This window comes from Crinia signifera, chromosome 7, assembly GCF_055691185.1.
Source record: "Crinia signifera chromosome 7, ASM5569118v1, whole genome shotgun sequence".
NCBI lineage: Eukaryota > Metazoa > Chordata > Amphibia > Anura > Myobatrachidae > Crinia > Crinia signifera.
Window position 1 is genome coordinate 30,521,170 of NC_139223.1, and position 72,089 is coordinate 30,593,258.

At 45.2% G+C, this 72,089-nt stretch overlaps 3 protein-coding genes across 3 annotated transcripts; all 3 read right to left on the reverse strand.

Moving 5' to 3' along the window:
* Positions 1-9,168: 9,168 nt before the first annotated feature.
* LOC146019413 (olfactory receptor 1G1-like) lies at positions 9,169-36,533 on the reverse strand. Its single transcript, XM_083151956.1, has 3 exons — positions 36,438-36,533; positions 12,727-12,807; positions 9,169-11,533 (listed from the first exon to the last, which is right to left on the reverse strand). Exon 3 carries the CDS (start codon positions 11,525-11,527, stop codon positions 10,583-10,585), a length of 945 nt encoding a protein of 314 aa, XP_083008082.1. The 5' UTR covers positions 11,528-11,533; positions 12,727-12,807; positions 36,438-36,533; the 3' UTR covers positions 9,169-10,582.
* Positions 36,534-43,714: 7,181 nt separating this feature from the next.
* LOC146021146 (olfactory receptor 1G1-like) lies at positions 43,715-44,653 on the reverse strand. The gene has a single exon (XM_083154945.1). It carries the CDS (start codon positions 44,651-44,653, stop codon positions 43,715-43,717), a length of 939 nt encoding a protein of 312 aa, XP_083011071.1.
* Positions 44,654-58,376: 13,723 nt separating this feature from the next.
* On the reverse strand, positions 58,377-63,064 carry LOC146021147 (olfactory receptor 1M1-like). The gene is made up of 4 exons (XM_083154946.1): positions 62,939-63,064; positions 62,711-62,807; positions 61,236-62,154; positions 58,377-58,380 (listed from the first exon to the last, which is right to left on the reverse strand). The coding sequence occupies exons 1-4, from the start codon at positions 63,062-63,064 to the stop codon at positions 58,377-58,379; spliced, it is 1,146 nt and encodes a 381-aa protein (XP_083011072.1).
* Positions 63,065-72,089: the final 9,025 nt, after the last annotated feature.

The window sequence follows — 72,089 nt, forward strand, 5'->3', positions numbered from 1 at the left end:
CTACCTCAGAGGGCTCCTGCGGGACCCCCACCCAACAGGCAGACAAGCTGCTATAATTGTAAAAGGGATAGCCATTGGGCTAGAGACTGTCCGTTCCCTTCAAACAAACCCCGACAGATCAGTAACCCCATGCAGCCCAGCCAACCCAGACCTAGAGACAACCCCAGATTTCAGATTGACTGGCAGGGACAGACCTTAAAGGGCCATGACATAGGAAAACATGAATTTACTGTAATACCTGACTGCCCAATCAATTTGCTAGGCAGAGATCTTCTCTCTGTGCTGGAAATCACAATTAGTCCATCAGAAGCAGGAAAGGGAATTGATGTTTCATCACCACACTTGCTCATGACTGACAGTTCTGACCCAAACACAGAATTAGACACTGTAAATCCTCAGACATGGTCAACAGGACCTCAGAGCAATAAACCAATTAATTGTTCCCATTGCACCCATTGTACCTGATATAAACTCACTCATCTCAGCCATCCCTGTAGATGCCGCCTACTTCTCAGTAACCGATTTGAAAAATATATTTTTTAGCATATCTGTGGACACCCAGACACAACTGTTATTTGCATTTTCTTTTGAGGCCAGCAGTTAACATGATGCAGGCTGCCACAGGAGTATATTGACTCCCCTGTTGTGTACAGCATCGTGCTCCAAGCCACATTAACCCCCTGGCACCCCCCCTATGGTTCAGTCCTGCTACAGTATGCAGATGATCTGCTTATCTGTAGTTCAACAAAGGAGGCATGCCGAGAGGATGGTATATCACTGTTAAACTGGCTCTGTGAATGTGGGCACAAAGTGTCAAAAAGCAAAAATGCAATGGTGCAAAAAGAATGTTGATTATTTAGGTTTTGTCTTGAAAAAGGGAGAGAGGAAAGTCAGCCCACAACGCATACAGTCTGTACTGGGTCTGGTCCGCCCAAACACTATTATTGCAGACAGTGGATTCCTGACTGTTCCTACTATGATAACATTTTGAGACAAGCCACACTCAATGACAAACCTAAACAGATACAATGGTCACAAGAAATGTTAAATGCATATGAAAGCCTTAAAAATGTATGTTAATGAAAAGTCTGGCATTGACCCTCCCAAACTATGTACAACCATTTCATTTATATGCAAGGGACAAAATGTAAAACCATGGCGGGTGTGCTGACACAAGAATATGGAGGTAAGCTGCGCCCCGTGGCATTCTTTTCCAAAGTGATGCCGGTGTCGGTCCAAGGTATGCCTGCCTGTCTTCGGGCACTGGTGGCCTGTGCAATGGTAGCTGAGATGGCAACCACACTCACCCTAGGCTCACCCACTGTTCTCCATACCACACATAATGTTGTAGCATTACTTAAAGGGCTACACACACAACATGTCAGCCCAGCGTCTTAGTGGAGATGAGGTTCTGTTGCTAGGAAGCCCCTCACTTACCATTAAGTATGCGAACGCATCCTCAGGCCCCGCACCCATTCTAAATGCACTTTTAGGACTAAAGGGCTCCCAGGATGACATTCCTGACGATCATGACTGTTCTGCATCAATAGAGTCAGAGACCTCCCCTAGACTTGACATTTCCCCTGTACCAATACCAGGTTCTGACCATGTATTTGTGGATGGTTCTTGTAGTAGACCCAATGACTCGACATATCAGGCAGGCTACGCAGTGGTACGCCTCCCAAATGACATTTTAGAAGCGAGACCCATCCCATATCAATCAGCACAAGCTGCAGAACTCATAGCGCTCACAAGAGCTTGCCAAATGTAGAAAGATAAACCTGATCACTGAACTACAAAGCTCAGCATCACAAAAAGACTTGGATGACTGGTTATTTCCAATATTGCAGAAAAATCCTATAACAGGATTGATCTGCAAAGAGGGGAGACCATGCATACCACAATCAAGCGCCCCATTGTTCATTGCTCACTATCATGGGGTAGGACTTTATAGCAAAAACACCACAGCTATGCTTTTAAACAAAGATTTTTGCATCACAGATGCAAAAACAGTTGCACGCATACTAACACAAGAAATCATCCCTAGATGGGGATGCCCGCTCCAAATAGATAGCAACAAAGGCACTGCCTTTACAGCAAAAAAAATCACACAAGCTTTAGTGAAAGCATTTCAAATAGAGAGGAAATTTCACATTCCCTATCATTCTCAAAGTTCAGGGATAGTGGAGAAAAGGAAAAGGACTTTAAAGGATAAACTTAGGAAAGCAACAGGAGGAATATTTAATAAATGGAAACAAACCCTCCCCATAGTCCTAGCAGAAATTAGAATGACCCCCCCAACAGACTCTGGGTTATTCACCCTTTGAAATTTTAATAGGAAGACCTTTCCCCACGCCCTGGGCTAAGAAACCATTAGTAGTCCAGGAGGGAGACCTAGAACAGATTAGAGAAGAGTATGTTAGGTCCCTCATCACCAGACTTAGTGAAATTGAACATGGTGTTATTTGTAAAAATCTTTTTAATCCACAGGAATCAACACATCCTTTCCAGGTCGGAGACAAGGTCGTTGTGAAGGTCCTCGCCAGAAATAAAGGTCCAGGAGATTTCACCTATGGTCCAGAGACAGAGATCGTAGCAGTAACCAGGACGGCTGTCCTTACAGAAGAGAGTCCAGTGTGGATACACGCATCCAGGGTAAAGAGAATCCCGAGTAACGTCCCGGATAGAGAACAGATCAAGGCGAGGTACTAATGGGGGCAGACAGCCCTAACCTCCTACATGATGGAGAAGACGACTCACCAGCAGATGAGGTCATTCTAGAATTCTGGACGATGGTGGATAACGTATATTATTCTATTGATTCTTGTTTGCCAGATACCTTTGCACAAAAACTGAAGTGGACATGACTGAAAAGGCAGGCGTATACATTTTCTGGTACAATTTTTTCAGCACCGAGGTAGCCGCCTACCAGATAGACTTTTGCACCATTAACCCCTGTGTCTCCAAACGATGGACATAGGGATGTAATAAAAATGGTCATCCAAATGGTATAGAACAGGCCCTTGTTCAATTAGCAATCTATATATTGATTATTCTTACTATTATCTGTATTGTCGTTTTTTGTATTATACTATGTTGTAGAAAACTTGCTACTAAAGGTATAATGTATGAATCCATTGCCCCTGCACACGCAAATTCCCCTGAAGGTTACAAACAATATCTCGCTAAGCATAGAAATAAGGAATTCCGTAAGAAGAATCATATCATCTAAATTCATGATTCTAAGAGGGGATTGAAGGGTTAAATTTGAACCCATGTAGCATATAAGAATTTGCACGTAGAATGCTCTCATTTTCAGTAGACTGTTTCTCTATAGCTACATTTCAAGGTTACAGAATAATAAGTCTGTGTGTCTTATCACTTCCTCACTGAGCTTCTACTTTTAACCCCCCCCCCCCCCTTTGGAATTGCTATGCAGTGTGTTCATGCTTAAACTCCTCTATAATCGAAAACCCCCCTTGTTACTCATTTTCTTTGTGTATGATATTTTGTATGCCCTCCTTCCCTTTCCCCCTGTTGAATTTGCCCTGCAACCTAACAGACCAATCAGAATGTAATATGCATTTGTCCACACCCATGTATCATGTCTTTTAACCTACTGTTAAACTCTTAATAAATCAGAATGTTTCTTGACTCGCCACCGTGTGTTTGGTGTGTAGGGTTAATTTACATTCTCACTGGTACCTAAGGGGCCACCAGGTCGAGGGGCTACACATTTATCCTTACAGATGCGTGGTGTGCATGTATGGTTAATGTTATAGGCTGCGGTGTGTGTGTGTGTGTAAGGTTAGGGTTGTGGGATGCGTGGTGTGCATGTATGGTTAATGTTATAGGCTGCGGTGTGTGTGTGTGTAAGGTTGGGGTTGTGGGATGCGTGGTGTGCATGTATGTATGGTTAATGTTATAGGCTGCGGTGTGTGTGTGTAAGGTTAGGGTTGTGGGATGCGTGGTGTGCATGTATGGTTAATGTTATAGGCTGCGGTGTGTGTGTGTGTGTAAGGTTAGGGTTGTGGGATGTGTGGTGTGCATGTATGGTTAATGTTATAGGTTGCGGTGTGTGTGTGTGTGTAAGGTTAGGGTTGTGGGATGCGTGGTGTGCATGTATGGTTAATGTTATAGGCTGCGGTGTGTGTGTGTGTGTAAGGTTAGGGTTGTGGGATGCGTGGTGTGCATGTATGGTTAATGTTATAGGCTGCGGTGTGTGTGTGTGTAAGGTTGGGGTTGTGGGATGTGTGGTGTGCATGTATGGTTAATGTTATAGGCTGCGGTGTGTGTGTGTGTGTGTAAGGTTAGGGTTGTGGGATGCGTGGTGTGCATGTATGGTTAATGTTATAGGCTGCGGTGTGTGTGTGTGTGTGTGTAAGGTTAGGGTTGTGGGATGCGTGGTGTGCATGTATGTATGGTTAGTGTTATAGGCTGCGGTGTGTGTGTGTAAGGTTGGGGTTGTGGGATGCGTTGTGTGCATGTATGGTTAATGTTATAGGCTGCGGTGTGTGTGTGTGTAAGGTTAGGGTTGTGGGATGTGTGGTGTGCACAGGGCCGTCTTAACAGCAGTGTGGGCCCCTGGGCAAAGCAATGCACTGGGGCCCTTGCCCATTCTCCCCTCCTAGGGGTGGGGGGTGCTATCAGCAGCAGCATTGATGTCCCACGGGAGGCAGGGGGTGCTCTATCTTCCACTCAACATGTAGGACCTGGAGCAGTAACTTCTGCTAATTACTCCTTTACTGCACAGGTGGTGGGAGGGAGAACACTAACGTGTGGAAGGGGGCACTGAGCTGAATGAAGGGTCCCTTGTAAATTACTTCCAGGGAGGTAGAGGGTGTTTTATACGCAGAGGAGGGTTGGATAATGGAGTGGGCTTAATATTCTTCATTTTCTGGTGGAAGGGCAGCTTGTTTGACTGCAGATATCGCCATTATCTGGAAATAGATTTCTTAGCCTTCAATAGTATAAAAACCTAGAGTCCCAACTTTCAGGAGGTGCTGGGAACTTGGGTATCAGAGATCAGGAGCCAGAGCAATCCATTGACAAAAATATAAAACTGTACACCAGACGTTTGGAGCTGGAGCAGGGACCAGCTGCTGGAAGGCTGATATCTCTGGTTCTGCGCATGATAGAGACAAGTGGCTAGTGTCAACAGAAAGGGGAGAGTCCCAGCATTTGGAATATACTCTCAGAAAGTCAGAGAGAATCTGAGAAATATGACTGGGAATTGCAATTAACAGGTTGGATGTGGACTGCTACTTTGAAGTTGGATATCTCCAGTTCCCCTGGGCTGATTTTCAAAATTCTGGTATCCCTGGAACAAGGGGAACCCTAAGCTATCAGCATAGGGCCCTTATACACCTGGGGCCCCTGGGCAAGTGCCCATTAAGCCCATACGAAAAAACGGCCCTGGGTGTGCATGTATGTATGGTTAGTGTTATAGGCTGCGGTGTGTGTGTGTAAGGTTAGGGTTGTGGGATGCGTGGTGTGCATGTATGGTTAATGTTATAGGCTGCGGTGTGTGTGTGTGTAAGGTTAGTGTTATAGGCTGCGGTGTGTGTGTGTAAGGTTAGGGTTGTGGGATGCGTGGTGTGCATGTATGGTTAATGTTATAGGCTGCGGTGTGTGTGTGTGTAAGGTTAGTGTTATAGGCTGCGGTGTGTGTGTGTAAGGTTGGGGTTGTGGGATGCGTGGTGTGCATGTATGGTTAATGTTATAGGCTGCGGTGTGTGTGTGTGTGTAAGGTTAGGGTTGTGGGATGTGTGGTGTGCATGTATGTATGGTTAATGTTATAGGCTGCGGTGTGTGTGTGTGTGTGTGTAAGGTTAGGGTTGTGGGATGTGTGGTGTGCATGTATGGTTAGTGTTATAGGCTGCGGTGTGTGTGTGTGTAAGGTTAGGGTTGTGGGATGCGTGGTGTGCATGTATGTATGGTTAATGTTATAGGCTGCGGTGTGTGTGTGTGTAAGGTTAGGGTTGTGGGATGTGTGGTGTGCATGTATGGTTAATGTTATAGGCTGCGGTGTTTGTGTGTGTGTAAGGTTAGGGTTGTGGGATGCGTGGTGTGCATGTATGTATGGTTAATGTTATAGGTTGCGGTGTGTGTGTGTGTGTAAGGTTAGGGTTGTGGGATGCGTGGTGTGCATGTATGGTTAATGTTATAGGCTGCGGTGTTTGTGTGTGTGTAAGGTTAGGGTTGTGGGATGCGTGGTGTGCATGTATGTATGGTTAATGTTATAGGTTGCGGTGTGTGTGTGTAAGGTTAGGGTTGTGGGATGCGTGGTGTGCATGTATGGTTAGTGTTATAGGCTGCGGTGTGTGTATGGTTAGGGTTATAGGTTGCGGGGTGCGTGCTTGTATGGTTAGGGTTATAGGCTGCGGTGTGTGTGTATGGTTAGTGTTATAGTCTGTGGTGTGTGAGTGTATGGTTAGGGTTATATGCTGTGGTGTGTGTATGGTTAGGGTTATATGCTGTGGTGTGTGAGTGTATGGTTAGGGTTATAGGCTGCGGTGGGTGTGTGTGTGTATGGTTAGGGTTATAGGCTGCGGTGTGTGTGTGTATGGTTAGATTTATAGGCTGCAGTGTGTGTGTGTGTGTGTATGGCTAGGGTTATAGGCTGCGGTGTGTGTGTGTGTATGGTTAGGGTTATAGGCTGCAGTGTGTGTGTGTGTGTATGGTTAGGGCTAGGGTTATAGGCTGCAGGGGGGGGTGTAGGTGTACACACTCACACGCAAACTTGGTGCAGGTGTATTGGTGCAGTTATACTTATCTGCTCCTGCAGAGGTCTCTCTGCTGGCTTGAAGTCTGCACAGCCTTGCAGTCTGGAGCAGGAGGGTTCTATTAGGCAGTCAATGAAATAGCGCTGCGGGCGCTATTTGGAGACACCGTCGGGCGGTGATTGACAGCTCCCCCAGCATAATGTCACAGCGGGCTCCGTCTCCACAGCTCCCCTGGCATAATGACATCCCCCGGCATAATGATACAGCGTCTCCTCAGAGCGGCTGCAAATATAGCGCCGGGGCTCTCTTCAGTAAATACAGGAGGGACGCTGCCTTTACACAGCGCGGGCACAGCACACTACAGCGCTGGGACACCCCCCCCCACAAGCAGCGCTACAATTGGCTGTTAACGGAGCGCTGAGGGGCTAACTGCGCTGTCACTCAGAGATGTGACAGCGCAGGACCGCCTATACCTGGGGATGGTGGCTGCAGGGGACAAACAGCCTGCGGGCTACTGCTGGGGTTGCCATGAAGAAGGTTGCCGAGCGCACCTCTCCAACACCTGTTGGAGCCCTGTGGCCCCGGCTCCCCCCCGCCACCGCTGGGGCTGCCTACCGCTAGTTACGCCACTGCCGCCGGGCTATGCGGAAGCGTTTCTGTTTTGGAAACACTGGCCGCACGCTGATTGGCTGAGATTCAGCCAATCAGCGTGCGCCGTGCGGCCAGTGTTTCCAAAACAGAAGCGCTTCCGCATAGCCCGGCGGATAGCGCTCGTTATTTCTCATTGACTGCAGGGACCCCCCGCTGCCACCGCCACCAGCTTTACAGCGCCACAGGACAGGTACCCGGGTGGCAGACACCGGGGCGCCCCACCCCGACTTGCCTGGGGCGCTCTGGTGCCTTGCATCGTCCCTGGGTTGGTGGATGATACTCGTGGACTGTTATTATGAAATAGTGCAACAGAATCTCTACCGCATTCAGAACTAGGAATAAATTTACTAAGCATTGGTTTTGTTGGCAATTACAAACCAATAGATATTGACAATGGTTCAGTGTCTAAAGAAACAATATTGACTAAGCTTCAATTTTGAGTGTCTCTTACGCCATCAGTGGTGTAACTATAGCCCCACAGACCCCGCTGTGGTGGGGAGGCGCTGAATAAGTGTGGGCGCCGGTCTGTGGGGCTATCGGTACGGCACTGTCTGTTGCCGGGACTCGCGTATTACTTGTGTGTGCGGTGCCCTGCGCCTTGGTCCCAGCTCTCCGTCTCCTCCTGGCCTCATGCAGTTCCAATGAAAACCGCCCCTTACAAAATGGATGCCTCTATAAAGCAGACAGTTTTTTAAGAAGGCCTCCTCTAGCATCCTTAAAAACTGTCTGCTATACTGGGCAGCCATTTGCAATGGTCCTTTTTCTATAGCACTGCAGGAGGAGACGGAGCCAGGAAGAAATCTGCGCTGCGGGTCCCTGAATGCAGCGTCTGTGGTGGCGGCATGCGGAGGGGTAAGGGCGGCTGTTGAACTTGACTTGGGTGGGCGAGGGGGAGCGCATATTTCCTAGTTACACCACTGTACGCCATAAATGCCTATTGGTTGTTGTTGACCAAAAGTCCCATAGGATTACATGTTTCTGATGGAGCTCAGCAGCAAATTCACCTTGAAAATTACAAATACTGGGCAAAAACTCATAGAAACTCATCAAAGTCCAACAAACAATTCTTGCTGCTTTTCTATTGGATGCAACATAACACATATCATCACAACCCCCCTATAAAATGCACAAAAGCTCCAATAAGTCGAATTGTTTGGTATTGGAAGGTGTTTCTTGCATGTTTTGCTGTCATTTTTCTTAGACAGTCTTACCATAATTATAAAGTCTATTCGATTTTTGTCTCTTGTCAAACTATATTTTCAGTCTATGGTGTGCTTGTGCCGAGTGTAGTGTTAGAGTTGGCTTTATTTCTGTGGGGTTGTCTGTTTTCTCTGTTTTGCGTTAATATTCATGATTAGAGGAGAAGGCATAGAGAGGTAGGGGATGAAGAAAGAGGTCGGATGCTCTGCTCAGCCGAATGGCATAGAGAGATGGAGTTGTGCCATGAGGCAGGCCACATGATTAGCATCACAGTGGCACTTACACAACGCACACAGTAGTAGTGCCCTTTTTTGCCGTCCAGGACCCCCATGGAGGGAGAATAAAACCTGTGGCAAGCGCAGCAAGCCCACAACATGGCGACTGCAGTGAGCCCGCAAAGGGCATGTTTGTGCTCGCCCCGCTGTCAGAGTACAGGCAGTCAGGATACCGATGTTGGTATACTGACCAGCAGAATCCTGGCTGTTGGCCAGCAATACCACACCCATGGTAGTGCCCTTACACATGGGCTGATTTATCAAATATAACATACATAAGAAAGCACTTACGCCATTTTGATAGTGTTTTGGTTTATTGTGAGATCTTGGGTTATGGTGATTTGTTCACATAAATGGAGGCAGTTGTATGATGAATAGAGTTTATCATTGAAAAGGTGATTCTGTTACCTGTGGAATTGCCCACTGGTTTCCTGTTGTCCAATAAGTATACAGTGTCTTCTCTGATGCTGATGTCCTGTAGGTATTTTACTACTGATAAGCTTTCTATGCTTCATTGAATTACGACAACCTTTGCCCACTTCCTCTCATTCATTCATTCGCTCTTGCTCTACTTAGTCTCTCTCTGTACGGTATTTTATTGATTATTGTGGGGGCATGTTAGTTGTTTTGTGACCCACTGATAACCGTGATTTGCGGATATACATCAGGAAAATTCCTTACATTATGCCTAATACTTGTTAGTTCCCGGTAACTAGAGCCTTGGCATGTATAACTTTTTCAGTATATGCAGATACTTGTACATAGTTTAGTGGGATCGCCTGTTACTGGAAGCACTGGGGAACCTCACACAGTCACCACGAAAGATGACTGGGTGGGGGAGGGTGATTTACTCAATGTGATGTATAAGTATAACAGGGTAAGTATTGTTCATCATGAGATTCTGAATGAAGGTGTTTCTTCAGGTCAGTCCCGTCAATCCTGTAGTATAATAATCCAGATTTTCAAATACATGTGAGCCTATAAACCCAGGGATTGGACCAAGTGGGACCATGCTACGACCATGCAGGACCTCACTGTGACCATGATAGGATGATCCTGGAACCTACTATGACCATGATTGGACCATGCAAGACCTCACTATGATCATTATAGGAAGATACAGGACCTCAATATGACCATGACAGGACCATGCAGGACCTCACTATGACTATCTCAGTTCACATTACTTTCTGGTCTAAAGTAGTCAACCAGGGCAGTAATCAGGGCTCCAATCCACTGTAGATGGATGGATACATCTATTAATGTGTGATGTTCAGTCTAGGGCAAATTCCAGCAGCTGCCTGGAACAATTGGTAAAGTTTCTTTTCATTGAGACAAGACATGACACTGTCACACAGATACGCCACTGACACTGCCCAAGGAGGACCGTAACAGCCAGAAGACACAGGAAAAGCTATATATTGAAGGATGGATGCAGGGCTGTCTGGACACACAAAGGGGTGGTGGGGGGCACAGACAGAGAAAGGGGGCTAACTGAAGAGGCAGAAAAGGAGCTGACTGGAGTTCAAGAGACACTGAGGGAGCTTGAGAGACAGAAGAAGGATTGAAAGATTGAAGGGGGCTGACTGCAAGCGAAGAGACACTGTGTGTGTGTGTGTGTGGGGGGGGAAATGGGGGGACTTCACCTCTGGAGTGTCAGTCCCTCATCCCACAATTTCTGATGGCAGCCCTGGCAGTAATTCTTATGTAGATTTGTTACAATATGAAGGGTTACGTTTGGGCCGATGTGCGGCCTCCTGGCAATGACACTAATCTCCGAAGAGCTCTCTTTATTTCACTATTGCGTAGACTATATAGGAGAGGGTTCGCCATGGGGATCACTGTTGTATTCAGTATAGTAAAGACCTGCTCTGGGACAATGGGGTTATCTGATGGCGGTATCAAGTATAAGCACATGGAAATAATGAAGAAGATGATCAGGAGGGTGAGGTGGGATGAGCAGGTGGAGAAAGCTTTTTTTCTTCCCTCCTTTGATTTGATACTCAATATAACACTGAAAATTTTTATATATGACATCACATTGCTCAAGAATGGGCAACCTATAAATATCAATGTGTTAACATAGGTGACCATATAGAACATGCCGGAGCCAGAGCAGGAGATGTCACTCAGAGCTTTGGCATCACAGAAGAACTGATGGATGGTGGCAGAACGACAGAAGGACATTTGAAGAACTGAAAATACGCACAACATTGAGTTTAGACATGCGCATATCCAGATCATGGTCACAATCAGGATACAGACCTTCTTGCTCAGTATCTGGTGGTAGTGTAAGGGATGACAGATGGCGATGTACCGGTCGTACCCCATCACAAATAAAAGGATAACACATACGAAGGCGGATATGAAGTTAAAGTACATCTGAGTGAAGCATTGTGAGAAGGACACTGTGTTATTCCCGGACAGTAATATGTACATTAGTTTGGGGACTGTTACTGTTATGGTAAGCACAGTTGCCAGAGACAAGTTACAGAGAAACAGATACATGGGGGTGTGTAAACGTGAATCCAGACATATCGCTGTGATTATAGCCGTATTCACCAGGATTCCAAACAGATATATAAATAAAAAAACACAGAATATGAGGGGATTATAAACAGCTTTCGTGGAAAATGGCAAAAGGTAGAATTCTGTAACAGATGTGAAGTTCTCCATAGGATCCTGCAAGACAGCAATAATACATTGTATTATATAACCAGGAGCAAACGCAGGCATTCTGGAGAGGAGTTTCCAAATGTTTTAATTCAGAACAATTGTCACCAGCCCAGTGGTGTAACTAGAAGATTTGCGCCCCCCGCCGAAAATAAATTCCTGGCCACCCCTCCACCCCTGTAAATTTGTTATCATTTTTTTTACCGAAATGCTCGTTGACAGGAGTTACATGCTCATTGCTAGGGGTTACATGCTCATTGCTAGGGGTTTCATACTGTACTTGTTTCCAGAGATTTCTTATTCATTGGCAGTGTTTTTTGCTTGTTACCAGTGGGTTGTATGCCTATTGCCAGGGGGTCACATGATCGTTGTCAGTTATATAGATGATCATTGCCAGGGGCAAGATATGTATAAAATATATATATTTCACAAATTTGTAACTTCCAGGTAGCGATATACACTACCCAGTAAGACCTTTAGCTGCTGTCTATCTGTCCAGTAGGACCTCTAGAATCTGTCTCCTCCATCTTTTGGCCATTTTTGGTTGGACATTTTCAGCAGATTCCATACGGATGGCCAGACCCATTGGAATCTGTACCCCTACAGCATCGGCTCCCCCAAGAACCATTTGGACAGCAGTGCCATTGTTATGCCACTGCACCAGCCCATGAAAGATGCATAAAGAATGATTAGAATGTAACAAGTTGCAGTCTGCCTGTAACACAGTGAAGTTTATGTAATACAGTACGTCGCACATATGCAGGTCCAAGGATCACGGTAAGCCACTTACAAGACTCTCTCTCTCTGGTGCGATGAGTGAGTGCTCAGATCCACACACAGACACAGCCGACTTGGTAGGAAAATCTGCAGCAGCTCCACCATGACTTTTGTACTGCATGTAGTGAATGCTAGTCAGGCTGTGAAGAAGGGGGTTTGGACAACTGGAAATCCCCCCTGCGTTTGCCTATGCTGACACAAGATCTTATATCTTATACTTTTCGAGAAGCTTCTCCGGGAGAAGCGGGAGGATTGCCGGGGGGCCGGGAGGGGGACCCGATTTTCGGGAGCCTCCCGGCAATTCCGGGAGGGTAGGCAAGCCTGTCTTATATGAGAACCATTACATTGTGCCAAGTTCTGGGTTAGGATTCATTCATCTGTACAATTATCAAGTTTCCAATTTGTTAAGTTATGTCCAATGTTACCTTAATTTTTTTTTCAGTATTTGACTGAGTCTTCCAAAATCGGTCCTTGTCCTTGTGCTGATCACAGGGGTACGATCCTTTCTGTGGGTACATTAAAATGTTGGTACAGAATCTATGGTATGTGGCCATTCATAAACTGAGATGACCACTATAACGTATATAACTATATTCCATTCTGATCATGGTTTTTAATGTATAAATCAGTAACCTGTTATGAGCTGGTGAACAGGTAAAATATATAATTTATACTATGGCTAGTTGACTTGTTTGCAGTGCTCAGTGCCAGGGAGTAACAAACAAGACCAATAGGAAACTAGCCCAAATAAAAAGGGGCAACACTATAATTATACCACTCTATAATGCCCTAGTGAGGCCTCATCAAGAATTCAGAGAACAATTTTGGGCTCCACACTGCAAAAAGGACATTGTAGAACTGGAAAAGGTTCGGCAAAGGGCAAGTAAACTAATTAAATGGATGGATTCCATGTTTTATGAGGACAGATTATCCAAACTGGGAATGTTTACACTTGGAAAAAGACGTTTAAGGTGCAACATGGTTAACATGTACAAATATATCAGGGGCAATATAAGGAACTATTAAGCACCCTCTATACCTTAGGTTGGTAACCAGGACACAAGGGCATCAGTAGTTAAGCTAAACATTGATTCAAAGTGCATAACCCTGAAGTTATCACACCTAGAACATACTCCTCAATGAGTCTTGTTATAACAGGTTAAACATCTTTATTCAACAGAAGGCCCAACCTGCAGTGCAACATGGTTTTGTCCATTTGAGAAAAAAGCACCTTTGCGATCAGGTCTGAATAACCCCCATAATAAAATGGGCTGCACCTCTGCATATACTGTATTGTGTTAGTAAATAACCTTTGCAGCAGAAAAGCTGCAATACATTAATGTATCTGTACTATAACCAGGGGTGAAGGTGAAGCAGCGTCTGATTCCCAGCTGCCCCGATAAATTACAGTGATTACTGAATCTAACCCTCCTTAAGTTATCTGGGGGTCCAGCTGTTAGCTCTGCAGCTATAGAACTCGCTTTCCCGTTTTTATTTTTTACCAGTTGTTTATATAGCGTACTGGGTGCCGGATGACTGACCGACAGTCGGGATTCCAACAGTCATTACACCGACGTCGGAATCCAGACTGTTAAAACCCAGACAGATGGGCAGCAGCTATTCTCCCTTGTGGGGGTCTACAATCCCATAGAGGGAGAATAGAATAGGTGGTGAGCATAGCGAGCCACTGTGCCCGCAACGTGGCGAGCGCAGCGAGCCCACAAGGGGCTTCATTGCCCTCGCCCCACTGTCTGAGTCCCGGCAGTCGGGATTCTGACGACGGGTTAATGACTGTTGGAATCCCGACTGTTGGTGGCTACACCACACACAGTGGTCTGTACACATATTCCGCAGTGCTTTACAGAGAATATTTGAACACTAGTTGAAAGCCCTTCTGCAATGTACTCACTTTGAGCTGTGACAGTTTTTCCTTTCACTTTGAGCTGTGACCGTTTTTCGCCAACAAACTCTCCACCCCACCCCCAGTCCCTATCTGCTCCTACCCCCAACCTCTGTCTATACAGCTCCCTCTCTCCATATCCAGCAAGTTTGAAACAGATAAGTGTCCCTGCAAAAATGTCTTTCACTTTCTGTTATGACATTGTTTAGCACACAAAGGAGTGACTTGGTCCATCTAGTTGCCGCTAGTGGTCAGTGGCGGTATTTAACCTCATAAAGGGGAGGAGTAGTTAGCCTTTTATATACAATGTTGCTAAATTTAACAAAATGACAACTCCTGGCAGAAGGCTACGGCGGGTCGCCCGTCACAGTTCAAGGATCCCCCGCATGCCGTGTCCCTCCCCACGATGCACCCACAACATTTTGTGAGTGCATCGCTAAAGTGCAAGTTCATTGCTTTACAGAGCAGCACTTGCATATCATCAGCTGGCCCCTGACTGCTCAGGCCAGACATCTTTTGGGTTGCAGCGGCTGCTTGCAATGTCACGCTGCCGTGAGCCCCTCCCGAGTGGTCCATTCAAGTTTATGTTGTCCAGATTATGCCCACAAAATTGTTGGTTTCCACCGGTTGAATGCTCGTTTGCTGCCTCCAAGTCACGCCATACATCCCAACTGTTCCGCTTCCCTCCCAGGGCTGGCAGTGTCCCACGGAGAGGGTGGGGGCAGTTGGAAGTCCCCCCTCTCACCCTAAATAGCCGCTGTGCACATGCGCACAGCGTCTATTCCTGCAGCCAGAGGGTATGGGCCACTCCACCTTTTGTTAGGCCACACACCCAAAAAATCCAGCTCGCCTTCAACTTGCATGTGGGTGTCCCTCCTCCTCTAGTATGAAAGTTGGGAGGTATGGTCAAGCTGTAGAATGCGGTCGCAGTTTGCGGTATGGAACATTTGCGGTCTATGAATTTTAATAATCTGCGAACCACACAAAAAAGAGGGAGGGGTTTGTGGAGTCTGCACACAGCTATATTGATACCCTACAGTGTAACGGGTAAAAAGGAGCGACCAAGGCTTTAATGTCGGGGGTGCTATCCTGGCCAACTTATATATATGGACAAAAAGGAAAAAAGAAATTGAAAGATGGATGCACTCCTTGTACAATTGGTTTCATGAAATTATGATATGGGAATAAATGTCCCTGTAGGAAAAAGTGGGGATTCCTATAATCTTTATTGGTATGTAGTGATAGGGAAATTCCACTGTTGGATGAATTTCCCTATCACTACTGACCAATAAAGATTATAGGAATCCCCACTTTTTACTACAGGGACATCTATTCCCTTTTCATAATTTCATGAAACCAATTGTACAAGGCGTGCATCCTTCTTTCAACTTCTTTTTTCCTTTTAATCTGCGACCCAACATGAATCAGCCCAATATTTCACTAACATTCCCCTTTTTGTTCTGGAAAAAAAAAATACACCCCAAATGCTTACTGTACTGTAGTTCTGTTTTCTGTTAAGCTTTTTATGTAACGTGTTTTTAAATGGAAATATGCAGCTCTTTGTCCTATTATCAGAAATATTTATTATTATTATTATTATTATTATTATTATTATTATTATTATTATCATTATTATAATGTTTGTTTCTTAACTCAAAATTTTATATCAAAATTGTAAAATAGTCACTAATAAATAAACACTTTATAAAAAACTGATATGTAAATATTTTAGCTGAGAACATCGCTGTAATAGATGCGCACTGTTAGAGGTTCCTCCAGAGCACTTTATAGAATTGTACTGGGAGCTATTTCCCTAATAGTAGGGTGTGGGGATATTCCCCATACAGTATATAAGTCTAATTGTGAAATAAATATCCAATAGTCCCATTGGGGTGTAAATCACCTTGTATTAGATGGCTTAGTGTGTAGCACGTCCTAGTCCAGCCTTTGTTCCACATTGCAGGCTGACTATACAGGTGATTTTATACTGTCCCTATACAGTATGTTACCAGCAAACCTCCAGGGAAATACTAAATGTTATGTACAGTAATTACACCACTGGGGATAGTGATTACACCACTGGGGATAGTAATTACACCACTGGGGATAGTCATCTAATCATCTGCTTTAAATAGAAACAACTTATTAAATCTGTTTACTTATTTATTTGCAGGACTTTGAAATTCGAAGTTAAATTCAGTCAATGTATTGGTGCTTTTTTTTAACCATTGTTGAATCGGGTGCCGATGTCGGGATCCCGAGGGCCACCGGCTATTCTCCCTCGTGGGGTTCCACGACCCTCATAGAGGGAGAATAGAATAGGTGGCAAGCGTAGCGAGCCACTGTGCCCGCAGCGTGGCAAGCGCAGCGAGCCCGCAAGGGGCTTTTTCGCCATGCTGTCTGAGTCCGGCCAGTCGGGATCCCGATATCGGGTTAATGACTGTTGGGATTTCGACTGTCGGAACCCTATACCACACCCGTTGAATCTTTAAAGATGTCTCTACAGCCACTTGCAAAAGTATTCAACCCCCCCCATGAGTAATCAAATTTGTGTGAATTATAAATTAAACAGATTATTTCAGACAGTATTTATTATTGTGAACCAGTATAACAAAATATTTAAACTCACAATTCATTAATTGTCTGAAGATATTTATTTAAACAAAATTGATATTTTCGCCAAAACGTCCGTTTTCGCACTTTTTCTGAAGTCGCATTTTTAATGTGATGCTAAATGCAGCAAAAAATGCACATTTTGCCGTGAATTTGCACATTCGGAAGTGGCGATTCTTAGTAACGCCGGAACTCGCATGCAGATGTTTTCCCATTATAAAGTATACAAATCGCATATTTAATGGAATGCGAAATCGGGAAAAAGTTACTAAAAATCGCCACACATGCAAACCAGGTTGCGACGAGCGAACTTGACAGAACCATGCACAGAACAGTGGCCCTTATTCTGATTGATGCGGACTTTACCGCGTTCTTACGGATAGCGTCTTTACGGCGTCTGCGCATGCGTGGAGAACGCTACGCGCATGTGCCACGCCTTGACTCGGTACCAGTTCGGACAAAGGCCGTCCAAAACTGGTCCCCGCAATCAGTCGGGAAATAGGGGCGTATTATGGGCGTCATGCGGAATGACACATGGGCGTAGTTTCAAAGTGGGCAAAACGGGGCGGAAACATGGGCGGACACGGGGGAGTACACTTATGTTGGGGGGCGTACATTCGGAAACCACTCCGAATGCACGCGAGCAAAAAGGGCTGAAATGTGCGGTGTCCACAAGTGTACTATTGCTTTGCGGACACCACTCGTTCATGCGGTAGGCGAACGTACGCCTAATGACTACAACCATTAACACCTGAACCCAATACAATCTACTCCTTTACTCATTACTCACTAATAGGACGCTTGTCAGTGCTTTAATTGAAACCATTGCACTTCAATTGCTGTAAGGGTTAATGTGTGCAATGCATGTGTTAGGCATGCTTGTAAGGATATATTGGAATCTAATTGATTCCATTTCCAAATAAGCAGTTTTTTATGAGGATAGGTAATTGAATAAGTGGGTCATGTGATGTCTTGCAGAAGATACTTCATAGTGGGTTGTTTGGCGTAAATACTCCGCTTACGTGCGGTAGCACCGCTTGGCTCCCGGTCGGATGCGGTATTCCCGAGCATACTCTGTAATACTCTGTAATACCGTGCCGAATCGGAGTGTTTCTCCCGCACACGCATGGTTTGTATGTCGTCCGTAAACACGCCCTGTTCTTAAAGAGTGAGTCCGTCCGAATGCGGAGGACACGTGGGCGTTTCTACGGACGATGGCCGCACGCGGCAAAACACCGTGGCGTGCGGACCGCTCCGTAAGAATGCGGGAATTTCCGCACAGATCAGAATAAGGGCCAGTGTGATCTGTGAATGGTTCTGTCCCAAAAATTTAAATATGATTAAAAACAGGGAAAAAATGGCTTGGGGTCCCCCCTCCTGAGCGTAACCAGCCCCGGGCTCAAAGAACCGGTCCCGGTTTCATAAAATCACGGGGCCAAAAAATAGGGGTCTCCTTGATTTTAGAAAACCAGCACCAGGCTCAAGGGCCGGTCCTGCTTCCCAAAATATGGGTGACAAAATGAGTAGGGGTTCCCCGTATTTCAAGATCCAGCACCGGGCCCAACCAACCAGCTGGGTAATGCCAAAGTATTGCTTTGGAACTATGAGTCCCAGCAAGCCTGCACCGCATGCAGGGACTTGGAGAACCACAAGTCCCAGCATGGGGGCAATAAAGGGCCCGCTGGGACTTGTAGTCCCACAGTAGTACAAATAGTTAAAAAAACAAACACACACTTACAGTACAACTTTATTACACACAGAGCCCATTCATTCAGTACTCACCTATGTTGCCAATGTGGAAGTCAAAAATAGCCACATGTACATGTGCAAACACCATTCAGAGTGGCCTCTATGCAGTTGCGTACCAGCCGTGTATGCGCAAACCCGGACACTGCGTACATTGGCAGTGAAGCTCTGCGTATTAGCCCGTGGTATGAGTAAATACGGTAAAACACGCATTCGCATAGAAAAGTGACAACAGCCATTGTGTAAAATACAATGTAGTTTCACTCATCTGCTTTCCTCTGTTTGGAATGTAAATACCTTATGTGTGTTTAAACTGCAAGAATGAACAATTGAAAATTGTTCATCAATAGATAGGTCCATAGATTTTGGTCAGTCATTGTTACACTATAAGTCAGAACAAATAAAAACACAATATATAGCATACAAAAATCCAAGGATAGGCAAATGCTTGATTGTGTAAATCAAACAATTTAGAATCTTGTCAGCCTAGACCTTTAAGTGATTTAAGAAGCTGACATCCAAATGTATATTGATATAAGACATTGATATAAGACATTGAGAATATGTATTAATAGTGATATTTCAAATATATAAAATACATTTCCTCCTACATATAGTCTTCACCCATCTGGTCAGCGAGTCTCATACACTTCCAATACATGGGGACCAAGTTTTCCAGCTGGACATGCTGGGAGGGAATGGGACAGCATTAGAGCATCATTCTTGGGATCAAAATGTTCAGTAATTTATAAGCAGTAATTTGGTTGTTGTGAGGATATCGTCGCATATTGCAGCGACAAGTTATTAGCAATGTCAGATTCATGTATATTACTGTATGATAATGTGGTGGGTTTGACTGGTTTGACAGAGGTAAACAAATGTAATCACATTAGGCATCGCCCACCGTTTGAGCTGACCAATGATCCCCAGTGTACTGGATATGTCCTACCCCCAGACCAATGGAAGAAGAGCATACATTCCCTATTGTACTACCTTTTGAACTATTGTATAAAAGAGCTCCTGACCCAGGTCACACACACCTTCCTCGGAGTTCATCTTGCTAAGATGACTAAGGCCTGGATCCAGGAACGCTTGCGTATCACGTATATATAAATTGGTTGTAGCTATTTCTTTCTACTTGACTGTATATTGTTTTTTCCTAAGTAAAAGCTGTGCTGCTGCTTTGGACCACAGCATTAGAAACCAAGTATCGGTGTCGAGTTCCTTCTCTGATAGGGGTTCATTATATACTTGTGTGTTGTAGATATACTCTGTTTTATATAGAGAGTTTGCTCCTTAACGGAGCCAGAGGTATACCTGCACACAGAAATAATTATTCCCTCTATGATCACAGGATCGATTCCCCCAACTTTAATAATTATTTGATGGGGGTGCAGTTCCCAACAGTCAATGGTTAGACATAGTATCCACAACAGAGCTCACAGTCCAAATGGTGCCGCACCATTTGGACCTTGTGAAAGACCCCATTCGCGGGTAGAAACGCGTTGGTCGGTGAGGCCGTGGACAGGCAGTTTGGACAGCAATTTTGCATAAGGCACGGGCACTTTACCATCATCTACCATCAGGAGCCAGGAGAAGTGTTTATCTCCCGGGGTATCCTCTTATCCTATGCTCCATTTGAATAGAATAGAATCAACTTTATTGGCCATGTATGCTTGCACACACTAGGAATTTTTTGTGGATTACAGTGCAGCATCAAGCAGGGATGAAAAGGGGGGGGGACATTACATATATTACATAAAGACATTACAAGCATTCCATTTCTAGCTACGACTATGGTGGTCAGGTCGCCAAGTAGGGACACGTTGTTTGGCTGTTGATATTGGGATTGCATTAGCTTTGATTGGATTGTTCAGGTGATGGACGGCTAACGGAAAGAAGCTTCTTGCGGATCTGGACGTTTTGACGGGGATGGACCTGAACCGTCTTCCAGATGGTAGGATGTCGAACAGGTTGTGACCGGGATGCAGCTTGAACTGTGTGATCTTAACAGTTCACACGCCCTCTGGTAATTTGCTGCTATCTACCTATACCACTGCCGTGTTGATGTGATGAATTTTATTGAAATGTTTTATGATTGATGTTTTTAGATATTGTGATTAAACTGTACTTCACTATATATACCTTTCCATTCTATTTTGGTTACCTATGTGCTATGGGATAAGAATAAGCACCAAAAGGAACTGAGTCAGCGCCAGCTAAGTGATATCTCTTTTAAAAAAAGACACACCTTGTTATACCATGCCTGAGGAAGAGACCTAAGAAGTCTCGAAAGCTTGCATTTTAACAACATTTATTTTTGTTAGCCATTAAAAGGTATCATATTTGCTAGATTGCTATTTTGTTTTTCTCACTGAGGAACAATAAAACTTTTCATATCTCTTTTAAATGCATGTAGTTTGTAGGCCACTGGAGAAAGCACAGATGTAATTGAATATGATCCAATATAACGGGGTGCAAACCTCATGGAAGGATCTCAGAGTCTGATATTTTTTGTGACTAGCCAAACTCTATCTCCAACTTTTAGGATTGGAACGGCTCCTCTGCGGCGATCCACAAATTTCTTATACTGGTGGGAAGCACTACGGAGAGAAGCATGAACGTTTTTCCAAATATTTGAGAAATAACAGAGAGAAGAATTCACTGCCGGTAACTTGAGAATGGGAAGACTCTGGAACTCTGGAATGTGTGGATTCTGTCCGTAAACGATAAAAAATGGAGTCTGACTTATAGAGAAATGGTGAGAATTGTGATGTGCGAACTCAGCCCAGGTTAACAGTTCCTTAAAGTTGTGTTGAGAAGAGGACAAATACAGACGAAAGAATGATTCCAGATCTTGATTAACACTTTCCGTTTGGCCATTGATTTGCAGATGGTAGGCAGTAGAGAAGTTTAGTTTGACCCATAAAGCACCATACAGAGATCTCCAGAATCTGGCCACAAATTGTACCCCTCTATCGGAAATAATTTATTTTGGAAGTCCATGTAAGCTAAATATGTCAGAAATAAAGAGTGGGGCTAGTTTAGGAGCAGAAGGCAATCCTGTTAAAGGAACGAAATGAGCCATTTTTGAGAAGCGGTCGACAATCACCCAGATGGTGTTGTATCCCTGTATCAGTGGTAAAGTCCACTCACTAATGGGACCAGGGACGTTACGGAATGGATAATGGTTGAATGAGACCTGCTAGAGACTGGCGAGGAACCTTATGCTGAGAGCATTGAGTGCAGGAAGCGATAAAGGTAGAGACATCTGCTTTCATGGATGGCCACCAGTAAATTCTCTTGATGAGTTCTAGGGTCTTTTTGATGTCAAATTCTTTATGAATTTCCTGTAGTAGTTGGAAAAACCAATGAAACGTTGCATGGACTTAAGGGTTGTAGGTTGTGTCCAATCTAGAACTGCCTGTACTTTGGATGGATCCATTCTTAGAACGGTCCCTGAAATAATGTAGCCCAGGAATGGTACAGAGCTCTTCTCAAATTCACATTTTTCAAGTTTGCAGTATAGCTGATTGAAGTGGAGTCATTGGAAAACCTCTTTAACATGATGCCAGTGTTCTTGCAGATTCTGGGAAAATATTTAAATATCGTCAAGATATACCACCATAGAATAATAGAGAAGCTCGCGAAAGATTTAATTCATGAACTTCTGGAAGATAGCAGGAGCATTGCTAAGGCCGAATGGCATCACCAAGTATTCATAATGTCCATCTCTGGTATTGAATGCTGTCTTCCATTCATCGCCTGCACGGATTCATATAAGGTTATAGGCTCCACTAAGGTCAAGTTTGGAGAACACTTTAGCATCTTTAATCCTATCAAATAATTCAGTTACTAGAGGAAAAGGATAACGATTCTTTATAGTAATATCATTAAGTTTTCTATAGTCAATGCAAGGCCTGAGGCCTCCATCTTTCTTTTTGACAAAGAAAAACCCTGCCCCTGCGGGTGACGTGGATGGATGAATAAAACCCTTTTGAAGATTTTCCTTAATATATTGAGCCATGGCCTCAGTCTCAGGTAACGATAGAGGATAAGTCCGACCTCGAGGAGGAGTTTTACCTGGAATCAGGTCAATGGGGCAATCCCAGTGGTGATGGGGCGGCAGCCTGTCCGCTGATTTTTTGCAAAAGACGTCAGCAAAGGGTCTGTAAGCTTGAGGAAGAAGATCCAGGATGGGCAAAGGTGTTGGGTGACATTTAATAGAATGCGATTTTTTTGCGCTTTCAAATTCACCCATTATCGCACTTTTTAAAATCTTTTTTTTTTGCTGCGAATTCGCATATTTAATGAGGTGTGTATTCCTGGAAAAAAATGCGATTAAGTGCGATAATGTGAGAATTTTATGCATGAAAATGTGCGATTTTTAGGCATGAAAATGTGCGAATTTGAGGTAATGTGCGCTTATATATATAAAAAAATGGCGTGAGGTCCCCCCTCCTGAGCATAACCATCCCCGGGCTCATTGAGCCGGACCTGGTTCCAAAAATACCGGGGACAAAAAGCATAGGTGTCCCCCGTATTTTGGAAACCAGCCCCCGACTCTTGGACCGGTCCTAGTTCCAAAAATAAAGGGGACAAAAAATCTGTGGGTCCCCCGTATTTTGAAACCAGCACTGGGCTCCAACAGCCCGCAGTGTCATGCCACAGCCGGGGGACACTTCTTATATAAGGTCCCCCGGCCGAAACATGAGCACCGTGGCAGGTCAGCCTTGGACAGGGTACCTGGAGGAGTGGGGACCCCCAAAATAAAGGGGTCCCCCCAGGCTTCACCCGACCAGGGCTGAAGCCCGGGCTGTCACCGGTGTCAGTGGCCAGTGGACGCCGGCCTGATAGGGTTAAATCTCACATACCTAACATTGCTTTATGCAGGAGAACTACAAGTGCCAGCAGACCTCCCCTGCATGCTGAGACTTGGAGAACCACAAGTCCCAGCATGCGGGGCATTAATGGGCCCGCTGGGATTTGTAGTCCACCTGTAAATGATCTATGCAGGGTTCTGGCCAATTCGCATATCAGAACCTGGTCTACATGTTTGGCGATTTTTAGACACATTTTCCCAATTTTGCATCTCATTAAATATGCAAATTGTATACTTTTCAATGGGAAAACATCTGGATGTGAGTTCCGGCGTGACTAAAAATCGCACTTTCAGAATGTGCGATTTCGCTGCAAAATCTGCGGTTTTTCGCCTTTTTTCGCATCCCATTAAATATGCGAATTCGGGAAAAAGTACAATTTCGGCCGTTTTTGGAGAAAAAAATCGCAAAAATCACATTTTCGCATCTCATTAAATGTCACTCGTGGACTGTACTGGAACAACTTTCTGTATGCACGTGGAATGACACTCCTCACTCCAGGAGAGGATTTTCGTAGTTTTCCAATCTACTGTATGACGGAAGAATGTTTTTGAAGCCAAGGAAAGCCAAGGACAACCAGATGGTTAGCTTTAGGAATGACTAAAAAAGAGAGTTGTTTCTTGTGAAGGACGCTCACTTGTACCTTCAAGAGATTGTTCCGATGCGTGATGGACCCTTGGGGAATCTGACTTCCATCTACTGCTGAGAGTTGGAAAGCTTCCGGAAGTTTAAGAAGTTCCAACCGATGGGCTGTCAGGAACTGGGCCGTTATGAAGTTCCCTGCGGCCCCGGAGTTCAGTAGCGCTTGAGTAGTGACAGAACCACAAGGCAAAAAGATTTGGAGAGTAATAAGAGAGTCTGATTTGGTTGGAGAATGTTGAGACCATCCTAGATTGGTTTCTCCAAGGCCAACTAGGACCAGGAATTTAACGGCCGATGACGACAACTGGCAAGGAAATGACTGGACCCTCCACAGTATATACATAGCTTCTGCTGTCGCCTCTGCAAACTTTCTTTGGGAGTAAGACAGGTCCAATTAATTTGCATAGGCTCATCACGAGGAGGAGAGAACGTGATGAAACAACAGGAGGTGGACGACCTCGATCCTGGCGAGTTCTCACCAATTGTCTTTCGTGATAGTGGAGGTCTATTGTCTCGCATAGTGAGATGACCTCACCCAAGGATGTGGGCAAGTCACGGGTAGCTAGATCATCCTTCAAATGGTCTGACAATCCAGCCAGAAACGTAGAGATCAGGGCTTCCTCTTACCATTGTAGTTCAGAGGATAGTGTCTGGAAATGAATCACATATTGTACCACGGTTCTGGAACCCTGACGGATGCATAGAATTTCAGAAGCTGCAGAAGTAACTCGACCGGGCTTATTGAAAATTCTCCGGAAAGAAGAAATTAAATCTGAGTACTTGGTTAACAAGGGGTCCTGTCTTTCCCAGAGAGGGGAGACCCAATCCAGGGCTGATCCTGATAATAGGGAGACAATGTACACCACTCTGGTCTGATCATTTGGAAAGTTCCAAGGTTGTAACGAGAAATGAACTTCGCACTGATTAATGAAACCCCGGCAACTCAAGTTGTGCCAACAAACTTATAAGGTGTGGGTAACCAAAGTGCAGACCCAGAAGAAGACTGAGGGAGAGGTGGCCTGGAATTGGAGACAGCAGGTGCTGTAGTTCTACGGTCACAGAGGACTGAAGCTGGTCCTGACGCTGAGACATATTTTGGAGAGCCTGTGACACTCGCTGTTGACCCTCCTCTAAAACCTGAAGCCTGTTGGCTATGCCCTGCAAGAGCTCCTGACCAGCAGCCAGATCCATGTGGCCAGTGCTTACTGTCAGGCCTTGCGGTTTTGGTGAGTCCGCCTGTGGATCCGAAGATAGCGGGTTAGCTGAAGGACAGAAGGAAGCAGGCCTGATGTAAGTCCTTCGCATAAACAGCTCAGGCAGAGGGTCTGGGATGACGAGGTTTGGCCAAGGGCAGTCCAACAAGACTGATGACCCAGTGGTGGAGCACTTGAAAGAGTAAAGAAGGCTTAGCAGGAACAATGGAAGACCAGGTGCTGGAAGCGCGTGGTAGATGCTGCCAGGAGTACAGGTGCCGGAAGCACGGAGTGGATGCAGCAGAAGCACAGGTGCCAGAAGCAAGGAGTGGATGCAGCAGGAGCACAGGTGCCAGAAGCACGGAGTGGGTGCAGCAGGAGCAAAGGTCCCGGAAGCACGGAGTGGATGCAGCAGGAGCACAGGGGCCGGAAGCATGGAGCGGATGCAGCAGGAGCACAGGTGCCGGAAGCACGGAGCGGATGAAGCAGAAGCACAGGTGTCGGAAGCACCGAGTGGATGCAGCAGGAGCACAGGAGCCGACAGCACAGAGTGGATGTAGGAGTAGCACAGGTGCCGGAAGCACGGAGCGGATGCAGCAGGAGCACAGGTGCCGGAAGCACGAAGCGGATGCAACAGAAGCACAGGTGCCAGGAGCACGGAGTGGATGCAGCAAGAGCACAGGTTCCGGAAACACTGAGAGAATGCAGCAGGAACACAGGTGCCGGAATCACGGAGTGGATGCAGCAGGAGCACCGGTGCCGGAATCACGGAGTGGATGCAGCAGGAGCACCGGTGCTGGTGACTGAAGCACGCATGTGCAGGTGGTCACAGGTATCAGAAGTCTCTAAAGCACGGAAGTCACTGAGAGTGGCAGAGGTTGCTCTGGAACTTCTGGAGCACAGGTCGCAGGATACTCCCTAGGGAACAGTAATTCCATAATGTGTAATGGGCAATACGTGTGTTCCATAATGTGTAATGGGCAATACGGTGTGTTCCATAATGTGTAATGGGCAATACGGTGTGTTCCATAATGTGTAATGGGCAATAAGGTGTGTTCCATAATGTGTAATGGGGAATAAGGTGTTTTCCATAGTGTGTAATGGGCATTACGGTGTGTTCCATAATGTGTAATGGGCAATACGGTGTGTTCCATAATGTGTAATGGGCAATACGGTGTGTTCCACAATGTGTAATGGGCATTGCGGTGTGTTCCATAGTGTGTAATGGGCATTACGGTGTGTTCCATAATTTGTAATGGGCATAACACTGTGTTCTATAATGTGTAATGGGCAATACGGTGTGTTCCATAATGTGTAATGTGCAATACGGTGTGTTCTATAATGTGTAATGGGCGTTACGGTGTGTTCCATAATGTGTAATGGGCAATACGGTGTGTTCCATAATGTGTAATGGGCAATACGTGTGTTCCATAATGTGTAATGGGCAATACGTGTGTTTCATAATGTGTAATGGGCATAACGCTGTGTTCTATAATGTGTAATGGGCAATACGTGTGTTCCATAATGTGTAATGGGCAATACGGTGTGTTCCATAATGTGTAATGGGCATAGCACTGTGTTCTATAATGTGTAATGGGCAATACGGTGTGTTCCATAATGTGTAATGGGCAATACGGGGTGTTCCATAATTTGTAATGGGCATAACACTGTGTTCTATAATGTGTAATGGGCAATACGGTGTGTTCCATCATGTGTAATGTGCAATACGGTGTGTTCTATAATGTGTAATGGGCGTTACGGTGTGTTCCATAATGTGTAATGGGCAATACGGTGTGTTCCATAATGTGTAATGGGCAATACGTGTGTTCCATAATGTGTAATGGGCAATACGTGTGTTCCATAATGTGTAATGGGCAATATGGTGTGTTCCATAATGTGTAATGGGCAATACGGTGTGTTCCATAATGTGTAATGGGCAATACGTGTGTTCCATAATGTGTAATGGGCATAACGCTGTGTTCTATAATGTGTAATGGGCAATACGTGTGTTCCATAATGTGTAATGGGCAATACGGTGTGTTCCATAATGTGTAATGGGCATAGCACTGTGTTCTATAATGTGTAATGGGCAATACGGTGTGTTCCATAATGTGTAATGGGCAATACGGGGTGTTCCATAATGTGTAATGGGTGTTACGGTGTGTTCCATAATGTGTAATGAGCAATACGGTGTGTTCCATAATGTGTAATGGGCAATATGGTGTGTTGCATAATGTGTAATGGGTAATGCCTCCTTTTTGTGATGCCATGCCTCTGTTCCATGAGTCCCACCTGCTGCAGTAGTTGGATTTGGGACCACTCATTACCATATTTCTAGATTTGCCAGTTCCCACATCAGCGTGCCACAATATTGTAAATGGACGTCACAAGCAGATGGGCCTATGTGCTCAAAATGCCAGGGACGATCTTTGGTCCCAGTCTGGCCCTGGGGAGGGGATTTTGGTGGTGGCGGAGGGGCGTGTATTTGCTGGAGTGACGTCAACCTGCTCGATAGGCTCTGAATATATGCAGACTAGACAGCATGTCTGAATTAGGCCCGTTATGTACAGTATATATTGCATTCAAGTATAAATGCCTAGCCACAAGTTGCCCTGGATGTGTACAGGCCATCCCCACCTTAATATAACTTGTATAAATATATTTATTTTACTGTATCATGATGTTACTCTGTTTACAACCACATAATGTACACACTTGCTATCTTGGATAAAAGTTTTAATACAAAGTATTGAGAAATAATAGAACGATTCCATAATGTACATTGCTTTCAGAATTCTTACATTGAGTTGCATCATTGTTTTACTCCATTAGTGTATTGATAGAAATTATCAGGCCGGGGACACAGGCCGCGTCCCTGCTCGTACATCTCTTGCCAATTTACTTCTTGTATAAAGAATCTCTAAGGAAGAGTTTGTTTGGTAAAGAATCCTCCGGTCCCTGCGGGTCCTATTAGTTACTGAACAACTGACTCAGTTTTCTAAATATACAGAAATAATTAATTCACAAGGAAACGTCTATTCCAGGTCACTTTCTGTTACTGTATTACGTTTCTATCGTACGTTACAGCAAAAAAGTTTCTATTTCATGTGTTACTAATAAAAATAAAAAAAGGAAATAATAGATTGCAGTTTTTTCCCCCAAAATTTAAAGATATGAAATGTTATCAGGACTAGATGTGTAAATATTTTTTTCTACTAATAATAATAACAATAATAAAATAATAATAATAATAATACATTTTTGCTTATTTTATTTACATATTGATTAAAGTAAAAAGTCATAAAAAATATGCAAAATACGGTACTTGTTTCCAAGCACGGCACCCCTGATTTTGATCGAAGTGCATCTTATACAACCGCATCGCATGCAATATAGCGGCATGCGATGCATGCGATGCGATTCGATTTTTAATTGTACAAGCACCCTAATGGGTGCTTACAATGTTAAATGCACCCCCATTGTCAACGCCACACCCACTATCAACGCCAACCCGAAGCGTGGCGAGCGCAGCGAGCCCGCGAGGGGCGGCGGTACGCGTCCTCCGATCTTTTCATACCACCACTATCCACGTCGGCGCAGAGTTCATTGTAGACAGTGTGGCGAGCGCAGCGTGTCCCGCGAGGGGACATGGATTACTTTACATGTATTCCGCGTCCCCTCCCAGGGTTCGCTGCGCTTGCCACACTTCGGGCTCGTATTTCGCGTCCCCTCGCCACGCTTCGGGCTCGGTGGCTCGCTGCGCTCGCCACAGTATCTAAAGTGAACTTCACGCTGACGTGGATAGTGGGGGTATGAAAAGATCAGAGGACGCGTACCGCCACACTAGCTAAAATCAACTCCACGCCGACGTGGATAATGGGGCTATGAAAAGCTCGGAGGACGCGTACCGCCGCCCCTCGCGGGCTTGCTGCGCTCGTCACGCTTCGGGTTGGCGTTGATAGTGGGGGTGGCGTTGACACTCTTCTCTCTCTCTTCCCAGGTATGGGCTTTAATCTGCTGCAAAATTGTATCTCTCTCCACTTTTTGCTCCCCATCACTACTAAATTCTGTTAGGTATGGGCTATTCCACAAAGCTTTGTTTTATTATTCCCTTTGGAATATATATTAAACAAGAAATGTCTGTGTATTAGTGGGGGCAGTGGTCTGACTTTGATCACACCTTGATAAATCAATTAGGTGTGGGTGGAGTTAGGGGGTGGGGATCTCTAGGACCTGTACTGCTATTTATTCACTATATGCTAGGCTGTTAGGCCTTTGGCTGTGTAGTCTTCTAGATGTGAAGTATTCTAGTGTAAAGTATGCAGACTATAGTAATATAACATAGGAGATGAACAGGAGGGAAACAGGAGGACAAAGAACACTTCGTCCTCCATCTGCAACCCCAGCAATCAACATACTGCAGTGAGTTTCCTGCCTCATCATCACCTACAGTCTGCACAACCTGGACACTGATCTCCATGCTGAACTAAATGCTGTCACACACTGCTTCTGTCTCCCTTATACATTAACTATACTTCCTGTAGGCTCTCCACGCTTCCAGTATATCACCCTCTCACTACTCATTCTAGGCCACTCCAACCTCATTCTAAATCACTACTCTGATCAACTTTACACAGTAATATGGCTCCTAGATCCAGTCCCATACCAGTCCTTGCTATCAGGTCTCACCCCCTCTCAACCTCCACACCTTTCACACGCACCCACAACCCTCACAACCTAATTACTATCTCACCTGTCCCCTCCCTTCCTTTCTCCTGTGCTCTCTGGAATGCTAGATCAGTCTGCAACAAGCTCCCAACTATCCACGACCTCTTTATCTCCCACTTTTTTAACCTTCTTGCCATCACTGAAACCTGGCTGTCCGCATCTGACACTACCTCCCCTGCTGCCCTCTCTTATGGAGGCCTCTCCTTCACACACTCGGTCAGACCTGATGGCCGCCAGGGTGGAGGAGTGGGCATCCTCCTCTCCCCCAACTGCACCTTCCGCGCCATCCCACCTGAGCCCTCCCTCACATTCTCCACCTTTGAGGTACACACTATCCGCCTCTTCTACCCCATTCACCTCCTTGTGGCTGTAATCTACCGCCCCCCTGGCCCCTGCTCCCCTTTCCTTGATAACTTTGCTGCGTGGCTTCCACACTTTCTCGCCTCTGACCTCCCCTCTATCATCCTCGGTGACTTTAACATTCCTATTGACATCAATAATGCTGCCTCCTCTAACCTTCTTGACCTTACCACCTCCTTTGGACTTTCTCAATGGACCTCCACCCCCACTCATAATCTCGGACACTCCCTTGACCTAGTCTTCACCCACCATTGTAATCTCTCTGATTTCTCTAATTCTTCCTTCCCACTCTCTGACCACAATCTGCTCTCTTTCACCCTCTCATCCTCCCCTCTCCCCTCATTGCCCAGACCCACAGTCACCAGACGTAACCTCGGGTCTCTTGACCCCACTGTCCTGTCTTCCCTGGAGACTTTCCTCTCTCCTCTCTCAACCATGACTTGCCCCAACCAGGCTGCCTCTTTCTATTACTCTTCTCTCACCTCTGCTCTCGACTCTGTAGCCCCCCTCCACACTGTTCCCCTTCGACGCTCTAAACCACAACCCTGGCACAACAAAATAACTCGATTCTTGCAAAAATGTGCACGCTCTGCTGAACGCCTCTGGAGGAAATCTCACTCTCTGGAAGACTTCCTCCATTTCAAGTTTATTCTCTCCTCCTACAGCGCTGCTCTCTCCTATACCAAACAATCTTTCTTGAAATCTCTCATCTCTTCCCATTCCTCCAATCCCCGACGTCTCTTTGAAACTTTCAACACTCTACTTCGCCCTGCACCACCCCTCCTCCCTTCATCCCTCACTGCCACTGACTTTGCCTCCTTCTTCCTCTCTAAAATTGAGGTAATCCGACATGATATCTCCTTCCATACCCCCTCTGCTGCCCACCCACCCCAATCATCCTCCCCTACCAACTACCCCACTCTGTCATCCTTCTGCCCTACTACAGCTGAGGAAGTCCACTCCCTCATCTCATCCTCTCCCCCCTCTACCTGTCCCTTGGACCCTCTCCCCTCCCGTCTCCTCAGTTCCCTCTCCCCCACTGGCTGCTCCCACCTTGCTCACCTCTTTAACCAATCTCTTTCTACTGGCATCTTTCCCTCACCCTTCAAACACGCTCTGGTCTCGCCTATTCTTAAAAAACCTAACCTGGACCCTTTATCTCCCACAAGCTACCGCCCTATCTCTCTTCTCCCATTTGCCTCTAAAATACTAGAACGGCTGGTTTACAGGCGTCTCACCAGCTACCTGTCTGACCACTCCATCCTAGATCCCCTTCAATCTGGCTTTCGCCCACTTCATTCCACTGAGACTGCCCTAGTGAAGGTCACCAATGACCTGCTGTCAGCCAAATCCAAGGGTCACTTCTCCCTGCTTATCCTTTTGGACCTATCTGCTGCCTTTGACACTGTGGATCACCCTCTCCTCCTCCACACACTCCAAAACATTGGCCTCTCTGGCACAGTCTTCAACTGGTTTTCCTCTTACCTCTTCAACCGTTCCTTCTCAGTCTCTGCCTCTGGCTCTACCTCACCACCTTCTATCCTTCCTGTCGGGGTCCCTCAGGGTTCTGTCCTTGGCCCCATTCTGTTCTCTCTGTACACCTCCTCTCTGGGTGCACTCATTAACTCCTTTGGCTTCCAATATCACCTCTATGCAGATGACACCCAAATCTACCTCTCCTCTCCTGATCTGTCCCCCACTGTTTTCTCTCAAGTTTCCAACTGCCTCGCTGCCATCTCTACCTGGATGTCTGAGCGATTTCTGAAGCTGAATATGGACAAAACCGAACTTATTATCTTTCCCCCACCCAGAGCTATGCCCCCTACTAATATCTCTATCACTGTTAACAACACCAATGCTCCCCTGTTCCCCAACTCCGCTGCCTGGGTGTCACTCTTGACTCCTCCCTCTCCTTTGCACCCCACATCCAAACGCTTGCCCATTCTTGCCGGTTCCAGTTACGCAACATTGCTCGCATCAGGCCCTTTCTCTCACAGAGTGCAACTAAGCTGATCATCCACTCATTGGTCATCTCACGGCTTGACTACTGTAATGCTCTTCTCACCGGCCTCGCTCAATCCCAACTAGCTCCTCTCCAATCTGTCCTCAATGCTGCAGCCAGGCTTATCTTCCTCTCCCGCCGCTCTAATTCTGCTACTCCCCTTCAACAAAATTTGCACTGGCTTCCATTCCCCTACAGAATCCTCTTCAAACACCTCACACTCACATACAGGGCCATCTCTAATTCCATTGCTCCATATATCTCTAACCTCATCTCTATTCATACACCCTCCCGCCCTCTACGGTCAGCTGACGACTGTCGTCTCTCCTCCACCCTGATCACTGCTTCCTATGCTAGAGTACAGGACTTTGCCCGTGCTGCACCCCTTCAGTGGAACGCACTCCCTCGCTCCATTAGACTCTCCCCGACCTTGCAAAGCTTCAAACGGGCACTGAAAACTCACCTATTCATCAAAGCGTACCCTTCCACTGCATAAACCAGCTGGTTCTCCGACCCCTTGCCTGTTTCCTGTTTACATCCTGCTATCTAACCACCACCCCTTCGCTTGCACCTCTTGTAATCTGTCTGTCTCCCCTTCCTACTAGATTGTAAGCTCCTCCGAGTAGGGCCCTCTTCCCTCCTGTTGTCAAAGCCCACTTCTCTTCACATTTCACTCACAGCTCTCCTTTACTCCAACACTCAGTGACCATCTTCGTCTGCATACTCCTCTCCATCATTGGCCTCAAGCCTCTAGTTGTATGTTGATTGAGTCCTCACTACTTATATCCAAGCTGTAATGTGTATTGATCTGTGGCGCTCTTTATTTGTACTGTATTTTTGTTATTTATTCAATGTTATGCCAAGTTTTGTTTCCCTGTATTGTTCCTTTGTACGGCGCTGCGAAACACTTGTGGCGCCTTATAAATAAAATTATAATAATAATAATAATAATTTAACATTGTAAGCACCCATCAGGGTGCTTGTACAATTAAAAATCGCATCGCATTGCATGCCATTTGCTGGCATATGAGGCTATGCGATATTTCATTGTACAAGCACTCCTGTTAATTTAACGGGAAGATCGCATCGCATCGCACACCACTAAATATGGTATGCGATGGGTGCCGTGCTAGGAAACAAGTACCCAAAATACAGTAGATGACAATAGCAGCACTTGCTGCTTCCAGTTGAAGGAGGGTGGAGGGGGAAGGTGGGGTGGCCCCCACATGTGTTTTGGTGTGTATATTTCACAGCTTATGTGCATGTTGGTTGTTCTTCATGTGCTGGTGCAGTTTTTCATGTTTTTTTTTATTTTACAGAGGCAATGTATTTTGCGAGGCAGCATGGTTTTTGGGGGTGCTGGGGCGAGGTCGGGGTGGCCCACCATGCTTTGGGTGTGGTCCTGGCTTACCATTTTAAAATGGGGTCTTTTTTTTCTCAATGGTGCCATTTTTTCATGCAGCATGGCATTTAGAGGTGGGGGGAAGGCTGGGGTGGCCCCCACATGTCTTTGTTTTTTTTTCACTGCATTTTGATTTGGCAGAGTTTTTTGTGCTGGTGCAGTGTTTCACAGTTTTTTCAATTTACTGGGGCAATGTATCTTGTGCTGCAGTATGGTTTTGGGGGGTGCTGAGGTCGGGGTGGCCCACCATGCTTTGGGTGTGGCCCTGGCTTGCCATTTTAAAATGGGAACTTTTTTTTTTAAATGGTGCAGTTTTTTTTCCAAAGGTGCAGCATGGAAGGAAGTAGCTCTGTGAAAGGGAGCTAAATTACTGTGAAAGCGATCCAACCATAGGAGAGTATCAGGCAAAATAGATACAAAGTATATCATAATACTAATTGATAAGTTATACTCCTGAACAGGCAAATAAAAATAAAAACAGATTACATGCCATTTCTGGAAACATCCACCAGATGGCAATAGATTCACAATAATAGGATATTAGGGAAAAACAGTGGAAACTGTATTATGAAACACTGTAAAACATAACATTATCCTGATATATCAGGAACAATTTGCTCACCACCAAGCAAGGTGATAAAAATGAAATTGCAGTGTTAATAATAAAAAACACTTAGAGCAACAAAAAGACCTTCTCCTGACATAAGCTATTGTGATCTCATAGGTATTACACTTCCCGAATAGTGTTGAAAAATAAAGGTTGATAACCCATGTGAAATGTGAATAAGCTACAGCCAAAAATCAGTAACAGGTCTAAAGAATTTTTTAGAATCCTATAAACACAATTTCTTTCTTTAGTGCATTCGCACTTCATCAGTGGCGTAACTAGAAATTTTGCTCCCCCCTGCCAAAAAAATTCTGGCGCCCCCCTCCTTCCTTACATTTTTTGGTAAAAGAAACAGGACAGTTTCTCAGCAATTCGGCTCTCAATAAAAATAGTCCCCCCCCCCCCCCAAATTAAAGAAAAACACAAAGAATCTATGAAGAACCTATAGCGTGCCCACTTATTAGACAATATTCCACACACTGTAATGTCTATTACATATTATACCACACACCATAATGACCCTTACACATCGCTATCCATACACACTGGGCAAAAATGCCCAGTGTGTATGGACCTTTAGGGTGAGTGCCAATCCACAAAGAAGATACCCCCTTCAGAGCTGAATTAAGGTCCTGGAGGGCCCGGTGTACTTAAAACAGGGGGCCCTGAGGTATATATATATATATATATATGCAGGTGGGTGAGGATTACCCCTGAGAGATAAGTCACCAACGCGGCACTCCAGGGCTTGTGAGCAAATAATCAAATTTATTGTGCAACAGTTTCGGGGACAACGTTCCCCTTCCTCAGGCAGACAGCAATACAAATATATATATGATGGGTAGATACAGCGGTGCCTTCCTCCACAGGGTTATGTAGTAGATAGACCTGGGGCTTTTGGTAGGGCCCCTAGGAATGAGGCGGCACTCCACGGGTTTAAGAAGATTTTGAAAAAATTTAATGGGGCCCTACCAAAAGCCCCAGGTCTATCTACTAATATATATATATATATATATATATATATATATATATATATATATATGTATGTATGTATGTATGTATGTATGTATGTGTGTGTGTGTGTGTGTGTGTGTGTGTATATACACATATTTTATTGTCGAGAGATCCTGCGTTACCCAGAAATGTTTCTAATACATACAGGATATACAGGCACACATACCATACAGACACACACACAGGACTTACATGCACACATACCATACAGACATATATCACATACACGCACATACCATACATACATACACACAGGACATGCATGCACACATACAGTAATGGCACACATACCGTACATACACGCACACATACCACACACACACACAGGACATACATGTGCACATACCATACACGCACATATACCATACACGCACACATACCATACAGACACACAGGACATACACGCACACATACACAGGACATACAAGCACACATAACATACAGACACACAGGACATACACGCGCACATACCGTACAGACACACAGGACATACACGCGCACATAACATACACACACAGGACATGATACAAGCACACATGCCATACACATACACACACAAAGGACATACACGCACACACTCATGGCATACAGGCACAGATACCATACATACATAATACATACACACACACACACACACACACACACACACACACACACACACACACACAAAGCATATTTATAAACATACACAAGCTATAGACACACATAGCATACACAAAGTACATACACACACACATATAGCATTTAAACAAAGTATACATACATACACACACACACACACACACACACACACACACACACACACACACACACATACTGTACATAGAATACATACACACAGCATACTTACAAACACCAATACTAAAACAAATAACCCCCACATGCAATGGAGGGCACCCAGTTTCCACACATACCCAGCCCTCCCCCTTCCCACTGCAGCTACCAGTACATCATAGTGCTCATTGGGCCACCAGCATACATTATGGTGCCCACACTCTTCACCCCCTGCCATGCCCCTGCGGCAGGCACCCACAACAAGGGACACAGACCTGGAGAGTCAGTCTGTCAATTGTCCATTCCAGGCAGGTTAATCTCCGTCTCAGGCAGCCCCATGGTGTAGAAACAGAGAGAAGAGCTTCCTGAGTGCCGAGGAACTCTGCGCTGCAGCGCCACCTACAGGCAGTACATCCTCAGTACATCCTCAGCTTCCTCCCAGCAGCTTACACAGTACTCGGGCAGCCTTCGGCTCCGAGAGAGCCGTGACCCTGCTGCGCCCCAGTGGCGCCGGCTCCCCCCCGCGGCCGCTGGGGCTGCCTATGCCTAGTTACGCCACTGCACTTCATATTAAATGTTGTGTGTATGTATGTCTTAATCTGTTTAACCTCTTAAAAAAAATTCACAAGCCGCAGAAAGAGGTCATCCTGTGCGATCCCATATGGTAAAAAGTTCATGTAGGACAATGCCCTCTTTTCTTTTTACCCTAATAAATCAATAAAAGTCAATTTTAAAAATATATTTTTCTCTTTGGTGTGCACCCACTGTGCAAATTATTTTCTTTCTCCCCCAAGTAAGCTGTCTACCCTTTGCCTGAATAGAACACTCACCAAATTATAACTAATTAAGACGGCCTATATGAAAAAATCCCATAAATCATAAAGGGATACTATCAGGGCCGTCTTAACATTGTCAGGGGCCCCTGGGCAGAACAGTAGTGTGGGCCCCCCTCACATACGGCACCCCTCACATACAACCCCCCACATACCTATGGGCAGCAGGGTCTGAGCAGCGGCGTCTGGGAGTTGTAGCGCTATTTGCTGGGTCGGTGGGAAGCGCTGCTGATTTTGAAAAGACTGGCCCGGATGCTGATTGGGTGAGAGAATTTAGCCAATCAGTGTCCACTGGACACTGCATCCGGCCAGTTTCAGTGTCCCACCGACCCGGCAAATAGCGGGACACTGTCCAGCTGCTGTCAGGCAGGCAGATGGAGCACAGTACACCACTCCGCTACGCCCGTTTGTCAGGCAGCCTGCGCACAGGATGCCCCCCCATATCCCAGCTAGCCGGAGCACCACTTCCCCCAGGTACCCAGGAGGCTGCAATGCTGTGATTGGCCGGAGCGCGCACCCGTCAGCTGATGCAGCCTATCCAGCGGAGAGGGGGTGTGCGGGTGGGCACTGCTGGAGGCTGCACCGGGCTTGACGGAGAGCAGGCGGATGACTGACAGGACTGCCCCTAGCTGCCACCTCCAGCTGGTGTGGGTGTTCGTGCAGTGCTGTCTTCCCCATTGGGGTGGGCCCTTAGGTCAAAGGGCCCCTGGGCAACTGCCCATTCAGCCCAATGGGAAAGACGGCCCTGGATACTATTTAATTGTGTACGGACATCTAGCTCAGATGATTCCGCAGCTGAGGATGCCCTTCAAAGAGCAAGAGCAGAATCCCTGCTTGACACTTTGAGGCAGAGGGAGCAGAAGTGGAGAAGGAGGGCCCAAGAGCAAGGAGGCCCCTCACTAACAGACACTGCTGCAATGCCACCAGCACCACAAGGGCCAAGCCACCAGCCAGAACAAGAGGTTGCATCTCTCCAAACATGTGTGACCCAGCAGCTGCATGGTGAGAGAACCGGGGCCACCAGAAAACGACCTGCAACATCTAGGCCGAGTACTGAGCAGGATACCACCACCAAAAAGAGAAACCCTGCATTTCAAGAGGCAGAGATGAGTATTTTAGTGCCCAGAGCACGAGAATGGATTGAATTGGCTACCGGGAAGCCGGTTGGCAGTGCAAGGAGAAAGCTTTGGGAGAAAATCACAGAGGAAGTGAATGTGTGGACACTCCGCTGCCTATCATAATGTAACAAGCTCAGGCAGCAGTAGCTACAGATCATATCAGCAGTCGCAGCAGCTGCCGATGGTGTATTTCAGCTGGGTAGCAGAGCGGCAGCATGCCTCTCCCTCATGGCGCCTCCCTGTTCTACATATCCAACATGAGCGGATAGTACCAGCAATGATCCCTGTATTTCCAGAACCAGCACCGGGCCCAATCAGCCAGCAGGGTAATGCCACAGCCGGGGGTAGACTTTTTATACAAGTCCCAAGCATTCACCCCCTGACCGGTCAGCATGGGCAGGGGTCCTGGGGAAGTGGGGACTACTACTACTACTACTGCTAGTTTCTGGTTGGTTTGTATCAGTGGGGTAAGTTCATCCCAAACGGGCACTGAAAACTCACCTATGCATCAAAGCGTACCCTTCCACTGCATAAACCAGCTGGTTCTCCGACCCCCTGCCTGTTTACATCCTGCTATCTAACCACCACCCACTCGCTTGCACCTCTTGTAATCTGTCTGTCTCCCCTTCCTACTAGATTGTAAACTCCTCCGAGTAGGGCCCTCTTCCCTCCTGTTGTCAAAGCCCACTTCTCTTCACATTTCACTCACAGCTCTCCTTTACTCCAACACTCAGTGACCATCTTCATACTCATCTCCATCATTGGCCTCAAGCCTCTAGTTGTATGTTGATTGGGTCCTCACTACTTACATTTAAGCTGTAATGTGTATTGAACTGTGGTGCTCTTTATTTGTACTGTATTTTTGTTATTTATTCAATGTTATGCCAAGTTTTGTCTCCCTGTATTGTTCCTTTGTACGGCGCTGCGAAACACTTGTGGCGCCTTATAAAAAAAATTATAATAATAATAATAATAATAATAATAATCCCAGTTGCCCGGAGACAAGATACATTTCGGTGCCCCCCCCCCTTCCCCACAAACACACACACACATACCACCTTATATAAGTACATTTTTGCTTGTGTGTATGTATGTATGTTATGTTGTATATGTTTAAAATAAAGAGAATGAGATCTCTATGGTCCTGCTAGGAAGGGGAATGAGCTATAGAAGCAATATCAATGGATTTTAATTAACTGATTTAAACTAGCAGAGGAGGTTAGGTGCCCCCTTGGGAGCAGGAGCCCAGTGGCAGATGACTCCATTGCCTCCCAGAGTTCTGCCTCTGGTTTGTATGCAGTATAGTGACAGTGCTGGAGCAAACTGCTCTTTAATAACAAGATTTCTACGGGGATAATAGGATATCCTGTTTAATACATGCATTTTGTGACCTTTTTTCATGTAAATGATGCATGAATATCTTGAGCAGCCCTCAGTGTGTGAATCATGTAGTTGTGCATACAAACCACATATATAATACACTAGTAACATGGTAGTCTGCTTCAACCAATAAAAAGTATATATTCAGGTATCAAAACTCAATCACAATTAAACTACTGTACACAACTCAACTCAATGGGGTATGGATCATTGGGTCGACATCAGGATGATCTACAAGCATTAGGTCGACACCATTAGGTCAACATGCATTTAGGTCGACATGCATTAAGGTTGACACGAAGGAAGGTCGACATGGGTTAGGTGGACAGGGTCATTAAGTCAACACAAGCATTAGATCGAAATGGGGAAGGCCGACAGTCAAAAGGTCGACATGGGTTTCTCTTCACATTTTTTTCTACACAGTCAACATGGACACTGAAACGTAGCACTGCGTCCAGCTCGCCATGCTACGGGCACGGTGCCTCGCTACGCTCGGCACACTATTTTATTCTTCCACCACACCCTAGTGGATGGTAGGGCATGAAATACCGCCTGTCGGCACATGTAGGCAAAAAAAAAAGTGAAAAGCCCTATGTCAACCTTTTGACTGCCGACCTTCCCCATGTCGACCTAATGCTTGTGTCGACCTAATGACGCTGTCGACCTAGACCCATGTCGAGCTACAGTCACGTCGACCTTCCTGCATGTCAACCTTAATGCATGTCAACCTAAATGCATATCAGCATAATGGTGTCGACCTAATGTTTGTCGACCATCATGCTGTAGACCTAGTGACCGTATCACACTCAATGTTATCTATAGATTGTAAGCTCGCGAGCAGGACCCTCCTACCTCCGTGTCGAGATTTGTATCTACCCAGTTTGTTTAATTACTGTTGTTTCCAATTGTAAAGCGCATCCTACTCATCTGGTCCTGTGGTGAAGATGTCTCTTGATCCGCCGTAGTCCACGTATTCTTCAGCATGTCGGCACTCCCCGCACTCTCCGCATCGGACTGAAGAGAGACGCAGAGATGTTTCATCCTCTGCGCCTCTTCTCAGAATGATTTCTATTGGCCGCCTAGCGGCCAATCAGGAGCCGACTTTCTTGGCGGGCAATAGAAATTATTCTGAGAAGAGGCGCAGAGGATGAAACATCTCTGCGTCTCTCTTCAGTCCGATGCGGAGAGTGTGGGGAGCGCCGACATGCTGAAGAATACCTGGACTACGGCGGATCAAGAGAAGACATCTTCGCCACAGGACCAGGTGAGTAGGATTTCCTTCCACAGCTCCACCATGGATTACTTCGGACCCGGACACCGCCATGGACCTGGAGGACGACACGGACCACCGACATGGACATGGAGGACGACACAGGACACCGGACACCAGGACATACAACCCCTTTAGCTAACATTATGGTTGTAATCTGTGAAAACTGATGTGCTAACTAACAGCACTAAGGAGGGTAACACCCAGAGACATCGGCAAGGCCGAAATCCTTTAACTCAAGAGGATACTAAATACCTTTCTTACTAAGTATCAAAACTGTGAGCAAGATCAGGTTCGCTCCTTACCGTTAAGTGCATCAACATTGCCACAGTGAGACCCGTTAGATCATTTTAATGATTCATTAACCATCCTGTTTTGTAAAAGTGCCCAAAATGAGTATATGAAGCATACATGTAGTAAAATAACAAGTCCCTTTAGTTCACCATCTTCATAAGTAATAGTGGAGGAAATTTACTAATATGGATTCGTAAAAAAAAAGGTGTATTCGTAGGGAGAAATACACCTATTTTTTTACACATTTGTTTTTTCGGGATTTACTATCCCGAAAATACAGCAATTCGTATTCCTAATGATGGGACATTCGTATTTGTATTTACAAATACGAATGTCTACACCATCGATAGGATACAACAGGAATCACCATTCAAAAGAATGGTGGTTCCTGATGTACTAAGCAGCCGTATTGATAATATGGCTGCTAATTGGCGTGAAACAGGCACAAAAATACGACAGGAAAATACACCTTGATTGTCCTGTCGTATTTGGCTTAAGCCTGCACAGATCAGTCAGATCTGTGCAGGCTTTAGTGTAAAAAAATAAAAAAAATAAATAAATAAAAAAACAAACAGCGTGGGGTCCCCCCCACAGCTGAAACCAGCACCAGGCTGACAGAGCCAGGCCGGTAATTAAAAATCAGGGAACCCGACAAATAGGGGTTCCCTGATTTTTAACAACCAGCCCCAGGCTCCAGGTCCGAGGCTGGTTCCCAAAATACAGGGGGACAAAATGACTAGGGGTCCCCCGTATTTTAAGAACCAGCCCCAGGCCAAACCAGCCAGCAGGGTAATGCCACAGCCAGGGGGAGACTTTTTATACAAGTCCCCCCGACCAAAGCATTAACCCTACCGACCAGTCAGCCTGGTCAGGGGCCCTGGGGGAGTGGGGACCCCCCCAATAAAGGGGTCCCCCCCCCTCCAGGACTTACCTGACCAGGCTGAAGCCTGGTGCTGTCCCCGGTGGCCCTGTGCGGTGGCCACCGGGCTGATTGAAGTGTAAAAAAATAGATGAAAAAACTATTGTTTTAAACTGTGGAACTATGAGTCCCAGCAAGCCTCCCCCACAAGCTGGGACTTGGAGAACCACAAGTCCCAGCCTGCGGGGCATTAAAGGGCCCGCTGGCACTTGTAGTTCCACAGTAAAAAAAATAGTAAAATAAATACACACTGACCCAATGAAAATAAAACTTTAATTCATCCAAAGCCCACACATACTGATACCTATCTTGAGCCCGTAGGTAGCCCACGGTCCTGGTGTCTGGTGTCCTGTGTCGTCCTCCATGTCCATGTCGGTGGTCCGTGTCATCCTCCAGGTCCATGGCGGTGTCCGGGTCCGAAGTAATCCATGGTGCAGCTGTGGAAGGAAATCCTACTCACCTGGTCCTGTGGCGAAGATGTCTTCTCTTGATCCACCGTAGTCCAGGTATTCTTCAGCATGTCGGAGCTCCCCGCACTCTCCGCATCGGACTGAGGAGAGACGCAGAGATGTTTCATCCCCTGCGCCTCTTCTCAGAATGATTTCTATTGGCCGCCTAGCGGCCATTCAGGAGCCGACTTTCTTGGCTCCTGATTGGACGCTAGGCGGGCAATAGAAATCATTCTGAGAAGAGGCGCGGTAAATGAAGGATCTCTGCGTCTCTCCTCAGTCCGATGCGGAGAGTGCGGGGAGCGCCGACATGCTGAAGAATACCTGGACTACGGCGGATCAAGAGAAGACATCTTCGCCACAGGACCAGGTGAGTAGGATTTCCTTCCACAGCTCCACCATGGATTGACCCGGACACCGCCATGGACCTGGAGGACGACACGGACCACCGACATGGACATGGAGGACGACACAGGACACCGGACACCAGGACCGAGGGCTACCTACGGGCTCAAGATAGGTAAGTATCAGTATGTATGGGCTTTGGATAAATAAAAGTTTTATTTTCATTGTGTCAGTGTGTATTTATTTTACAATTTTTTGTATGACTGCTTTGTAAATTCCCCTCCGGAACACGACTTTGCATACGGCTGAAACAGTCATATGCAGTCGTAGGGAAAATACTAATATGAAAACCTAGGTTTTTTATATTAGTAAATTTCCCCCAATATGTATTGCAAAAGCATGTGTTGTTAGCTAAATGTGGTGATTGGGTGAGGATTAGGTTTGGAAGAGGGAAATAAGAACCCAAGGGCAGATGGGAGGAGGCACACTTTAATAATGGAAGCTCACTTAATTATGTTTACAAGAAAGAAGCACAATGCATGTGGAGTGATTCCTTTTATATCATGTTTTGGTATAAAGATTGTACAGTTGTAGAGTAGGTTACTGTATTGGGATATACATCTATGGGAAACTGTCATAATCTAGTATTTATTTGTAGTCCTTAATTTTATTATTATATACCACTTATTGTAATATAATAGAAAAAAAACAACAATATTGGGTTATTTAGCCTATATGAAGTGTCCTGTTGTATTAAATTATTGGGTATTTAAGAAAGTAATCTGCCACCCCTAGATCTTGGGTTTGAAGGGTTCTTCTGAGTCACCCCCTGGTGGAACCTGTGAGGACTTAAAGACTTGGGTGTTTACACCATAAAATTTGACGCAGTGGGTCATGTCTTCTGCCGCTCTATATTCTGGTGGTACGCAATGTTCTCCTTCAATTTACAGTAGACAAGTAACTAGCAGCAATGCCACTAATCTCTGTAGAGCTTTCTTTATTTCGTTATTGCGTAGACTATATATGAGAGGATTTACCATGGGGATCACTGTTGTATACAGCACAGTCAAGATCTGTTCTAGAACATTGTATTGTTCTGATGGTGGCATCAAGTATACGGACATGCAGTTTGCATAATAGATGATCATGACAGTGAGGTGGGATGAGCAGGTGGAAAAAGTTTTTCTTCTTCCCTCCCTTGATTTAATATGCAATATAACACTGGTAATTTTGAAATATGACAACACATTGCTCAAGAATGGACAAAGGCCAAATACCATCATGTTAACATACGTGACGGTATAGAACATACCGGAGCCAGAACAGGAGATGTTACTCAGAGCTTTGGCATCACAGAAGAACTGATGGATGGTGACAGTATGACAGAAGGACATTTGAAGAACTGAATATAAATATAGCATTGAGTTTAGAAATGCGGATAGCCATATCATAGCCACCAGCAGGATACAGACCTTCTTGCTCAGTATCTGGTGGTAGTGTAAGGGATGGCAGATGGCGATGTACCGGTCGTACCCCATTACAAATAAAAGTGTAACCTCTGCAAAGGCGGCTATGAAGAAAAAGTACAACTGAGTGAAGCATTGTGGGAAGGACACTGTGTTCTTTCCGGACAGTAATATGTTCAGCAGTTTGGGGACAGTTACTGTTGTGTAGCACATGTCTACAAAGGACAAGTTACAGAGAAACAGATACATGGGGGTGTGTAAACGTGAATCCAAACATATAACTGTGATTATAGCCGTGTTCACCAGGACTCCAAACAGATATAGAAATAAAAAAACAAAGAATATGAGGGTATAAGCATCAGCTTTCATGGAAAATGGCAAAATATGGAATTCTAAAATAGAAGTGAGGTTCTCCATGAGATCTGGTCACCAGTCTGCAGGACAATAATAATATTAGTATGAGAATAATGTGTCAAGTTACATAATTTTTTTTATATAATGGGGCTTATTCAGAGATGGACACCTACATATGCAGTGGCTTTGGGAAACTATGCAAAAGCTTTAGGAGGCTTGGAGTAATAATACGCCCTCTGCTGGTATCTCTGAATCCCTTAAATTCTTCTGTAAGCGAAGCTTCAGATTAAAGCAGGGTCGAAACTAGGATTTCTGGCACCTGGGGCAAGAAAATATTTGGTGCCAACCCCCCCCCCCCCCCAAAAAAAACCTCCTTCTGTTGGGTGGATTGATATCAGCGGCCACATTCTATATAGAACTGGCACCCTGGATCTATTCACCGGGCAGTATGCTCCAGGGAAGGGACGTGGCCGCCATCAACATACCTGGACTTGGTGCAGCTCCGTCCTCACAGATCTGTCCTCTGCTTCTCCAACCTTCTTCAGGTGCTGGCTCTTAATGTCACCCATGCGAAATGGCAGGAGGGGGAAGAAACTCGACATGGGCAGCGACAGACCTCCAGGCAGCTTGGGCAGGAGTTGGGGATCAACGCTACCCAACATGGGACTCAGCAAGGGACTGTGTTGGGCGGCCAAGAGTACCCTAGTCCAGCACCCTAGTCGCATGACCCCCTAGCCCTGCATAGTTACACCAGGTCAATCAGGGCTGCCATCAGGAGTTTTGGGGCCCGGGACTCTTTTCCAGTCCGGGCCCCCCTCCTCACTTGACTTGCCATAAACCAGCTCCTGCTCCCCCATCTCCTCTTCTGCTGAGCAGCAGCCCAGAAGTCCCCAGAATGCAGGCTTCATCAACTCAGGATGCCGGCGGCCAATTAAAATGCAGCACTGGTTGGTGAGCCAATCAAAGTTGGCTTACTGGCAGCTGGCTGGCTCTGATTGGCTGCCGGTACATGAGCCAGTGAATCTGCAATTGAGGATGCAGCCTTTTGGCACACACAGAAAACGAGACTCATCAGCCCCATGTAATGTAAGCGATAGCTATGTACTGCCTGTAGATACTTTTTTGTAGCTGTGACTGTAAATATTGGAATACTTGCTCTGTTGATCAGTTGACTCGTTTCGTTCATTCTCATTTTTTTAAGACTGATATTAGAGTAGTTGATTCCGGTTTTTAATGCTGGAAGTCATAAGTGTTTAAATCTTTCCTTCCTCATTAGTTAACTAATTTACCTCCAGATAAGCATTGACTGATCATATACATTTATAAAGATATACTAACTTTTCATTATATGACTTGCGCAGGTATATGTAACCAATATCTCTGAATTCTATTATCATGTAGTGTTCAAGATTGGTTACTAATACCATTCAGTGAGCTGAGGGAACTATGTCTTGTTTTACTTACTCAGTATTAACCCCTCCCTTGTATGCACCTGAGTGGTATTACTGAACTAATTGAGCATCTACCACTATCCATATGTATGTTGTGAAAGGCAGAAGGGAGCCCATATTAGTAGGAGATGTGGGTCCTGATATGCCACATGGAGTAGTCTGGGGTTGCTCCAAGGTAGGTAGCTCTTAGTTTGGATATATCAAGTAAGGAGCCATTATCATGTGACTCTTTGCTGGTTAATCGTAGACCCAATTTAGGCTAATGGTGGTGTGGGGTGTGGTGCTCCTGGACTGGTTGGGCTGGGTGGTTTTAGTGCGGCATGCCCTTACATTCTATTAACACTTTTTTTTTCCTCACCAACACTATTTCTTTAATATTTTAATTACATCTGATTTTTTTTTTATTCTCTCTCCCTCTCTATACATAGCTTTGGCTTCTTACCACTAATAGGTACTTATGTATTATCTGGGCTCCCATGTTAAATGCACCCCATTTTTTTATACTCCTACTATCCAACTACGCATGGAGTTGATTTTATATAGTGTGGCGAGTGCAGCGAGCCACCGTGCCCGAAGCGTGGCGAGCGCAGCGAGCCCCGCGAGGGGACGCGGTCTCATAAGAAAAACGGGAGCCCAGATATTACATAAGTACCAACTAATATTTATTAACACTATAGTATGTCACTGGCATGACGCACTGGGCTTCCTAGCTTACGATAGTTTTTGGGGTGCGACACCCTACACCTAGATATAGCGCTAGGGACCCCCAATATACAGAGAAGCCTTGACGCGGCTTGGGGGCATGTCATACACCTGCGCAGGTATATGTAACCAATATCTCTGAATTCTATTATCATGTAGTGTTCAAGAATGGATACTAATACTATTCAGTGAGTCGGAGGAAAAAATGTCTTGTTTTACTTACTCAGTATTAACCCCTCCCTCATGCACCTGAGTAATATTGCTGAACTAATTGAGCATCTACCACTATCCATATGTATGACCGATAAAATCAAGAAATTGTTCGAACTCCATTTTTTTTTATTATTTTAATTTATGCACAATTACTACATACGATTCTTCCACAGGTGAATTAAAAGAATAAAACAATTATTATCTTCTCAATAAATATTCAAGAATTATAATGGTTTAATTAAACTTTGATGGAACACTTCCACAAGTACGGTGATCTTTAAAAGTACACAGGTACATATCAAAAGCAAACATTAAAAAGACCCTTACAATAGAATAAGGCTATTGTACGGGTTAGTAAAATAACCTTCACTGCATTTAACTTTCAACATATCAATGTAGAGCTTTCATATAGTTTTTGAAAAATCTTTCTGTATTGAAGTTGCGGAGTAAAGTTATAAACATCTCACAAATCTCCTCGGGAAATAAATGGATAACAATAAAACAACATACTGTATAACAGTTCAAGGGCTATGTTTACCGATGCTTCTACAAATGAACCAATCAGGTACTGCCTATCATGATCTAGGAAGCAGTAGAGAAATTATATGTATATGCCTAGTGTCCATTTGTGTGTCTCCGAAACACTGTCATCTGTTGGCAGCAAGTGAAACTACATATCTTTCTCTGTCACACATGCACAAACACAGATGCAATCACAAGGTAGCAGACTAGCTTTCGAGCGGGCTTACTAGTAATACAATATATATTGTATAATAGGGCATGACCACATCAAATGTAAGAGATTGGCTCATGTGCCTCATTGGTGTGTGTAATAAAAAAAAAAAATAAAAAAAAAATAAACAAGCACCTGGATCATACCATGCTGCCCTGCAGGTGGGGCAGATGTAACATGTGCAGAGAGAGTTAGATTCGGATGGTGTGTGTGCAAACTGAAATCTAAATTGCAGTGTAAAAACAAAGCCTCTTAACATTTCTGGGCTGCATGCAAAAGCAGCCAGTATTTACCCTGCACAGAAACTGTTTTAAATGTATTTGTTCATCTTGTATGGCAACATGGTTTGTTCCAGAAACAAAATTACGTCCTTCTTTGCTTTACTAACAAACATGAATAAGGCCCAATGTTTCATTTTTTATAAAATTGCGAAGCAGAAAAAAATAAGCAAATATATATAAATAAATATATTACTGTATTTGTGTCTGATCTGTATTGTAGCTGAAATACATGCACACAGAAATACATTACAATGTGGAGGTAATTTCCTACCTGCATTGTACACGGTATAAAGATAATCTTCTTTACTTCCAGCACTATCTGTGAAATAATATATAATATGTATAATACTGCTGTTACTGTGTAAATCCCCTTCTATAAAAGATGGCATATGTACTGTACTGTACTGTACTGTACAGCCCTACAAGCAGATTAATTGGAAGATTTTATATTCTCCTTATACAGTACTGTAAAACATCTCCAGGGAAAAACTAAATATTATGTCATTACATCGTTCAATTAAACTAGATATTAACTTACTCCTCTGCGTTAAAAAAGTTAACTTTTCATCTGGTTAATTACTGTATATACTTTCAGGGGTTTGGTAATTTATACAAAAGTATTTTAAATTCTATTAATGTGTAGACTTTTTTTTATGAATTGTGAATATTTTACAATGTCTATATATCTGTTGCTTCTTATGTCATTTTATTGACTTTTTCAAATATAATAATAAACTTTAAAGACAGCTTTCTTAAGAACAAAAGTTTGAATACGTAAAATATACAAAAATTTATAGTTCAACTTACTTAAGAGTTAATTAAATAAGTAACTAACTTCAGATAGTGGTTGGGGGTAAAGCAGATGGTATAAGCTGTGTACACTTATGATATACTGGGTGAGATTTAATAGGATGAGAGATTCAGAAATCTTCAGGTTTTTTTTAAAGCGGCAATCATTTACATTGCAAAACCAGTTTGATTTTACAGTGTAAATGATTGGCGTTTTAAAAAACTGGAGATTTCTCACCAAATCTCTCACTTTTTGAATCTCTCATCCTATTAAATCTCACCCATCGTATTCAACGATATGAAGCTAAAGATGTGATTATGATAGGCGATTTCTCAAACCATATTGGACTTCATTTGAAAAGGCCCAGAATTCCAGAGCTCACCCATCAGTGACTCATCAAGACTGCCAAGGGAAACGGCAATTTCGGGGGGAAGATTCAATCCTGGCCTATATTTTCGATACAATACTCTTGGAATTTTTTTTATGTATTTATCTATGACAATGCTCTGATTATTATTAAATATAGATTTATTACAGTGTATCTGTGTCTTATGTGCTATGTGAATTTGTACCTAATGCCCTGTACACACGGTGCAATTCATAGTCCAAATTGAATTGAAAGTGACCCTGAATTGCAGCATTCGATGCAGAGTTGCATTTCGATGCGCGGCCACGCAGCCTTTGGATAGAAAGCAGACATAGACTTGGCAGGCTAGTTCCAAAGCAGTGTCATGCTGCTCAATGCACCATCCCCGCTTCCCCCCCATGTGCCGTCCCTCCCTCCCGGCCGATGCCGGCACCCCATCGGGTCCCAGCGGCTGTTGTTATTGAATCATATATCGACAGCTGCCAGATCGGCCTGTGTGTACACCCCATTAGAGAACAATCTATTCTTTGTTCAGTGATCACGTGTACCTGCTCACACTCCCAAAGTCCATTTGATAGAATAAATACATTTTGGACCATCCACTGTATGAGGGCAGCCAGTTGACTGTGACACCGGTATTACGCCTACTTCTAAAAAAGACCAAGGGCCTTATTCAGATTTGTAAGCAATACCGATGTTCACTTAGCTGAGCATTTATCGGTAGACTATGCACACACAAGGTACTCTATCGATGTGGCCTTTATCAGCAGCAAAAATATAGTGCTAAGAGGAGGGCCCCAAGCCGGTATTTTTCCTAAGGCCCCATGAGGTCTAAATCGGCCTCCGCCTTGGCATTTCTATAGACTTCAAAAAGTGATGTGATTTGTGCCAAACTCAAGTGAAGATAAAGAATATAATATGAGTGAGGCATACAGTAGTTAGTGTGGTAGAACGAGACTGCCGATGTACCACAGTCCTCACCTCAGCCAGCCTAGCTGGCTAAAATAAATACATCAGCAGTGAAGATGGCAGCCAGAGACTGAACTGAGCAGGATATACAGTAACTACAGTATCTTATCATCATCTGGAGAAAGAAGGGCCGCCACTAGTAATGTTGGGGCCCGGGACTGACCTTCAGCCCGGGCCCCCAGCGGCACCCCCCCTCACGCGCCTGCACCCCGCCCCCCCATTACTATTACTTACCAGTGGTGGCGGCGGCGCAGCATCTTCTCACTCCAGGACTTGGGACTCACTGCACACACAGTGCAGCCTGCAGAGTGCCGAGCCCCTCTGTATCCTAGGCTCAGCGCTCTGCAGGCTGCACTGTGTATTGTGCATGCCTGGCCGCCGGCGCCGGGTGGGTGATACTGTGTGGGTGCGGGGTGTGTGGGTGCCATGCCACTGTGGGCAGCTGCCCATGCCCCGGTAAACAGTTGGGACAGCTGTATCCCTGGCACCCCCGTGTCGGTGGCCCTGGGAGAAAGGGCGGTACTTGTGGAGTATCACGGCTCCCATCGCATGCCATCGCATGCCATATATAGTGGCATGCGATGGCATGCGATGCGATACGTTTTTTACCGATTTTGGCCGATTTTTGACAAAATCGTATGCAATCGCATCGCATGTGATCGCATCGCATGCGATTTGATCGTATGCGATCGCATACGACTTTGCACTGAAAAGCATCCAAATGCATTGGAATTAGTATTAAACATGTTCAATGGCCCCCAACTGGCATTTTTGAGGCTGTACCACCCCCACTATCAACGCGAACCGCGGCGGTACGCGTCCTACGACCTTTTCATACCCCCACTATCCACATAGGCGTGGAGTTGAGAATAGAAAGTGTGGCGAGCGCAGCGAGCCACCCAGCCCGAAGCGTGGCAAGCGCAGCGAGCCCGGCGAGGGGACGTGGACACCTGTGAAGCCCGTGAGGGGACGCGGATACCTGTGAAGGTATCCGCGTGCGCTCGCCACGCTTCGGGCTCGGTGGCTCACTGCGCTCGCCACACTTTCTATTCTCAACTCCACGCCGACGTTGATAGTGGGGGTATGAAAAGGTCGTAGGACGCGTACCGCCGCCCCTCGCGGGCTCGCTGCGCTCGCCACACTTCGGGTTTGCGTTGATAGTGGGGGTGGTACAGCCTCAAAAATGCCAGTTGGGGGCCTTGAACATGTTTAATACTAATTCCAATGCATTTGGATGCTTTTCTGTGCAATATCGTATGCGATCGCATGCGATGCGATCGCATGCAATGCGATTTTTTTGGCATACGATGCCCATCGTGGGAGCCGTGATACTCCACAAGTACCGAAAGGGCTGCTTATAATGTCATGAAGGAGCAAGAAGGCCCCACAATGTATGCTTGTGATGAGGACACACAGATTCAAATGCTCAGATAGAACTAAAAACCAATTGGGTAGTGTCACTCAAGGAGATGGAGACAATGATCACCACAATGTATGCGTGGGGTGTTTGTATGAAATGTTATATATGTAGATGATCTATGGTTCTACCTTGGGGCTTAAATTAATCAAAGATACAATGCTAAGTGACAGAATTTTGGAGTTTCTCTGATTCCTTAGATTTAGCTGAAGGCCTACCAGCTGAGAATTTCGTGCATGTCTGGTAAAGGTTTGTGGGAAGATGTCTTCCTCTTTACCGTGTCATACAAGCCCAATAAATATGGACTCATATACTGTGTTACTGTAGACGTAGCAGCTAAGTATATCTGCAATGCCCTTCTGTATCTCAGTAAGAAGTAATTATGCTGGCCACACATCAGACCAACTTTCCTCCAACCATCCAACTAGTTGCTTGGATGGAATAAAAATATGGTACTGGATGAGAGCAATGTAATATTTACTTCAGAAATTTGCTCCCAAAATCTGGAAAAGGACAAAAACTGTCGCTCAGACACGGTACTGTAGTTGAACCTGTTTGATTTAAACAATTAGAATGAATGTTTTTGTCTATTTTACTGAGTTTGTGAGCACATTTCTGATTGTCCTTTGCTCTCATCCAGTACCATATTTTTATTCCATCCAAGCAACTAGTTGGATGGTTGGAGGAAAGTTGGTTTGATGTGTGGCCAGCATTAGTCTGGTTTTTGTAAGACATGTCTTATGTCGATAGGTACAAAAGTTTGACATTGCCAAAACATTAGCATGTAAAAAGTTAATAGGTTTAAATCAGGGGTGTCAAACACAAGGCCCGCGGGCCAAATCCGGCCCGCCAGACCTCTTCATGTGCCCGCGCAGCCGCCGCCAGCCTTCACCTTTTATTCTCGATTTTTTTTTTTAAACAAGAAAGCCGCCTCTTCAGCACATGCGCGGCAGCCTACAAGCCAGAGTGTTAGATTGTAGCGCTCAGCGCCTGTCTCCATACACTGTCTAGTGTAAGGCTCACAGTCTGCCTTGTCCCCTTGCAGCAACGTAGCTAGGCGTCACCCTGAGTGACAGCTCGCTTAAGCGAATAGCAGGGCAGAGACCCCTGACCCTGCTGGCAGCGTTCCCTTTCCTGTTAGGAAGTCCCCGCGTAGTGTGTGCCTCAGAGAGAGCGTGTGTGACTCCATCCATGCTGTTTGTAGCTCCACGTGCACCGGAGCGCGTAAGAGCAAGCCCCGCTGTAATCCCGTTACCAGCGTGACCTTAGCACAGGGAGATTCATCATCATTGGCAGCAGCGACGACTGGGAGAGATACCGCCAGCGTAAACCAGCTAATAGCCATTAACCCTGCATAAGCCAGACGCTACAGCTAAGTAACAACCAGACACTGTGATTGCCAATGTACCAGTTGTATTACTGCCTGAAGTTAACTGCATAAGTACTGTTGTATCCTACAAGCCTGCCACTTGAATAAATCCTTCAGTTGGTTATATCTTCGGAGTGTGTCGTCTAACAACCACCCTGCACGTACTATAGACACTCTGCCAATAGGTTATGGGCCCAGCACGTCACGTGCGCGAAGATTAACCCCCTAAAGACAAAGTGCTAGCGCAGTACATAAAAGAACACAAAGGAATTATTTCTGAATTGCCATTTGTGAAAGAGTTAACGAGAATGCACAGTACAGGGCATAGCATGAACTTTCCAAAGCTCAAAGGCTCAGAGAATTATACTACATGGAAGTTCGCTATGGAAATGCAGTTCAAGAGGGAGAAGCTATGGAAAGTCACAATAGCTCCAGGAGATAGTCCAAACCCAGAAGAGGTAGACAAGGCCATTGGCACAATAGGCCTGGCTGTGGAGCAGCATGTTTATTCTACTATCTGTGGGAAGGAGTCCGCTAAGGACATGTGGACAACTCTACAAGGTGCTTATGAGAATAAAGGCTTAATGAGAAGGATAAGTCTGAGACGCACACTGTATGGAACAAAGCTGAATGCATGCAAGGACATGAACGATTATATTGATAAGATACTATCGATAGCTCAGCAATTGGCATGTGTAGGAGCAAAAGTGGATGAGGAAGAAGTGGCGATGGTAATGCTGCAGAACTTGACAGAAGAATTTGACTTTCTGGTTGTCGCACTAGAGTCAAATGAAACCAAGCTTACAACTGAAGTTGTGAGAGCCAAGCTACTACAGTTCCAAGAGAGAATCCACAAGGATGCCATGGCTGAGGGTTCTGCCTTAGTAGCAAAGGGTGCGAAACCCAAGAAATGCACATTCAAATGCTATGTGTGCCACAAAGTAGGGCACAAGGCTTCAGAATGCAGGATGAAGAACACTAGTGGCATGCACAAGCGGCATGACAAGAAGAACGAGTCAGCACTGAATGTAACAGACAAGCCAAGGAGGGACCTCTGGTACATGGACTCGGGAGCCTCTAGACACTTCAGCTGCAACAAGGAGTGGTTCAATTCTTTAACACAGTGTACACCCACAACAGTTACCGGGATTGGTGAAAAGGTCCTTACTGCATCAAATGTTGGGACAATCACAGTGAGGCTAAGAATTGAGGGACAGACAGTAGTCACAGATATTCAAGACGTCCTGTATGTACCAGAATTGGGAAGTAACCTCATCGCTATCAGCGTACTCGAGGCAAAAGGCTACAGAGTCCAGTTTGCAAAGGGCAGGTGTATGGTGCATAATGAAAGAGGGACTGTAATAGCTTCAGCAACCCGATGCAACCAACTATACGTCCTAGACACAGATGAATGCGTAGCTTTGGCAGCCTCTGCTGAAAATGAGTCGATGGAACTCTGGCACAGACGTTTGGGACACTTAGGATATGATAATGTCCAGAAACTAGCTGATGGGATGGCAACAGGAATCACAGTGAAAGACACCGGAAGACCTGTGTGCGAGAGTTGCATAAAAGGCAAGCAGACCCGCAACCCATTTCCCAAGTCAGCAGGCAGAGCAGAATCACAATTAGCTCTGGTGCACACAGATGTGTGCGGACCAATGGAAGAGGAGTCAACCAGTGGTTACAAGTACTTCATGACTCTCATCGATGACGCCACAAGAATGACACACGTATACTTCATAAGGAAGAAAAGTGAGGTGGTCAAGAAAATTGTGGAGTACAAGAACCTAGTGGAAACTCAGACGGGCCTAAAGCTAAAGGTCCTGAGATCCGACAATGGGGGAGAGTACGAAAATGGAGAAGTAACCGACTTCCTAAAAAGGCATGGCATAAAGCATCAGCTGACGATGGCCTATACGCCTGAACAGAATGGCGTAAGTGAAGGAAGCGAACCAACAAACAGAGCTTCTATAAGAAGGAACAAGGGCATACCAGCCAGAAGATATGAGGAAGAATATGCGAATATTGTTTTCAGTGAACCTCAGAGTATTCAAGAAGCGAAAGCGTGCAGTGATTGGGAGAAGTGGAAATCTGCAATAGACACAGAGCTATCAGCACTGAGAGAGAACGATACTTGGACCATAGTAGATAGGCCAAGCAATCGCAAGACAGTCAAGAACAAGTGGGTCTTCTGCAAGAAGTTAAATTCAGACGGAGAAGTTGCCCGTTACAAAGCCCGTCTTGTTGCTAAGGGATACACACAGAGATCCGGAATTGACTATGGGGAGATATACTCACCTGTTGCGAGGTATAATACTCTCAGGTTAGTAATTGCAGTCGCCACCTTACAAGACTTACTGCTATACCAACTAGACTTCGACTCAGCGTTCCTAAATGGAGAACTACTTGAAGAAATCTACATGGAATCGCCAGATCATTATAATGAGGATGAACTTCAGACAGAAAAGGTGTGTCTTCTGAAGAAATCCATATACGGCCTAAAGCAGAGTGGTCGTTGCTGGTACATAAAATTGGACACAGTACTACTTGAAATGAATTTTATTAGATCAGAGACTGACCACTGCCTTTATCACAAAACTCTAGGAGAAAAGTTGTTCATCATAGCAGTCTATGTGGATGATATACTTATGGCAGGTCACGAAGATCACATTACAAGTGTGAGAGATCAACTAAAACAGAGATTCAAGTTGAAAGACTTAGGTCCAGCCAATCATCTGTTGGGCATGAGAATTGTTCAAAACTTGCAAAAGGGAACAGTCACAGTCGACCAACAAATGTACATCGAGGCAACAATCTTGAAGTATGGAATGGCAGACTCCAAGTCAGTAAATACACAAATTGACAAAAGCATCAAGATTACAAAAGGTATGTCACCAACCACACCAGAAGAAGCAGAGGAAATGCAAGATGTTCCTTACAAGAACGTGGTTGGAAGTCTTATGTATGCAAGTATTGGAACCCGTCCAGACATCACTCATGCAGTCAGTCGGGTGAGCCAATTTGCAATAAATCCTGGAAGACAACACTGGATCGCAGTGAAGAGGATCCTGAGATACCTAAAAGGTACAAGTTCCTTGAAACTAAAATTCGCCAAGACAAGCAATTCAAATTTGAAAGTCTTCTGCGATGCCGACTGGGGAGCAGATGAAGATGATCGTCGTTCCCACACCGGTTACCTGTTCACACTGGCCGGAGCTGCAGTTAGTTGGGCGAGTAGAAAACAACCAACCGTTGCTCTCTCAACAACTGAGGCCGAATACATGGCTCTTACAGAGACATCGAAAGAAGCACTCTGGATCAAAGAGACTTTGTGTGAGTTAGGTCTACTTTATGAAGAAGAGACTATCAGTATCGCATGTGACAACAGGGGAGCAATAGATCTTTCCTGCACCACCAAGCATCATGGAAGGTCGAAGCACATCGCGATAAGACACCACTTCATCAGAGAACTAGTGGAGAACAAGTCCATCGATGTTGAATACATTGCAAGTGAACAGAATGTTGCTGACATGCTCACTAAAGGACTGTCGTCAAACTTGCTTATTAAGTTCGTGAAGGACTGTGGACTTGTCTAAGTTCAAAATGTTGATTTGAAATTTTGATGTTCTAAATGTCTCTTCTCTCTAACCATGTTTTCGGTTACAGGAATCACAAAAGGACAAAGCACTGTATTAAGTTCTTTTATGTAGCCGAAGACAGCCTTGAGCGAGGGGGAGTGTTAGATTGTAGCGCTCAGCGCCTGTCTCCATACACTGTCTAGTGTAAGGCTCACAGTCTGCCTTGTCCCCTTGCAGCAACGTAGCTAGGCGTGACCCTGAGTGACAGCTCGCTTAAGCGAATAGCAGGGCAGAGACCCTTGACCCTGCTGGCAGCGTTCCCTTTCCTGTTAGGAAGTCCCCGCGTAGTGTGTGCCTCAGAGAGAGCGTGTGTGACTCCATCCATGCTGTTTGTAGCTCCACGTGCACCGGAGCGCGTAAGAGCAAGCCCCGCTGTAATCCCGTTACCAGCGTGACCTTAGCACAGGGAGATTCATCATCATTGGCAGCAGCGACGACTGGGAGAGATACCGCCAGCGTAAACCAGCTAATAGCCATTAACCCTGCATAAGCCAGACGCTACAGCTAAGTAACAACCAGACACTGTGATTGCCAATGTACAGTACCAGTTGTATTACTGCCTGAAGTTAACTGCATAAGTACTGTTGTATCCTACAAGCCTGCCACTTGAATAAATCCTTCAGTTGGTTATATCTTCAGAGTGTGTCGTCTAACAACCACCCTGCACGTACTATAGACACTCTGCCAATACAGAGAACGTCTGCCCTCTAGCGCAGTGCCGCCGGTCGTCAACCCCTCCTCCGCTCCCACCTGCTGTATAGGAGAGAGGAAAGAGCAGGTCCGTCGTGGTGAATGGTGCTGCTGCTGCTGTGCGCTCCAGGTCACTTACTGCTGAGTGTGCACTGCACAGTGACCGGGAGCACGCTGCCCCCCACTCCTGGATAGATAGTGCGAGGAGCGCTACTCACAGGAGGGAGGGGGAAATGCGCCTGTGTGAGAGCGCAGCTGTGTCCTTGGTGGTGGAGCAGCTCAGACTGGAGTGAATGCATCAGAGCGGGTAAGTGTCAAACTCTCTGCCTATGTGTGTGTGTGTGCACTGGCACATTGCAGCCCATCATTAATTGCTGTGTCCCATGATAATAAGCAGGACATATGCCCTAAGACTGAGTGCTGCCCCCCTGTGCAGGCAGCGTGTGCCCTAATGCACTGCAGTTCACAGCAATAGCAGGAGGGAAATGCTACTGCTGAGTATACAATAATTGAATGCAGTGACAATAATTTATGATAATAAAGAGTGGACACATAGTCCTACAGATACAACCGGCCCTTTGAGGGTGACCAAACTGCTGATGCGGCCCCCGATGAATTTGAGTTTGACACCCCTGGTTTAAATGGTCAACATAACAATGGTTGACACACATATAGTCAAATCAAGGCTTTTCATTTTCTCCTTCTTTTCCTGTCCGTGTGGACCATGATTGGGAGTAGAAATCTCTGCTGATTGCGGTGTTAGCAGAGCGAGGCACCTTATCTGGAGCTCGATGAGTGAAGCAAGGGTACATGTTATCACTCATTTGGCTTGTACATGGTTCAACATACAAAATGACACCAAAAAATTGTTGACTTTTTCAGGTGTCTACTTTTTCATGTCAACCAATTAATCATGTCAACCATGTCCATGTTGACCATATGGGGTTGACCCAATGCCTGTCAACTGAATTCTGGTCAACCTAATGATCCTCTCCCGGGACGTCCATCTGGACAATCAGCCACTAGGAGACTAAGTCATTCTTCACCTCAAGGAGCCAATTCTAAAACATTTCTGTGTTGACAAACAAACTGGGACGCTGTCATTGGTGGGAAGGATAAACAAGAAATCTTTGATGGATGAAGACTCTAACTGAGAATACACATTAACTGCGTAAGATAAGAACATTGTAACTGTTATATTAATGTAGCAGAGAGCAAAGAAGGAAAGTAGAGACCAGAAACAGTTACTTTTTAATATGGCCACAAAGTAGGAGATGGACATGACTGACCAAATTACTCATAAATAGACCACTATGGTTGCCTGTAGGAGATAGCTTATGCATGTCTTCTAAAATATTTTGGACATGACTGCAGTCAATGCCTGGGTCCAGTGGCGGTTTTTACCTATGGGCTGCAGGGCCAGATGCAGCCCAAGATTGCGCATTCGCAGTAACTATGGCCCTTATTCTGATCAGTGCGGCCCGATCAGAATATGCGGCCGCAACCGTGCAGGCGAATCCCCGCCTTCCATACGGATCGCCACCTGCCGTCCGTACGCGGATATGTGGCGATCCGCATGAAATTGGACGGGGATACGCCTCCTCCGTCTTGGGAGCTGCCCCTGCATTCGATGGTCGCCGAACATCGAATGCAGGGCCGCACGCTCCACCAGGTCCCGCAACACAAGACCACACGGACACTTGTCCGTGTGAAATCATGTATGGGGGCGGGCAGCTGACATCCGGCGATGTCAGATGCCCGCCCCGTACCCACGCGTCACGGCCTCATTACCATGCATACGCCCCGCGTTTGCATGGGAACGCCCATGAAACGGGGGGCGTATGCATAGGGTAATGAGGCTAAGTAGCCCCTCACGCCCCTCTACGCCCCCTGTGCGGCGTATAAAGAATCCATGCGGCGAAATCGCCTGCACATGCGCAGATTGACCTCTGCACATGCGCAGACGATAAACATCGGCGGGCCGTACGCAAGCGGGAATATCCGCACCGATCAGAATAAGGGCCTATGTCGGTACTGCGCATGCGCTGGTCCCAGTGCCTGTCGTCTGTGTAATACAGGCCCCAGTACCATGATATCCCTTCTATGAGCTGTTGCCATCGCAGCCCATACAAACAGAGGTTTGTACTGCACGTGCGCCAGTCCCGACACCTGTCATCATATTACAGGCGACGGCGGCAGTCCCCTTCCTGCTGTGAGGTACGAGCCGCCACTGCCTGGGTCATTTGCAATTCAGCTGGTGAGTGACCTAAAGAGAGGAAAAGCGCAAGAAGAAGAACAGCAGCAGCAAAATGATGAGGTTACAAGACCAAGGTCATGTAAAAAGTGTTAAATCACAACAGTGTTACTTTCAAGAAGTGGGCAAAATGTACTAATCGCATGTACAAAAAGGGCCTGATTCCGGTTCAATCGGCCTGCAGTGAATTAGCTGCGGGGAACAATGATTGTGTGGCTCTGCGCATGCGTATTGGCGAATATATGTATATTTGCACGGCCACTGTGCAAATGGATGTGTGAGCGTACACATCCATTCGCTGTGCGCTCGTTTGGCTGGCATGGTGTCCCAGCAAGCCAATCCACCCCTGGGTGGCATGGAGAAAGGCAGAGGGGTCATGGAGACAGAGGGGTCATGGAGACAGGCAGAGGGGACATAGAGAGCATGGAGACAGAGGCAGGGTGGTCATGGGGACAGGCATGGGGGGCATGGAGACAGGTTGATGAGGGCATGGTAATAGGTGGAGGTGGCATAGAGACAGGCATCAGGAGCTGGAAGGCCATAAAAGAGAAGAGGGACCCACTGCACACTTTGTCTGCACTTTGACGAGGAGACAATATTGAGGAGAGGAATGGGCCATGCACTGTGTGCTAGGGTTATATAGACTCTGCCCCTGCTGCTGCCCTGCTCAAACATCCCCAGCCTCTTCCCATCGATGTCTCCTCCCCAACCCTAAAGTACACGAATCCACACTTCCGGGTAGCGCTGGCCGCGCTATTATCCTCTGACGGACACTAGAGGTATGGCAGTACCTCTAGTGTCTGTCTCCTCCAAGGCGGCGGCCATTTTTGAAGAGGCCGTCACTTTACATTGGAGCCGCTAGGAAGCCTGCTTTTTTGCGGCTGGACCCGGAGGCGGCGTCTGCGGCAGTGGGGGTCAGCCAAGCCCAGTACATTACCGGCCCGGGGGGCATATGGCACCCCGCTCCCCCGGCCCAGCCCTCCCCTGCCAACAGGATAAAATTCCCTTCCTAGGATAAAAGATTTCAGATTCTGGTCTCCAGATGGATATCAAGAAGGTACAGCCTTGTCCTGGTTTGGCTGCAACTTTTTGGTCTCAAGGTTCGGAAAATCAGTGGTCCCTAGAACAGGAAAATAGAGGCTGTTCCTAAGCAATGGATGTGGCTCTATTATATGCCATGTCTAATACAGTGGGTAAGATGTACTAAGCCTTGGAGAGTGACAAAGTATCAATCTGGGGAATTATTTAAGACATGAACATGAACATTACAATGATCAGGTTGAAGGTATATCTACAACATAGCTTGACAAATACATAGGACAAATGATGTGTTACCTCATTCTGGAGGAGAAATGTGCAGGTAATTGTACATGAATGTTGGCTAGACAAATGGTGGTCACCCACTACCTTTGAATATTTTGTTGGAAGCTGAGAGACGGGGGATTGGATGATGTCTTCCTAAACTCAACATGTCATATTGTATGTTCAAGGGCCAGCAGGTAAACCATGATTCCCATCAGCCAGGATCTGATAGAAGGTGTTTCTATAACTGTCAGCATCTGATCCCATGCATAGGACAATGCAACACAACAATACCACTGTTTGTTCCATTGTACAGCTACAGCTTAGGAACCAATAATTCCTGCCCAATGGGCACTGCTGGTTTTTTTTAATGAAACATATAAATGACATTAGCCTGGCCAGTGATTACCGTAGATTGTAGAGTTGATCTATGTATATATGGAAAATATACTAAGTATGAACTAACCTCCGAAGACCTCTTTTTATTTCATTATTGCGTAGGCTATAAATGAGAGGATTTACAATGGGGATCACCGTTGTGTAGGAAACAGTCAATATCTGCTCTAGGACAATGGGTTGGTCCGATGGTGGCATCAAGTATACGCACATGCAATTACTGTAGAAGATGATCATAACGGTGAGGTGGGATGAGCAGGTGGAGAAAGCTTTTCTTCTTCCATCCCTTGATTTAATATGAAGTATAACAGTGATGATGTTTATATATGACACCACATTGCTCATGACTGGGCAACCTACAAAGAACACTATGTTAACATAGGTCACTATATAGAACATGCCGGAGCCAGAACAGGAGATGTCACTCAGAGCTTTAGCATCACAGAAGAACTGATGGATGGTGACAGAATGACAGAAGGACATTTTAAGGATTGAAACTAAAAATATCATTGAGTTTAGACATGCGCATAGCCAGATCATAGCCACCAGCAGGATACAGACCTTCTTCCTCAGTATCTGGTGGTAGTGTAAGGGATGACAGATGGCGATGTACCGGTCGTACCCCATCACAAATAACAGTATGACCTCGGAGCTGGCAGCTATGAAGAAGAAGTACACCTGAGTGAAGCATTGTGGGAAGGACACTGTGTTACTCCCAGATAGTAATATGTCCAGCAGTTTGGGGACAGTTACTGTTGTGTAGCACATGTCTACAAAGGACAAGTTACAGAGAAACAGATACATGGGGGTGTGTAAATGTGAATCCAGACATATCACTGTGATTATAGCCATATTCACCAGGACTCCAAACATATATATTAGGAGAAAAATACACAAAATAAGGGGATTAGCACTGGCATTCATGGAGAATGGCACAATATGGAATTCTTTAATAGACGTGTGGTTCTCCATGAGATCCTGTCCGCAGTCTGTAAGACAATAATAATGTAATGTATTATCAGAAGATATATGTTACTTGTGCAGTAAAATGTAGATATATTGGTGATGTAGGTTCTTGTCCTAAACATGACTGATCGCAGTGTACTATAATATGACAATGTTGTCCTTTCTCTTCTCTTCTCATGCAAACACTAAAATCCCAAGGTCTCCAGGACACAACCATTTCTTGGTTCTCATCCTACCTACGTAATCGCTCTTTCAGTGTTCATTTCTCTAATTCCACCTTCTCTTTGCTACCTCAAGTTGGAACCTCAAGGCTCAGTCTTAGGCCCTCTGCTTTTCTCAGGCAACACCACATCTCTTGGAAACCTAATCAGCTCTTATGGATTTCATCATCATCTGTATGTGTATGATACTCAGCTCTACCTATCCTCCCTGGACCTGTCACCATCTGTCACCATCTGTATTGGTCCTTGTCCTTGGGCCTTTCTACCATTTCATCTTGGATGCCATCTCCCCACCTCAAGCTGAATATTTCAGAAACAGAATTAATTATATGTCCATGGACCAATAGTAGATACCAACCTGATATCTCTATCACTGTTGAAGATACGACAATGCTACCCAACAAGCTCATTGCCTGGATGTCATTATTGACTCTCCTTTGTTCCCCACATTCAATCTGTCTCAAAATCATGCCACATGCATATAAAAAACATATCTGTTATAAAACCATACTGTACCTTACACAAGACACATTCTAATCCATCTTCTCATCATCTCCTGTATTGATTACGGAAATAATCTTCTTACTGGTCTTCCCCAATACAGACTCTCACCACTACAATCCATCCTCGATGCAGTTGAGAGGCCGATCTTCCTCGCCAGACATCTATCATCTGCAAAACCGCTGTCAGTCACTTCATTGGATACCTGCATTCTACCATCTTCAATATAAAATACTTTTATTTACAAACATCTTCTGTTATCTCAATATATCTCCCAACGCAACTGCCTTGCTCCTCAGAAGATCTACAGTACATCTCTCAGCCACAAGCATTACTTGCTCCCATTTACAATTGGAGGACTTTCTTTGGGCTGCACCCACTCTGTGTAAGTTCCTCCCATGCACAGTAAGACTCTTTTCTAGTCTCCAAATCTTCAAGCATTCCCTGAAAACGTATCTCTTCAGACAGTTTATCAAGTTTCAGAACCCCCCTCTTAACCCTCATAAAAAAGATTTCCAGCCTACCAAGTACCTTTGCAATCTGGTGGACCATCCATGCCTATTTCTCTATAGGAGTGTAAAGGCCCCCATACATTAGGCAGACTTGTCCTAAGGACAAGTCTGACCCGATTCTCCTCTGAGCTGCTCGGCAGCTCTCTGGGAGGCTCACATACAATTTGACACTTGATGTGCCATTTTTTACATGTGATAAATCGCATGCGATTTATCACATGTAACCTGGGAGCTGCAGCATGCAATGAGGAGCAGTGGGGCAGGCCATGGGTGCTGAGCACTAGCGGGCGGTGATCAGGACGGGCAGCGGCAGGTATTAGTATGTTAAAATAACCTGTAAAATGACTGGTCGGCCTTTGATTGGCTGAGAGAGAGAGAGAGCTCGACTTCATAGAACAGAAATTCACCTCCTCCCGCACCTTGCTGTATTTTGATAGATGGACAGAGCAGGTGAACTACAGGAGGATTCACATTCAGTTTAGCGCTCAGCACCTGCCGCCCAGATACAAGTTCGGACATGATCTTATGCGCTGTATGTCTGACCTCCTGATCTGGTCCGGTGCGCATGTGTCCACGCATCGGATCTGATGTCACACATATGCAATTTTGTGCCGATTTCACCCAATGTATTGGCCCAAAGTGCCGAAATCTGGTGAATTTGGCCCAAAATCGCATAGTGTATGGGCACCATAAGCTTGCGAGCAGGACTCTCCTACCTCTATAACTTCCTGTAACTATCCAGTTTGTTTTATCACTGTTGTAAAGCACAACGGAAAATTCTGCACTATATAAGAAATTGTTAATAATAATAATAATAATAATAATGATAATCTCCTGATAGTGAGAGGCCAATTACTATCAAGCCTTTGTATGGAGATCCGATCGAAACCACACATTTCCACCCCATTTTACCCCATGGTTTCCCTCCAATATGCCCCATATTGACTCCCATGCAAAATACAGAGCTGTGGCAGCTGGGCAGCCCTCATCCAGGAAGCGGTGCACTTGTCAGGCAATTCTAAGATCCAGGCCAAAGTGGAGGCAGAACCAGTTCCACCTACTAATACAGGTTGTAAAGCTGGCCCGATTTAACCACTGATGCTGCCAACCCTTTGAGTTGCCTTCTAGCCCCTCCAGAATCTGGCGCTCATGCTCCTTCCCTGTTATGCACACATACATACACACATATATACACAACCTCCACCTTGGCCCTGTAGAGTAATTCAGTAAAGCATTGTAGTTTGCATGGGGGAACCAAAAACCCTACCACTGGCCCTGGCTCTGCCTAATGGAGGAATTAGGTAGCAGAGGAAAATGAGTTCCACCACCTCTCCAGGACCACTTTAAACCCGGAAAGGAAAAAGAAGGAAAAACAAATTCCAATAGTTACAGTAGGTTGATACTAAATAGCTAAAATCTGGACAAGGTTAGGCTAGATAAAGCACCTGTCATCCACCCCTGTGTGCTGCTGCAGGTGCTTAGTTCAGTAATGAATCACTTCTTCCCTTATAACTCCGTCAGTGTCACATGATCGGTGGAAATCAGACATGGTATCAATCTGTAAAAGGAAAATAACATTTCTTGGAATTTAGGAAATGATGTGCTAAAAAGACTGACATCTCTCATGGGTAAGTGACTCAAGATACATAATTCTGAAATATAATGTAATCAATAATTTTATATATCCTAGTCAGGGCCGGAAATACCATTTTTGGCACATAGGGCAAGGCAGTGAGCTTCATGGTGCCCTTTTAAATCCAGTGATCGGGGCACATCAGAGGCTTCTTTAAGAGAGGAGGAGGCCCATGTGCAGCCTCTGCTTGGGCCTACTCCTCTCTCCCGGCCACTGCCGCGCTGCTCTAGTGAACAGTGCAGTAGAATCTGAGCTATAGAGGGCTTAGACACTACTGCGCATGCACAAAACTCCAGAAAAATGGCGGCACAGCCATTTTTTCGGTGATTCCGGCAGCGCTGCTGCCTTAATCACGGGTAAGTATTAAACAATGGATGCCATGTGCATGATGTGGGCCCCTGATGATTCAGGGGCCCATGTAAACCAAGCACACTTCACCCATTATAAATGCGCCACTGGAGCACATGCCCAGTTACCCCCCACCCCCAAACCCACACACACACTGGTTGCAGCCCTGTTTTAGTCTGCATAATTTCAAGAAGGATCTACTGTATCATATGTCATTATTTTTAAGAGGATATACCACTCCAGGTCTTGGGAAGCTGTGTCCCCCCAAATGTGGAATGACAATAACAAGGACTGCTGCCTTGCTGATAACTTCAAATGGGGTCAGACTGGGTTGTGAGACTTACTCGCTGTGCATGAGTATAACAGGCAGGAGGCGTCAGCATTGGCCTGATGGGCTTGTGCCCCCTGCTTGTGGCACACATGCACATTTTGTAGAAGTTCCATGTGGCCAGTCCAGCTATGACTCCAAAGGAGAGAGGTGATATTTGAACCTTGTGTAGGCACCAGATAGGAAGGGGTGGACTGGGAACTAAAATTGGCCCTGGAAAAATTTCTAGAAGTGGCCTCATGTGGACCACAACAAATCAAATGTAGGCAGAACCAACACCAAAACAAGTGGGATTAATACATCACTACACCTGGGTTGAAGCCGTAGGTTTCAATATGCTTGGAAGTCTATTGGCCCCCAGACCTTTAAGCTGCTGTAACAAACCACAAACCTCCAGATTTCACATAATACCCCCCTCCCCCACTGAGACTGAACACAGACCCCAAAACCTTCATCACTCAGACAAACAACTCATTATCATATTCTCCCAAACATCACAAATACAGTATTCCCACCCCTCCCCCAGTGGAGCCCAGAAATACCCCAGAATTTGTTACATCCCACTCCTGTCCCTTCAACAGATGTCACAATGTCTATAGATTGGCACCCGCCTTAAATGAGTATTTGCAGCCTACACTGCTCTGTAAACCACCAAGGGTTGTTGGGCCACTAGTGTGGGCAGGGCCACATCTTTTAAAAAATAACACTCGTTGATAGGTGGCCTCGCAGATATGACGTCCTACTAGGGATCTTCTCTATAAGGTCTATGGACAATCCGCCCTTGCTGATAGGCCAGCTGTGCGATACAGAGTGACACACTGAGACCAGTTCCGTCACAGTGCCATCCGGGCACATAACACGAAAGTTGTGGAACTTTGTATAAACATAATTTAATTTGTAACTACACAGGGATAGTAGAAAAGTTGTGTCATGGTGCTACTGTAGCTACTAACATATATAACATTTCAACATAGTATAAGATGTACCTACTGGGAAAGAAAATGACCAATCAGAAAATCCTATACAGTAGGAACAATAGCTGTGATAATAATACATATAAAAACATTTTATTAGTTCATTTTAACTTTTGCAATTATCCCATCATACGATAAAATTACCTGGTGCACTACTGCTCTCCTCTATATTCTTATCTATGCAATAAGTCAATTTCTAAATGTGTGGGATTCCAATAAAGCAATCTCCAAATATTACTCTTTGCTCAATATTTATTTATTTATTTATTTATTTGCAGTTTCTTATATAGCGCAACAGATTCCGTTGCGCTTTACAATAGTAAACAGTGATAAAACAAACTGGGTAACAACAGACAGACATGGAGGTAGGAGGGCCCTGCTGCAAGCTTACAATCTATAGGGATATAGGAGGGAAACACAAGGACAGGCACCAGTAATAGCATAGCAGTCCCAACAAGTTACAAGTCCAGAAGGGAAGCTATATAATACATAAGTGCCTCGGAGGGTTATGCATGTAGAACTTAAATATGATAGGCTTGCCTGAAGAGGTGAGTTTTCAGGGAACGCTTGAAAGTTTGGAGGCTAGCGGAGAGTCTAATTGTGCATGGAAGGGCATTCCATAGGATGGGAGCAGCCCGATGAAAGTCCTGTAATAGTGAATGGGAGCTAGTGATCCGCTCAGATGAGAGACGCAAATCTTGTGCAGAGCGGAGTGGTCGAGATGGGAGATATTGTGTGATAAGTGCAGAGATATATGCTGGTGCAGTATGGTTAATAGCTTTATATGCAAGTAGAAGTGTTTTATATTGAATACGGTAATATACAGGCAACCAATGGAGGGACTGGCAGAGCGGATCAGCAGACGATGAGCGTCTTGCAAGGAAGATCAGCCTAGCAGCAGCATTTAAAATGGATTGCAGTGGTGAGAGTCTGTTCTTGGGAAGTCCAGTTAGGAGACTATTGCAATAATCAATGCGGGATATAATGAGTGCATGGATAAGAGATTTAGTAGTGTCTTGTGTGAGATACGGTCGTATTTTGGATATGTTTTTTAGATGCATGTAACATGATTTGGAGACAGATTGAATGTGGGGAACAAAGGACAATATATAACTGTCGTTTTAATTTCTAAGACCGACCATGGTCCCTCTAGAGTATTAATCTTCTTGGATCCCTCCAGATCAAAACAGCTAGAGGCTATGAAATGTGGAACTTATTGGACCTGGGATTGTTAAACTTTACTACCTAGGTAACTGACCACATTTCCTCATTGCACCTTTCTTCCTCATCAGATGTCACCTCTGGTCTTCTCTTGTTTCGACACTGCTCCCGTGATGTCATCTCTGGTTTTCCCACTGTTCCTTACTGCTGTTGGTATGTCATCTCTGGTTTTCCCACTGTTCCTTACTGCTGTTGTGATGTCATCTCTGGTTTTCTCACTGCTGTTGTGATGTCCCCCCTGGTCTTCTCATTGTTCCTCACTGCTGCTGAAAAATAACTAGTTAGGTTAGTGTTATGCTGCAATTGCCGGAAAGATAGAGTTATTCTTTGGTTAGGGAGAGATTAAGAAGTTGGGGGAGTTAAAAAAATACAAATAGTGACACCATAATGCACACATTCATTGATGGTCTTATCATCCAATTAATTTCTTGTTTAGCAACTTCACTCAAGTTGTCTACAAGAATTACTCAATCAGTTGTCTTTGGACCCATTTCAAATTTACTGTTGTGTCTTCAGCAAACATTTGTGTGACTTATAAAGATACTAGTTACCAGCCCCGTACATATTATAATTGAATGGGATATAATTATTTATGTCTTTTACATCCTAATTCTGCTCGGATCTTTCCCGACCAGTGAACTGCCGTAAATGCAGTTCATTAGGAACAACGAGGTGCGCAAACTGGCATGGATAATTGAATGCTGCGCACCTCTGCATGTGTTGAGGTTAGTTAATAACCCCTACATATATATAATTGCACAACAAATCAAAATTCTGAAATGGGCATAACACTACCTATTCTCCAACTTCAGCTATTATAACTGATAATTTTGATTTAATGTATGTAAATTGTAAAGGGTTATCTATTAAATAAAGAAAGCAAACTGTATTGACAGCTCATTTTCTACCTGCAAAGTATGGTCCGAAAATATCTGTAATTTCTATGTATTAAATATATAATGCTGTAGTTCTATCATAGTATAAACTCACCATCCGTTGCATAAGGAACTCCAGAACACACAGCCTCGGTTTCATGCGTCAGTAGATGATAAGATTATATTTATACAGTACCGTATATCGCTGCAAAACCTAAAGGGAAAAATAAAGTATTGCTCAAGCAAACTCCTCTGGGATATTAATGTACGCATCTGTCATAAAGAAAAGTTTTCTTTCTTTTCTGGTTAATAATAAACTTTCAGAGTTTTGACATTGTTATAGTAAAAGTATGTACAACAAGGCCCCTGTATGGGTACGGTTTTTAAAGTGTAACTAGAAACATCTATCAAGCAATTATTTTATGCCTTATTTTACAATTGACATCTGAATTTTTTTTTAAATTTTCACTGCTGAATGCATTTGATACACAGTTGCAGCAAACCTCAGGTTGAAATTCAGAAAAAAAAAATGTAATTGTAAACCCATAGTTAAATTCTGGGAGGGGGGGGGGGGGGGCTCCAGTTGCCTGGAAACACCCAAACTCACCTGTTTTGAGCACCAACTAGGAAATCTGGAAAACATGCACTGTTAGGGATACACTGCAATAGATCATCAATATTGTTAATTAATAATACTGTATAACATAAATATGAACTACAAATTTCAAAAGTAAGACATTTGCCATCAGTTACATCAAAGTGCAGAGACATCTGTAATGGTGTATTCTAGTGTAGATGAGTTAATACTGTTAAATGATGATGTTAACACTGATGGAGGGGAGGATGTGTGCGATAATGACAATATCATTAACAAAACAACTCTATTAGCTGCCTTAAACCCATTGGTAGGTGTAATGTGGTGGGTACGTGCGTGCAGTGGTGGTGGGCAGAGCCCTCAGCCGGGACCGCTGTTTAGGATGGCCACGGCAAACCCTACGCTAACTCTATTGGCCTTCTTGGGCAAGTGACCGTAGACTCCGGTCAGGTGTGCCACCACTTGGAACTGGGATAGGGGACAGAAAGGTCATTTGATACAAAGTGGCACCCAACATGGGGCCTTCTGCTGGAGGCACCAAGCGCAGCAGGAACCTAGCGGCTGCAGGAACAGTCATTGCTGTGACAGTCTCCATAGACTCTACAAACTTCCTTTAGTTTGGTTAGAAACCTTTGTAACAGTTTTTTTTTGTTTTGTTTATTGAATTGTGGTTTGGTGGTGTACAGTATGTTAAGGGATGCAAGATTCAGATACCATGCATCCATTCCCATACCTCCCAGCATGACCCTCTCCAGGAGGGACACAATGCTCTGGTTTTGGACTTCTCTCTTAATGTACAGTATGATTGCTATCACCTGTGTAAAATAGGTTTATTGATGAGAAAGGTGTTTCAACACAGGTGATGGTAATCATAAATTAAGAGAGATGTCCAGAAACAGAGCATTGTGTCCCTCCTGGAGAGGGTCATGTTGGAAGTTATGCGTTCCATCCACCATGGATGAATTGATAAGGGCCTTAACTAATGTGGCTGCAGGGCAACAATCCCAGATGCAGCTTCTCCAAACACAAGTACAAGCTCAGCATAGAACCCTGCACCTGATTCATGATGAAGTGGGTCTCCTGCGACAGCATCACCAGGAGTCTAGGTTATTACAAAAGATGTGTCCCTCAGATGATGTAGAAGCCTATCTGGGGACCAGGGGTGTAACTAGATATTCATAGGCCCCATAGCAAAAGTTTGTAAAATAAATAGAAATAGAAACTGATGCTGATAAATATATGTAAAACATATAATATAAACAGCAAAGATGGGCCCCCTGCAGCTCTGGCCCCCATAGCAGCTGTACTTATTTCACCTATGGTAGTTTTGCTCTTGCTGGGGACCTTTGAGCGCACAACCACATGCCTGAGATGGCCAGAGGATACCTGGGCAAATAAACTGGCCCCTATATTTGATGGGGGATCTCCAAAATAAACGTACCTATTCACAGCTTATAGCTGTCATACTGGGTCACAGTGGTGCAACTAAGGCCTGCAAAGCCCAGCAGTTCCAGGACTGGTGTTGGAGTTCCACTGAGAATTCTCAAATTCAGCTGGCTGAACTGCTAAAAATGCTGAGGTCTTGTCTTCAGCCGGAGAAGAATATGACTGCCCAAGTGGTGGAGACCATAGTCCTAGACCACTGTGTGCGGGTCTTAGACAGAGGCATGCAAAAGTGGGTTCTCCAGGCTGACCCTCCAAATATGGAGGATATAGCTGCTGCAATGGAGAGATATGCTGCCCTGGGGAAAATGGCCAAGCCCTTAGACCGAGAGACTTGACCAATTCCAAGACCCCAGATCCATCTACCTCCAAATTTAGTTGTCTGCTATGAATTTAGGGAACAGGGCCACATATGGAAGGATTGTACAAAACAGCTTGAGCCAATGGAGTGTGGAGCAGGAAAACTGGGGTGACCAGCTTACAGTCTGTGCCCTCCTGATTCCAGCTGGCCCTCCAGATCGCAGCATGGCCAATTCAGCAGCTGGTTGATACCGGGAGTGACTTGTCATTTATTTCTGCGGAGTCACACCCTAAAGGCGTTAACATGGTATTACCTGCGGTTTAGGTGCTCTGTATACATGGTGCCACCTGCAAGTACCCCAGAGTGTGATTTCCAGTGCAACATCAGGGGCGGTGGTGGCCATCGCCCCATGCTCACCCTACCCTTTGATCCTGGGGCTGGATTTCCCTGGCCTATCAGAAATGTTGGCGGTTCTACTTGAGGAGCTGCCTTCCTCTTCCAGCTCCATGGCTAGAAGGTCGAGTAATCCTTCAGGTGCCAACTCTCTGTGTGAAGTCGATACATCAATCCCAGAAAAACAGACTCACCCAGAGGAGGCAAGTGATGAAAGAACATTAAGAACTGTCATGTCACTTCAGGATTTCGGACTAGACCAGCGCAAAGACCCGAATCTTGCAAATGCTTTCCAGAACAATTGTATTTACAATGGGAAAATGAAGTCGCTCTTACCCAGGGGGAGCAGCTCTTATTTCATAGTAGAGAAGGATTTATTATATATAGGGTTGTTGAGGAATGAGGTAAGAAAGTTGAGCTGGACCATCAGTCTCTGGTCCTGGAAGTTGCCCATTCACAGTTGTGGGGAGGACATTTGGGGGAGGATAAAACTCTGCAGAGGTTACAGCAGTGGTTTTATTGGCCGGTAATCTGGGCGTCAGTAGCAAGTACACATTGCCAAGAGTGTTCCATCTGCCAGTGTACTGCACCAAAGCCCCAGTACAGAGCTCCC

Bases quoted from the DNA above. Each gene is read 5' to 3' on its own strand.
- LOC146019413 (XM_083151956.1), bottom strand. From the start codon at position 11,527: ATGGAGAACTTCACATCTGTTACAGAATTCTACCTTTTGCCATTTTCC.
- LOC146021146 (XM_083154945.1), bottom strand. From the start codon at position 44,653: ATGGAGAACCTCACTTCTATTTTAGAATTCCATATTTTGCCATTTTCC.
- LOC146021147 (XM_083154946.1), bottom strand. From the start codon at position 63,064: ATGCAGGTATCCAATGAAGTGACTGACAGCGGTTTTGCAGATGATAGA. The intron at 62,808-62,938 runs GTAAGAAGATTA...ATTTTGAGACAG, and splicing joins GTCTGTATTGGGGAAGACCA to ATTGAATGTGGGGAACAAAG. The intron at 62,155-62,710 runs GTTGGTATCTAC...ATTGTCTTACAG, and splicing joins AACAGTGATAGAGATATCAG to ACTGCGGACAGGATCTCATG.